The sequence below is a fragment of the Simochromis diagramma genome, unplaced genomic scaffold, assembly GCF_900408965.1.
Source record: "Simochromis diagramma unplaced genomic scaffold, fSimDia1.1 OVJJ01000443.1, whole genome shotgun sequence".
In the NCBI taxonomy this organism is placed as follows: Eukaryota; Metazoa; Chordata; class Actinopteri; order Cichliformes; family Cichlidae; genus Simochromis; species Simochromis diagramma.
The window spans coordinates 991916-1057063 of NW_024387268.1; the positions used below are offsets into that span (position 1 = coordinate 991916).

The following is a 65148-nucleotide window of genomic DNA, read 5'->3' on the forward strand; positions in this document are numbered from 1 at the left end:
AGACCCACACATACAAGACGAGAATATCTTTACAGTGTCATTGTACAAGTGGAGCAAAATTAGTACATTATACAAATAAAATACACAAAATAAATACAAGGAAATGTGAACTGATAAGGCTAATCACTATAACAGACATAAAGTAAATGTGGACACCAGTCCCTGCAGTCGTGATATAGTAATACATCAAAACTAAGCTTTAACTGCATTTAATACAAACTGATGTTATTGTCCTGTATTGTTGTTTGGTCGTTTGTGCATTTTGCTGGTATACTTTGGGTGACACATCAAACCAACCTCAGTCACCTCCCTCAACTTCTCCACCTGCCAGCTCAAACCTGCAATGCTAAAACTTACCTGGATTTCAACCAGCATCCTGTTCCCTTCAAAGTAAATCCCTACACACCTTCTGTTCTCACCCACCATTACAGCACTTTGGATTTAACACTTGTCTCCAGTCTCTAGTGGATTTCTTTCCCTCAGACCTGCAAGAAACCCCCCCCCTCCCCCTCCCTGGATTCACCTCCACATTTTTTGTTTGGAGTAAAAAATTGACGTTTTTGGACTTTATCTCTATTTAGTCAATCTTAGTGCTAAGTTCCTCTTGAGGTAAAGATTATACATCAAAACACAAATCAGACAATGCAAACCTTTAAAAATGAATCCAGTAGATTCAAGCTGTTTGACATCATTTACAATTAAAAACAAAAAGTGGAAGTAAGAAACTGGTCTGAACAATCTAACAACAAACATATTAGTAAAGACTTAAACATGAAAAAACATGTAAGGTTTGTTTGAAGGATGAAACTTGCTATTCCATGAGCTTCTTTTAAAGTCTTTTTTTAATAAAGTTTTTATTTTAATGGTGAAAAAGTCTCCAAAGAACCTAAAAACAAACAAAATATGTGTGAACCTGCTGACTGAACAGAGGCCTTCCTGTGGACTTTATTCTTCTGCTCTGTATGAGCAGCGTTCAGACCTGGAAAAGCTGTGGATGGGTTTTTGTAAGGGTGTCAGGCTGACTTCAGTCACTGTGCCCCGTATCCACAGGTGAAAAACACTCGTACAAAAACTGTTGAACTGTTTCTCTATGGCAGACGTGCAGAAGCAGCTGAACACGGCTTGAGGTTTCTTCTCTGTGGCTTGTTTGAAGACAGCAGATGCTCTTATCTGATGGAGCTGAGCATCAGTCTAAAAAAGGGGCTTCAGAGGTTTTACTGCCATCCTGAGCAAAATTACTGTTGTAATTATATTTAACTGGTGTGTTCTGAACAGGCTGAGCATCATAGGAATAACAAAGAGCCTCCTGACCTTCTTCACTGAAGTACCAGCTGCTATCCACAGGATCACATCACTGTCATCTTCTGAATTCTTTTTTATGCTAAATCTCAGTTTCACCTCAGCAGACCGATAAATCTGTTTATACTGTGCACAATATTATTTGATCTGAAAGATTTAATGTAGAATATTGCACAATAAGGGCCTTATTATTAATATTGTTCCTCCTCTTTGCATAGAGTTACATTTACTATCTCTGTTTTTTATCTTTTACTGGAGTGACCACACCAGTGTTTTGCAGTTAAGCAGCAGGTTTCATTAGCAGCCAGCAAGTCACGACTCAAACGAGGGAAAGTCTCGTTTAGCATCAGGAGATATCTACAACATAAAAGCTGAGGTTAGAAACCTCACACATAACTCATGTGATCTCAGGAACCGTGCTCAGATATAAAGAAAAGCTTGTTGGGAGTTTTTGTAAAGGTGTCACACTGACTTCAGTCACTGTGGTACGTCGACACGGTGAAAAACACTCGTACAAAAACTGTTGAACTGTTTCTCTATGGGAGAGTCGCACAAGCAGCTGAACGTGGGTTGAGGTTTCTTCTTATCAGCCTGTGTGGTTTGTTTGAAGAGAGGAGGATTTTTATCTGATGCAACTGAACATCAGTCAAAAAAAGTTATTTTAAAGGTGAATTCAAACATTTGACATGTTTGGACTCAGATTAACACAAATGTTCGCTTTTTATAGCTTTTTGACTGTTTTCATTGTGTTAAACTGTCATGTTTCTTTTATAAAAATAGAAATATTTCCATAAAATGCTAAAAAGTGTAGAAATTAATGCATATACCTTTATCATCAAAATGCAGCAAATTCATTGTGTGATGCTCAAAATCCTCCTAATGTTAAAGGGGAGTTTTTCCTTCCCACTGTTGCCAAAGTGTTTGCTCAATTGCGGAGTTTCTCTGTATTATTGTGTTTTAATGTGATTTGGTGCTATATAAATAAAATTTAACTGAACTGAATTAATGTTGTGTGAATATGTTTCTTGCTCTCTCATTTCATTTCACAATCAAGTAATAGCACTGCCACACAAAGAGCTCTGTCCATGGTTCTGAAATCAAAGCCTACATGCATCTCTGTGAACGCCTTGGTTTTTGTTGTTGTTTCGTGTATCTGTATAAAATGTACACAGACATTTGAGCCAGTGTGGATGCTAACTTTACTGACACGAGCTGTCAGATTTCATAACATAGGCTCTGCTCCAAATCTGGGAGATCCAAGATCCTGTTCTAGCAGAATTAGGTATTATTTATAGTCTTAGTTTCCAATTGTTCCTTGTCAGAGTGGCTGTTTGCCTCCCTTCTGTGTGACTTTCTCATATTTGATCCTACGTGTGTGTTTTTTGGCTTCATTTGAAGAATCTCAATGTAGTTGTGTTTGGATTGTTTTCTTGGACTTTGCTGAAATAAAAGTTTTTGCACTTACCTGTTTCATGTGTTTCGGTTCTCTTCCTTCTGCGTTTCATGACAAATTTTGCTTCTAGTTATGCTCTGTGTTTAATGTTTTCTTTTTGTTTTCTGAGCTGATTTATTTTTCCTGTTGTTTCATTATTTTTTCAACAACATATTTGTAATGTTTATAAACAGTATATGAATTATCCCTGAACCCTGAAACCATACCTCTGAACCTTTGAGGAAGGCTGTAAGAGCCTAGAAGATGCATTCTTGCTAGACTTTTGGGAAAAGAATCAGTTCATTGTCAATATTAGGAAATCACAGGTAGGAAGGCTTGGCTGTGCAACAACATAAATAAAAATTAAAATGTATACAAACAACACAATGTCCAATCAAATGACTCACAGATTCAAAGCAATATCCATGCCAAAAAAGTGGAGAACATTTTTCAAAGTGGTGATTTTACACTTCATATGAGGACTCACACAGAGAGACGTTACCCCTGCAACACGTGTGAGAAAATATTTAAAGACATGTGCACATGTACACACATGAAAAAAATACTAAAAGACTTTGGCCAAACATATTTAAAGTTTCTGATTAATTCTATCATTTAAAACATTTAAAGGTATAAAAGCACATGAAATCTCACCCCTGCAAAACCTGTCAGAAAAGATTTAAAGACTTTAAAACAGTGAAATGTCAAATGAGCACTTAAATGTTTAAAGATGCATGTTGGTCAAATGTTACATTTTTAACTGTTGATTTTACTGATAATATGATGTTCACACAGGTGAGAAACCTTATCCCTGCAACACCAGTGAGAAATGTTTTAATGTTTTTCAATTCAGTTTTATTTATATAGCAGCAGTTCACAACCGTCGTCCCAAAGATCTTATATTGTAAGGTAAAGAACAGAAGGAAACCACAACAAGCAAACAACCCCTATTATCAAACACTAACAATGGAAAGAAAATCTCCCTTTTAACAGGGAGAAAAACTCCGGCAGAACCAGGATCAGGGAGGGGCAGCCGTAATGGTTTGGGGTGAGGGGAGGAAGACAGGATAAAGACATGCTGTGGAAGAGAGACAGAGATTAATAACAACAAATGATTAAATGCAGAGAGGTGTATAAAAACATAGTGAGTGAAGAAGAAACACTCAGTGCATCATGGGAATCCCCCGACAGCCTACACCTATTGCAGCATAACTAAGGGAGGATTCAGGGTCACCTGGTCCAGCCCTAACTATATGCTTTAGCAAAAAGGAAAGTTTGAAGCCTAATCTTGAAAGTAGAGATAGTGTCTGTCTCCTGAATCCAAACTGGAAGCTGGTTCCACAGAAGAGGGAAAGCACGTGAGTTAAGGACATGTATTTATTTTAGGTTACAGTTCATGTAATGCACTGCCCAAAGTAGTCTTATCAGTTAAAACGGAAAAGAAAGGTAACTGTGGTCTTCAAATTGATTCTATCCAGGTAGAGAAAACATGGGATGCATGTTTGACCATTAAAAACATGGTGGATCTCAAAATATATCAGTGAGCAACATGATCTGGACGACAAACAAGGTAACAAACAGCCACACTCTCACTTCTGACACACAATGAAAGGAACAACTCAGCTATATCTGGAAGAAACAACTGCATCAGTCAGACAGCTGCAGAATAGGATCAAATGGAACAGAAAATATTTGCCCACATGAATCACAATACACAGGACTTCACTAATTCCCTGGTTTTAGGGCACAACACATGAACTAGTTTTTCAGCGTCACTCTGGGACAGGATATTTCTAATTTTAGAGATGTTGCACAAATGGAAGAAAGCAGTCTTACATATTTGTTTAATATGCACATTGATGGACATATCCTACTCAAGAACAACTCCAGGATTGCTCACAGTGTTACTGGAGGCCAAGTTAAATTCATTCCAGAGTAATAATCTGGCTAGACAACATCTTTCCAAGAATTTCAGGGCCAGGTACAATAACCTCCATTGTTAATTAATATAAAATCTGTAAAAATAAATGATTGCTCATATGGATGAACTACTAAAAAACCGTACTCCTGGAAAGATCTCAGAGAAAATCTGTAAAAGCAAACTCCATACCACACCAGTGACAAGAAATATACATGTATCAAAGCATCAAAACATCAGATCTCAACGATTTAAGATTAGTGTGAAGCAGCATTCTTGCGAAAAATTGGAAAAGTTTCATTGATTGGTGATTTGATTGTTCATTTTAACACTCACATGTGTGAAACTTTACTCTGGGAACACCTGTGAAAAAAGGTTTAAATGCATAAAAACAGTAAAGCATTCACATCAGATATCAAAGACACATTATTGCCAAAGCAATGAGTTAAACACCTACATGACACACAGGGAAGAGAAACCCTAACCCTGCAACACTGGTCAGAAAAGAGGATGATCTGATATCCTCGTGTTGGTGTTGTTCCCAGATCATCATACTAAATGTTGTTCCAGGATCAACATTGCAATTGACCAATCAGAATGTTGTGACGTCATACTTTTGCGACTTCGGGAAAAACCGGCGTAAAACAAAAACTGTACTAGGCGTGGTTTGCCAAAACACCGAAAAAAACTGTACCCACTAAGCTTGTTCTGTTGACAACCGCCTCTTGGTCCGCCCGCATTCAAGGCGGGACCCACGGATTCTACCCTAACCCCTAACCGTTAACCTTCTAATTAACACAGTCATAACGCAGAACTGCATCACATTGTTTCTTTGCCCTACAACATTGCCGAATAATTTCATAAATGACACGAAATGGGCTTGCGCTGTGCCTAAGTGGGGAAAATTATTTCCGCAACAGTAAAGTTAAATAACCTATCCCACAAAAGTCAAATAAAAGAGCTCACATATATTATAGGACCTTCTTCCTGTACCACGTATGTCTGAAATTATTTCAACCATTTCCCACTTCCACTCAAAGTCCACGTTTTAGTATCCTGATACGTTACTCGGTATCCTTGATGTTAGTGACTTAGTTAAGAAAAATTAAAGTCATCGACCGAGTGAATATTTTATTTTCCTTAGAGCTAAGCAGTGCCCAAAGCAGTGAACAAAGGCTTCTAATCAACCCTTATGTCCCATGACAAAAAAGCTAAACAAGGAGGACGTCTGAAGGACGATGGTTCTCAGGTGGAAATGGATGGGGTGCGAAGAGTTGCTGCCAAGAGTGCAGAGGTTTCAGTATCCCCAGGTCTTGCTCCTGAGTGGCAGAAATGAGCTTACTTAACTTGGACATCAGGTGAGTGACCTCCTGTGATTAATTTATGTTGTGTTTTGTGTCCCACAAATTTCTTTTGAATTTATTTTAACGACAGACTTTGTGTGAAAGTAAACTGTTAGTCTTCAGTTTTAGTCTTTTTTTCCACAGCTCTGAACAGTGGAGCTGAAAGTTGTAATTTCAAGTTTCCCCTGGACATCAGCAGCTTTTTCACTTGTTTTCAGTCTCGTCCTCGGGCCTGACCATTTTCAGAGAATTGCTCTTTGTTTGTTAAACCTCTTAAAGATGCCACACGACTCAGTGAAACACTAGAAAGGTTCTTAATTCAAGGGATGAACTCAAGATTTGTTTTTACACATAACAGACAACTTGGCAAAGAATTACTTTTAAATTGTATCTTTAGGCACTTTGTTGCAAGCAAAAACACATGATTTCTCCCCATATGTACTACACTACTGTTTACTTTATTTTGATTTATGTTGGTAAATTTTAATAAATTGCAATACATTAAAATTCCTGGCAAAATATAAAAAAGAGGCTCCAAAAAGTTGATTCTGTTCATCTGGGTTTTGTGGGAGAAACGTTTCATCATCATCAGGTGACGTCTTCAGTCTCAGCTGACCGCAGGTTTCAATAAATAAATAAATAAACAGGACATTTGCATAATGACTGAAACCAGCCCACTGAGGGAACAATGGGCTGGGAGGTCAGTTCATCATGATTATGCAAATTCTCATGACCATTGATCAGTGGTTGTTGATCAATGTCCATGAGTCCCATTCACAGAGAGTTGGGGAATGGCTGCAATCACAGCATTGTAAGATGGCGACAGACGTACCCTTAGGCCCCTCCTCCATTCAGAGATGGTCTTTCCCTCCTTGACTCCGCCCTCAAACCAGCGTCCCTCCCTGTCCAGGATGTTACATCCTCATCATTGAAAGAGTGTCCACTGGCCTGTAGGTGTGAACAGACTGAGCTCATTTGCAGACTTTTAGGAGTGATCCGGTTTTGTCGGCATGTGAGGCTGAATCTCAGGTGAACAGAATCAACTTTTTGGAGATTTACTTTCCTGGATGATTGAGAATGCATCAAGACGAAGAGTGTGTGCGTGTGTGTGTTGTGTGTTTTATAGATCAAAGAAAATGTAATGGATATACACTTACATAGAAATGTATTGCTCTGCTTATTAGTTCAAACCTCTCACTAATTCCTATTAGTATGGTGACACCTGGTGGGATTAACTGGATATGACAACTACTCGCTGATGAGTCTGTTACTACTTATAAGAATTCTCCAAATAAGACCAAAAATCATTACATAATCTTTGCATCTTGAGTCTAAAATCAACCAGAACAAAAACACAAGGAAACTTGTTGCTCGTTATTGTTTCTTTACCCTAAATATGGTCCGACTCGAATAATCTTCATCATTTATGCACAACTGAGGCACCACAGTGACTCTGAAAAAAGAGGAGTATGAAAACTGTGATGATTGTAGTTTTTATTTCTCATTGTTCCTCTTACCTACATTCTTTAATTGTGAAGATGAGTTTTTGTGAAGGGTTTAAATATATAAATATGTTATTCTGGTGATTTTGCTGAACCTCAGTGAATATCTAATATCACACATGAATATCTGGTCCCAAAACAGTCATAGTCAGTCATATTTTAACTTCCCTCACAGAAAGTGTTGACACTGAATTATAAACTGCAGATCTCCTTATAAATAGATGATTAATCCTTAATTCATCTTTCAGAGAGCAGGGAGATTTTTTTATTAGAATTTTTAAAAACTGTGTTTTGGAGAAAAACATCTACTTTGACAAAATATTATGTCCTGTTTTACCTGAAACATGAAAACATTACAGCCATAATGATTTGCATATAGTTTACTGAAAGTGAAACTATATGTTCATGTATAGAAGTGTACTTTGTACTGTCCTCACTGCTATATTGTGAATAAAACATACTTGTGTACTTAATAATTAGATCTATAATAATCAATGACAATCTAACATTAGGTTAACACACCTGGTTGGAAATCACTCTGCACACTAAACCTGTGATCTCACACAAAAAAAACCCAAAATGGCTGAAAGTGTTCAAACATTAGGAACAAGCAGAGACGTCTGCTTCCAAATGCAAACATGCATCATGTCAGATTGTTTCTCCTGGAGTTCTGCACCAAACTGTCCCTGCTGGATCTCCTCCCTCTGGAAGCTCCTCACGCCTCTTGAACAAAGATGGATGAAAATGTGACCTCTGACCTCAGTTAAGCCTCGGGAGCAAGTTCGAGTCAAACTTCAGATACACAGTGACCTCTAGTGGCAGTTGAGTGACGGCACAGCAGCTGCGGTTTCTGAACGCAGGTTTAACAGGTTTGGACTCACTTTAAATGAACGAAACAGTTCAGACGTGCAGGAAAGCTTTTCTCCAAAGTCTCTGCAACGGTTTTTAGAACAATAACTTCCACCGTCATAGCAAAGATCAAACTTTTGGTAGGTCTCTGGATGTCAGGTGCCCGAGATGAAAGTGAACTTTCATGTATTACACATTAGCTAACAAGCAAAAGGTCCACAGTCTGAGGAAAGGCATGAAACCTCAGACACGTGGAACGACTCGCTGTGGGATCACTTCTCAATCAGGGAGCAGGTGAGAGCAGCTTCTCCACACCAACTCATAAAACCCACCATAAAGTACCACAACGTGTGCTGGCACAATGAATGATTATTACTGAAAATGATCTTTAAAGTCATCCATCATTTACAGCTGGAATGTAAAGTTGCATTTAGAAGAAGAATTGTATTTTATCTGAGGCTCTTTGCTCCTCTGCTGGAACACAGATCAAGCAGCAACACATTAAACTGATGGTTTGTGATGGGAGCAGCTGAACATTTGTTTCCGAGATAAAACTGTTTTAATTTTGAGACTGAAATCAAGCCCACTGAGGTGGATGTTCCACACACGGGCTACATTTACCAGTGGGCAGGTGTAAACCGTGTGTTCTTTAACACAGCCGTATCTCGTGATGAAAAATCTACACTGTCTCCTAACAAACTGCAGTGGTTTAACAGTGTGTGGCTCCCTCTAGTGGATGTTGTGGAGTATTCTGTTGTCTTTGCTCCAAAGGTTTTTGTACAGAGTTTTGCTGTTTCCTGTCACTGTGGGCCGCAGAGCACAGTAGTACACAGCAGAGTCAGACAGCTGAAGCTTCTGGATCTTCAGAGGAGCTGATGTCTTGTTGAGCTCAGCATCAAATCTGTCCTTCGGGAACTCTTGAGCATTCTCTTCAGCTCCCGTACTGTCTCGCCTTAAAACATACTTTGGAAAGTTGTTCACATCTTGTTTGTACCAGAACAAATATGTAGCATATGTAGAAGTTGTTTCATATTTGCAGTGAAGTGTAACTGTGTCTCCTTCAGCAGCAATGACATCTCCTTGTTCCTGGATCACTTTGTCTTCTCCTTTACACTCTGAGGAAGAACAGAACATGCAGAGGAAGAGATGGATCAATAAACATGATTAAAAACTCACCATTAATCAGACTCACACATTTATTTAAGCAGAGGAAACATGTTGATGTTTGTATCTCACCAAAGAAAAGAGCAGCAAGAATAATCCACAGCCAATGTTCCATCTGTACAACAAGGTTTAAATCAACAGGAGAAACTAGCTGATGTTCAACATTCAGTCTGAGAATTGTTCTCTTCACAGCAGCACTTATTATTGACACAATGGTTGAACACAGTGCAGAAGGAGAGCCCCGCCTACTGGATGATGTCGCCCTCTGTCTCCTCTTTGAGTCTGACTTCTCTCACTTCCTCTTCCTCCTGGTTCACAGACTGTTAGCAGCATTTGAATCCCTGTGAGGAGGGAGGATGGAGCACTTTGCACTGTGTGCAAGGACAACGAGCCAAATGTTCTACAAACATAATCTCAGAGACATGCACAGGACACCGGAGAGGACACAGGTAGAGACGACAGAAACACTAAAGACTCAAACCCTAAGAACTAATACGCAACAGAAGAAACTAGAAAATAATAACAATAAACTCAAAACACTGAGACAGCAACCCAGGACCACAGTGTAAATATGCACTGTATGTGACGTTGCAGGTCACTAAACGGGACAGTTGGCAGCTCTACAGGTGGGGAACCCACATCAGGTGTAGCAGTGCAGCACGGACTAAAGAAAATATTAAAATAAATAGAATAACTGAGACTGTGAGCTTCAGCAGGTGTGTTTGCTTTGTGTACAGATGAGCTGCTGCTCTTTGTGCAGACGGGCTTTGAAGCAGCCTGGCGTCATCTGCAGGGGTTTAATGAGGCGAACCACAGAGGGGTTCATGCGTCATGTCAGAGCGCTCTGTCCACACATTCATCAACATGTGTCCTGCTGCCTTCAGGTGTCTGCAGGGCTTCAGTGTGACAGAAATGAAGTGCAAACTGAGTCGCTGTCTGTGTGTGTGGGTGTTACTGTGGGTTTGTAAGGACTCTGATGCTTCGCTCCTTCAGGGCTCTGCTTTGCCGTGTCTGTGCTGCTGCTCCTGACTTTAAACCAGAGGCTGATGTTCATGCATTATACCAGAGGACGAGGTGAGAACATTGTTGCTGAGGCCACAAGAACTGATTATGTTAACGACTTAATGTTGTTTTATCCTTCAAACATTTTTCAATTTGATTCAAACTACAGACTCTTATGTTTCCTCACAATCCAGAGCAGTTTAACAGTGTAACAAAACTGCTCAAAGAAGTCCTGCCATTAATTAATGCTTCGATCTTAAACATGATCAACCTATCTCTAATAATCAGCTATGTACCACAGACCTTCAAGCTAGCTGTAGTTAAACCTTTACTCAAAAAGCATCTCTAGACCCAGCAGTCTTAGCTAATTATAGGCCAATCTCCAACCTTCCTTTCATATCAAAAATCTTTGAAAGAGTAGTTGTCAAACAGCTAACAGATCATCTGCAGAGGCTTATTTGAAGAGTTTCAGTCAGGTTTCAGAGCTCATCACAGCACAGAAACAGCTTTAGTGAAGGTTACAAATGATCTTCTTATGGCCTCTGACAGTGGACTCATCTCTGTGCTTGTCCTCCTAGACCTCAGTGCAGCGTTCGATACTGTCGACCATAATATCCTATTAGAGCGATTAGAACATGCTGTAGGTATTACAGGTACTGTGCTGCAGTGGTTTGTATCATATCTATCTAATAGACTCCAGTTTGTGCATGTAAATGGAGAGTCCTCTTCACACACTGAGGTTAATTATGGAGTTCCACAGGGTTCAGTGCTAGGACCAATTCTGTTTACATTATACATGCTTCCCTTAGGCAGCATCATTAGAAGACATAGCATACATTTACACTGCTATGCAGATGACACCCAGCTCTATCTGTCCATGAAGCCAGATAACACACACCAATGAGTTAAACTGCAGGAATGTCTTAAAGACATAAAGACCTGGATGGCCGCTAACTTTCTGCTTCTTAATTCAGATCAAACTGAGGTTATTGTACTCGGCCCTGAAAAGCTTAGAAATATGGTATCTAAGCAGATTCTTACTCTGGATGGCATTACCTTGGCCTCCAGTAACGCTGTGAGGAACCTTGGAGTCATTTTTGACCAGGACATGTCCTTCAACGCACATATTAAACAAATATGTAAGACTGCTTTCTTCCATTTGTGCAACATCTCTAAAATTAGAAATATCCTGTCTCAGAGTGATGCTGAAAAACTAGTTCATGCATTTATTACTTCCAGGCTGGACGACTGTAATTCATTATTATCAGGAAGTCCTAAAAACTCCCTGAAAAGCCTTCAGCTAATCCAAAATGCTGCAGCAAGAGTCCTGACAGGGACTAGAAAGAGAGAGCAGATTTCTCCTGTTTTGGCTTCCTGTTAAATCCAGAATTCAAAATCCTGCTCCTCACATACAAGGTCTTAAATAATCAGGCCCCATCTTATCTTAATGACCTTGTAGTACCATATCACCCTATTAGAGCACTTCGCTCTCGCTCTGCAGGCCTACTTGTTGTTCCTAGAGTATTTAAAGTAGAATGGGAGGCAGAGCCTTCAGTTTTCAGGCCCCTCTTCTGTGGAACCAGCTTCCAGTTTGGATTCAGGAGACAGACACTATCTCTACTTTCAAGATTAGGCTTCAAACTTTCCTCTTTGCTAAAGCATATAGTTAGGGCTGGACCAGGTGACCCTGAATCCTCCCTTAGTTATGCTGCAATAGATGTAGGCTGCCGGGGATTCCCATGATGCATTGAGTTTTTCCTTTCCAGTCACCTTTCTCACTCACTATGTGTTAACAGACCTCTCTGCATTGAATCATATCTGTTATTAACCTCTGGCTCTCTTCCACAGCATGTCTTTATCCCTGTCTTCCTTCTCTCACCCCAACCGGTCGCAGCAGATGGCCCCGCCCCTCCCTGAGCCTGGTTCTGCTGGAGGTTTCTTCCTGTTAAAAGGGAGTTTTTCCTTCCCACTGTTGCCAAAGTGCTTGCTCATAGGGGGTCATATGATTGTTGGGGTTTTTTCTCTGTATCTATGAAGCGCCTTGAGGCGACTTATTTTGTGATTTGGCGCTATATAAATAAAATAGAATAGAATTGAATTGAATTGTGTGGCTCCCTCTAGTGGATGTTGTGGAGTATTCTGTTGTCTTTGCTCCAAAGGTTTTTGTACAGAGTTTTGCTGTTTCCTGTCACTGTGGGCTGCAGAGCACAGTAGTACACAGCAGAGTCTGTAACTGCAGCAGAGGAGATCTGAAGGTCCAGACGCTTTTTTCCAGACAGTTTTGTGGAGAATCTTGCAGCTGATTTCAGAAACTCTGACTTTCTTGAAATATTCATCCCTGATATGTGGATCAGGAACTCTGGCGGTTTCCCTGGATATTGTCGATACCAGAAGAAATTATCATTGAGATCTGTATCTTGGGAATAAGTGTAGGACAGAGTGAGAGTGTTTCCTTCTACAGTGGACTCTTCATCCTTGACTGCAGTGAGTTGATCACAGCTGACACCTAAAGGAAGAGATAAATGTTGTTAAAGACGATGTTAAACTGTGAGCGCCTGTTCCAGTGATTTCTAGCAAACAGATCCTTTAAAGACATTTCTTCTTCCTGCTTTAACCGACCTGTTAGTGTGATCACAAACAAAGGAAACATGAGCCAGTAATGCAGTGACAGCATCTTCCACACACTATCTGTTCTGTATGCTTCACATATTGAATGTATCTGACAGTGGGAGTCCTTTTCTGCTCTGTGACAGTGTTGCTCCTCCTTCAGCCTCTTCCTCCTCCTTCAGCCTCTTCCTCCTCTCATATCTCTGCATGTTCAGTCTTATCTTCATTTAGCTGCAGAAAGTTGTTGTTCATTGAGTTGTGTTGTGACTTGTGCACTGAGACAGAGAGGGCAGCATTTAAAGCATTCAACAGAAAACCCTTCACCAAACTTTCAATCTTGCATTTTTTAAACATTTGTCCTGAAGCTCTCAGTGTGGCTGTTGTTCTTAAAATGTCCTTCAGCTTTAATACATTAAAACATTTTATTTAGAGACATCCTGAAAATAAGAACATTACAAACATTTCCTAAACTTTGTCTGAACCCGTCTGAAGGCTGACAGTCAGTACTGATTTTCAACCTTGTCTTTTGTACAGAGCATTTTTCAGAATCTTTTACTAACATGAGGTGAAACATTTCGAGCTTCATAGCGTCAGTTTTGATGAGAATCCACAGTCTCGATCTAACAGAATACCACCTACACTAGACTGATCAATGTGTGGTCGTAAGTAAAGCCTCGGTTGTGAAGTCCATCATCTCAGTCTGCTGTATGAGTCCAGAAAAATCTTCAGCTTTGACAGAAACTGTTGTACACTTTGTTATCGAGCTGCTCTCCAGGCTGATGCGTTCAGTTAGTCTGACTGATGAACTTTATAACCTGTGGATTTAAAAGCGACGCAGACATTGCGGGCTGTACAGGGCGGAACAAAAAGCAACTGTCCTCTGCAGGAAGCTTTATGTGTGACAGCAGGCGGAAGTAACGAAAGAAAAGCCGGAAGTGTTTGTTTCCTGCGTGAGGAGTGAGCAGGGAGGCTTTTCTGTTGGAAAAGGCTTAATTTAGAGTTCTGCGTTGAATATTTTAAAAATCTGCGACACCGTCTGTGGAAGCTCACACCTGTGCGGCTGAAAGCGGAGTAATATCTCCGAGTAAGAGCGCAATTTAGCGCGGAAGCATACATCGATCGTGAGCTGAGCAACGATGCCTTCAGTTCAGTATCTGAGAGAGTTTATCAACGAGCGACTAACTGCTGCTGCTGAATAAATATTCTTGGAGTTTGAAAAAACGATTGGAGATGTGAGCTAACAAAGAGCAAACAGAGGACAGGACTGCGCTGCGCTCCATGCAAACAGCATGTAACCCATGTGAAATACAGGGCTGCAAAATCCCTTTTTGTAATCTAAGGCTATAGCCTGTTATTGTCACAAGGGGGCGCTGTGATGCAGTCTTGTGTTCTGACGACCTTGCGTCTAGTGCGCAGGAAGTATTACCTCTCTCTTCCTGTGAGATCTTCTCTCTGATGGCGGTCAAGTACGTGTCGGAGCGCATGGAAAAAGTATCTTGGTATGCAATACTGCAACCCGGTTAATGAGACCAGATTGTTTTACGTATAAATGCTAATAAGGTACTCTTTTATTAGGCCCCGAACTCTGACCACAAAGGGAATAACGTCTGTCAAGTTATTTGTGTCTGAAAATCCCGATTGGTTTTTTTGAACTACTAGAAGAATTCTGGAGAACCACTGACGGCGAGAACAGCCCAAATGAGATCCTGGATGATCGTGAAATGGTGTGGCCAGCAATGCGATCGGATTGTGGGATTTGCCTGAGAAACTGATTCAAGCAACCCTGGATTACAGATAAGCCCTATGCACTACTTTTCCTACCCGGATAATAGGGTTTGCACACTGACAATTCCCCTACAGTACACCTGTTTGGGTTTTCAACGACTTTAAAGGACAATTCAGACTGGACAATTCAAACTTCACAACAGGAACACTTTAATCTGTTTCATTCATTCCAAAGAGCTCTGATACTGTTCAGTATAAATCTTCCATTTAAATGTCTTTATTTTGTTTTGTTTTACATGTATTCACCTTTAAAATGCACTATTAGTGTGCAATTTGGGTTATTGTGTTGTATATGTGTATAAATGGTACTGAGGCAATAAAGGTCCCAGTTATTCACTTCCAAGCCAACTCCTTTTGTGAGTCTCCAAAACAAAACCTCCTCCTGAACCTAGAAAGATGTCTAGGGTCTCTCTTTGAAGTGAGAGTGTACTGGTCCTGAGTAGAGGCGCTACACAAAACGTGGCGAGCCAGCCAGGAGGTTTAATTCCTTTTATTTTGGAAGTTGAGCAACTGTTGCTTTCATGCCTTTTGGGTCAAATCATTACAATTGTCCATGACATTCTGGGTTGGAGCAATAAGACAACATGGATGTAATCCAAAGTGAAGGTATCAAAGTACCTAACTCTGTCCTAGTAGGAGGGTTAACAGGCGATGAGGTTGACAATGAGGTTATTGATTACTTAGGGCAGTTTGGTTCTATTGGAAGAGTAATCAAAGTAACTAGCACAGAGGCACAGTTTAAACACACAGCCATTGTGGAGTTCCAATCAGGTGAACCAATCCAGTTCCTTAAGGATAGCTTGCCTTGCAAAAGACAAAGCCGTAACCCAAGTGTTGTCCATCATATCCAGCTTCTGTCTGCGCTGTATGCTGCAGACAGGGGTTCATGTTTAACCCATTGTTACCTAACTGAACTGAAAGGGCTTGCTAAACTGAGTGGTGCAGATTTTGAGAAGGTTTTACTAGATGAGCTGGCCAGAATGAAGAAGTCCACTGAGAGTGATCCCGCAGTTGGACCAAATGTAACAGTGCCTAATCAGAATCTGCAGCTCACTAGTGACACAGACCAAGATGAACCAGCCATCATAGAGCATCAAAGTCCTCTTAAACTGGGCAGTGATTTAACCCACTTGCCTGAGCATGACTCTCACTCATCCTCTCCAAGTGTAGAAGTGACTCCCTCGCACAGAAAAACCACTATCTACTTACCACCTGAACAGCTCACTACACCTGAAGTACAGAGAGTAGTAGTTGAGCATGTCATTAAGAACAATGAAATGCCTTCTCAAGGTCATGCAAAGCTCAGGCCCTTCTCGGGGAAAACCCCTTGCTCTACTTTCGAAGCTGATTATGATACGTGGCGCAACAATGTTGAATTCCACATGGTACAATTCTAGATTGTACCATATCTGACAAACATATGGTAAGGAAAATAGTTGAGAGCCTTCTTCCACCAGCTGCTAACATTGTAAAGCACCTTGGTCCTAACGCTTCTCCCCATGACTATCTCAGCCTTCTTGACTCAGCGTATGGTACTGTTGATGATGGGGATGAGCTTTTTGCCAAATTCCTGAGCACAAACCAGAACTCAGGTGAAAAGCCTTCTGCCTATTTACAGCGGTTGCAGATAACCCTGAGTGAAGTCATTAAAAGAGGTGGCATCACTACAAATGATTCAGATCGCCAACTGCTTAAACAGTTTTGTAGAGGTTGCTGGAACAACAGCTTGATCACAACCTTGCAGCTTGAGCAGAAGAAGGACAAGCCACCTTCATTTCCAGAGTTGCTCCTCATGCTACGTACCGAGGAGGACCGGCAAGCGGCAAAGTCCAGCCGAATGAAACAGCACTTAGGCATTTCTAAACCTAAGGCACATTTGAACTCCCTTGAAGTAGGAGAGTATGTCACTGATGATACAGACGTATCAGCTGTTAATGATAGGCTAGTGCCTTTTGATGCACATAAGTTAGAAAGGAAACTTGCAAAGCTACAAGCCCAAGTGGCTTCACTGAAAGCATCAGCTATTGACAGTTCAAGCCAGAACTCCGACAAGCCAAATAAGAAAACCAAACCTAAGTTCAAGATTCTTCCTAAAGAGAAATCTGACCCAAGTGAGACTAAGCCCACTAAGAAGCCACGCCCATGGTACTGCTTCAGGTGCGGCGAGGATGGTCATATTGCTCCCTCTTGCAGCAATGAACCAAACCCTGAACTAGTTGAAATGAAACGTAAGGAGTTCAACCAAAAACTACAAGTCTGGGAGGAACAGAATATGTCAGCTTTAAACTAAAATCAGTTTCTGGGGAGGGACTACCAGGAACTGAAAGTAATCATGAACGTCCCAAACCGGAACCTCAGAGCAAAGCATCTTCTCTCTCTCGTGCAGCACGACCCCAGATTAGGTTACCCAAGGGACTTGTAGGACGGTAGGATGGTAGACCTACCTGTGTATGTTGTACAGCCTATGAATGGAGATGGTCCTATTCGAACTCTTCACAGGGATCTCTTACTCCCTTGCGGTGACTTATCTGAAGCTGAGGAAGTTGACCAGGTCAAGCCAAAGAGTTGCAGGCCAAGAACGAGGCGCAGTTAGCCTCTGTTACTGGAGGAGCAATCAGAATCTGAAGATGACTCACCTGTCTATCCTAGGCAGTCTTCTGTCATTCCTGGAAAGTTGGTTCAGGTGTTTGAAATCCCGAAGAGACGACAGCAAACAGGAAAAACAGTACCGGAGGGTAGTTGTATACCAGCTACGCCAGCAGACTGTGTAAACCCTCAGCCTCAGGATGAGCCTTGCAGAGGCAGCTCCCCTTTGCTGCCTGCAGAGCCTGTAGGGGTACCTCCTGAAGTAGCTGAAGGAGAGGAGCCAGATGTTGTGGCTGAGCAACACCCTACTGAAGACGATGTAACTTTACCAACTATGACTAATCAAAAATCAGCTGTGGCTGAAGACAGCATTGATGTACCGTCCATTGATGTAGAGGCTCCTATAGCTATGGAAACCATTGATCTGAAACCACAAACCCCTGAGGTAGCTCTGGAGCATAAGGAAACTGTTGACAGTGCAGAAAAAAATGACCATGTTCGTAAGTCAGAAAGGACACGTCGACCACCAGGGCGCTTCCATTATCCTGAGTTGGGAAATCCCTTAATTTCCTTTGCGCAGAGCCTCATAGAGAGCTTTAACCAAGCACTTTATACGATAGGTGACTATGAGAGTTCATCTGTAGACCACAGCGTGACGCATGAAGGGGCTCATGCTGGGTCAAAGGGGGAGGGTGTAACCCATGTGAAATACAGGGCTGCAAAATCCCTTTTTGTAATCTAAGGCTATAGCCTGTTATTGTCACAAGGGGGCGCTGTGATGCAGTCTTGTGTTCTGACGACCTTGCGTCTAGTGCGCAGGAAGTATTACCTCTCTCTTCCTGTGAGATCTTCTCTCTGATGGCGGTCAAGTACGTGTCGGAGCGCATGTGGCAACTGGGGGTGAGTCACCAAACCCATCGCTTGGCCCTGCTCCAGTTTGGTCGAGTCCCTCCATCAATGGAAACTCTGTGTAAGGCCCAGGTGGACGATAGATGATAGCAAATAAAACAGCTTTCAGGCTTTAAAATGAATGAAAACTCTGTCTGGGTCTCTGGTAGATTAATAAGCTGGTGTGGAAGGCTAGTGCACATGTGTATGATGTAGACGCGTGGGTTTGAGCTCTCCATACAACACAAGATAAAACCATTCAGGAGCTTAAATAATCAACTGGTTCCTTTGGCTTAATCGTTGCCCTGCACATCTCAAACTGCTAAAGAAAGCCTTGAACTTGGGCGAGAATAAGACCATCGACAGATACATTAGCAGCGCTAAGGTTAGCGAGCTTGGTGCTAATGATAGCTGCGCTAGCAGGGCTTTGGCTGAGCCTAAAGTTGTCACCACAGATGACAAGATTGAAATGTAGGACATGTGCCAGGAAATATGTAAGACAACATCTGAATCAATCATGGAGAGACCTGATGAACGGTTTGATGCTTTTGAGGCCAAGTTCCAGTCGGTGCTATCCGTACAGACTGACTTACAGAACCGCATGGAAGGTCATGAATTAGCTGCCAACGTCCTATATTTGGAATGGCAAGAGGGCAGAAATCCAAGAGAGACGCAGGGCTGGGCCTGCCAATTTTCAGACATTACTCCTGAGCTTCTAATATTTTAATTAAAACAAACCGTTAGAATCTTGAATCAGAGGAGAAGATTTCTGGAACTGCCAGACACACCTGTACAGATGTGTTTTAATCATGATTTTATGCCTCCTTGGCAAGATAAGAAGTATCATGACTGGAGAGAAAAGGGTTTAGTGTCTATTGAGGATTTGTATGTTGATAACACATTTTCTTCTTTTGTCAACTAAAAGGGAAATATAATCTGCCACATTCACATTTATATAGATATCTGCAGGTCAGGCATTACATCCAGTCCAAGTTTAAAGATTTTGCAACTCTACCGTCAGAACATGGCATCTACAAAATACTCAAGACCTGATTCCAGACATCATATCACCAAAATTGTACAGTTATTTGGTAATTCTGTTGTGGTGCATACAGCTGGGATTAGGCAGGCTTGGGAGAATAAATCGGGGATGAAGGTGCCTGAATCTATGTGGAGTAAGTGTCTGCCTTTCGTTCTTCTCCCTCATTAACAGGCTTTTGGTCTAAAATGTTTGACTGGTATTCTGAGGCATATATGAAGCCTGCACAGCCTGAACTTGTAATTTTTGGATGTTCTCTGACGTCTGAGCTACTCCCGTTTAAAGTGCAGCGGCCACTGGAAGTAGGTTTGATGTTTTGCTAGCTTTTGGTACCTGTGGTTTTTGTGAAGTGCATGGTTGTTTGTTTTTGTTTGTTTTGGGGTTTGTGTTTGTTTTAAATTTTGGAAAAAAATGTTTTAAAAATAAAAAAATATATAAAAAAAACACAATAAGCTGGTGTGGAAGACTGTTAAAACTGCAACTCCTGGTCCCAGAACTGGATTGTCACGTTTCTGTTGTCTTTGTCATCAGTCACATGAGAATCAGAGGTTTAACAGTGTGTGGCTCCCTCTAGTGGATGTTGTGGAGTATTCTGTTTGCTCCAAAGGTTTTTGTACAGAGTTTTGCTGTTTCCTGTCACTGTGGGCTGCAGAGCACAGTAGTACACAGCAGAGTCAGACACTGCAGCAGAGGAGATCTCCAGATTGACTCAATTTCTCTCCTTGTCCAGTGCAGCAGTCAGTCGAGGGTTTGGGGGGGTTGCTCTCACCACAGTAGGCTCACTCGTATCAGTGATGAGGAGAAGGAACTGAGGAGCTGATCCAGGATCCTGTCGATACCACTGGAGATTATCAGCTTTAACTGAATAGTTACAGGACACAGTAACTGTACGGCCGTCTGATGAAAACACTTCAGCACTGCTGGCAGTAATATCATCTTCCAAGCTGTTACCTGCTGATGAAACAACATGTTATATTTACAGCTCTGTTCCACAGTCACATGTCCATCATTGGAAAAACACAGTGAGCTCAAAGAAAATCCAAACTGGATCTGTAACGCTGTAAACATGTCTTTGAATTTCAGGTGTTCCTGTCAGAAACATACGTACCTACGAGAGCTGCAAAGATCCAGATCACAGCCAGTTTTTCCATGTTTCCAGAGGAGAAATGTTGGAAGTGATGTTCACTGGGAGTTAGCTGTGAGTGGTCTGATGTTCACAGCTGGAGTCAGACAGGTTTCTGCAGTCAGGAGGAGGAGCTGCTTTTGTTCTCATGTGATGTTTCCTGTTAAATCCTGATGACAGCTGGTGTGTCTGCAGGAGATCCTGCATAGTTTGTGCTTCGTGCTGCTGTTGAAAGTTAAACAGTCAAACACGGAGCTTGCACAGAGGTCTTTATGGATCTGTTTTCTCTTCTCACGGCAGCTCAGAACATTTTATTTATTTACTGCAACAAACTGACACCTTGAAGAGGAACTAAAGGCAACACTCGTGCTCTGCCGGAACCTCACAGCGTGACACAGGCGGAAGTAAATAAAGGAAAGGCACTAATACCGTCACTGACCCGGGTGTGTTGTTGTGTGAGCGGAGTGTGTGAGCTGAGAGTGTGAGCTGCGGGTGTGAGCTGCGGGTGTGAGCTGCGGCAGCAACGATGCCTTCAGCTCAGTATCTGAGAGAGTTTATCAACGAGCGACTAACTGCTGCTGCTGAACAAATATTCTTGGAGTTTGAAAAAACGATCGTCCAGTACGAGGAAGAGATCGACCGTCAGCGCAGACTGCTGGATATCACCTGGAAACCCCAAATCAAGCTGCACAGGACAGGTGAGTGTCCCTCTGAGGGAGGATCCTGATCACAGCTCTGCGGGACGTTTCTGATTGTGAGGACTTTTTGGAGATGTGAGCTAACAAAGAGCAAACAGAGGACAGGACTGCGCTGCATTCAAACAGCAGGCGCTGAAATCAGCCTGGATTTGAGCTTTTCTCTGACCTGGATCCATCACTCAATCCTGTGAATCGTTTGAAAAACTTTTTGTTTGGCGGTGAAACGTGTGTTTGATGGTGCGTTCAGGTGCACCTTCTAAACTCAGTAATCTAGCCTGAAAAGGTTTTTCCTTGGTTTCCTTTCTTCTTCTGCAGAGCTGTAAAGAGTTCAGTGTTAACGTCATAATAATACGTCTTTTTTATTTCTCCATCAGTGACGTCAGAGTGGTCGCCCGGGCCCTTTGTGATGATGTCACATAAAAGCTAAAGTGGTACACAGCACGTGCACGGTTCCTGTGGTCACATTTACACACGTGTGAGAACAACAAAGTCCACCATGTTGTTGTTCAGAGTCACGGACGCGACTGAAAGAAGTGACACAGAGTTTAATGTGCAGCTCGGCACAGTGACACCTAATATTGAATTTATGAACTGTAGTGGCAGTGCAGTGCTGCTGCTGTGCTGAGGGGGCTTTACCTTCCAGATGTTCGTCTGAATAAATGCAGATCTGAGATCAGTGACTTACAGCTGACTGGACGGCTTCACTCTCACACACGAGCGACGCAGTCATGCTGTAAAGTCCTGTTAATGTTTCTGTGGTTGTGACTTCTTTCTTCTGTCTCTCCAGACGTCCCACAGCAGCAGGTCTGTGAGGAGGAGGAGGAGGAGGAGGTTCTCCCTGAGCAGCAGCTCTGGAACCAGGAGAGGAGCTCCAGTGTGGAGCAGGAGGAACCAGAACCTCCACAGATTAAAGAGGAACAGGAGGAACTGTGCAGCAGTCAGCAGGGAGAGCAGCTGGGACTGAAGGAGGAGCCTGAAGTTCATAATGATCCTGTGCAGTACGAGGAAGAGATCGACCGTCAGCGCAGACTGCTGGATATCACCCGGAAACCCCAAATCAAGCTGCACAGGACAGGTGAGTGTCCCTCTGAGGGAGGATCCTGATCACAGCTCTGCGGGACGTTTCTGATTGTGAGGACTTTTTGGAGATGTGAGCTAACAAAGAGCAAACAGAGGACAGGACTGCGCTGCGCTCCATGCAAACAGCAGCTGGTGGATTTGAGCTTTTCTCTGACCTGGGTCACTCAATCAGTTCCTTTATGTTTGCTGTCAAAGTTGGAAAACATCAAAAGTCGAGCTTCAGAGCACATCATTTATTCCAGATGGAGTTTATACATATAAATATAACGTTTATATAAATGTATGTTTCCTGTTGCACTTGTGAAAGTTGCAAACAAATGTTGGAAACATGAAGTCGCTGTGCAATAATAAAATATCTAATGTGACTGATCTGCAGGCTGTTGCTCGTCCTCAGCGCTGTGATCTACTGCTGTGCTGAGGACTGTTTGAAACCAGTTCCACTTTATCTTCATCTAAACACACCTGTTCTGTCTGTGTGTGAATCAGCAGCTGTTTGTGGAGCTGGAGGGGTTTGTGTAGCTGTACCAGGCCCTATCCTGGAGCCGGGCCTGGAGTGAGTGTCTGGGGGCCACAGCCCATAAAAAGCTGCACGAGGGGCTTTAGGGGTTCAGTTCTTTGTGCCTCGAGCAGTTTCCTCTCTGACCAGTCTGGCCACAGAGGTGAGGAAAGTCACTTCTCTGGTGGACGAGCGATACCAGCAGGATGTAGTCGGGCTTGCCAAAACGCACAGCTCGTGTTATAAAACGAAGCTGCTGGAGACGGGCTGCACTCTGGCCTGGATTTGCCTTCTGTGGCACTCGTATCCCCTCTGTGGGTGTTTCCACACAGGGCTACTTTCCTGTGCCTCTGGGTCGGGGAACAGGTCCCGACTGTTGTTTGGATTTGTGCACTGCATACAGAGCACCCAGCATGTTTCAGTCCTTTACTGTACCCTTTAAAACCCAACAGTTAATGCCTGACTGTGGTCACGCTGAATCCTGATTGGTTGACAAGCTGGCTGAAACAGAGATGGAAAAAGTATGAAAAAACAGAAGATCAACAAAAGGACGAGCTGTGTCTGCAGTGGACATTGTTCACTGCTTTGGACACTCGGTTTGACTTCAGCTCGTTGTATGTTAGAACCTCTCTTCTCTGAGCCTGGCTGATGAAAACAACAGAAGCACAGGAGCCACAGGCTGGGTGCACTTTGGACGCTGCCTCGATGATCTGTGCAGGTAGTCTGTAGCTCCTACGGTCTGCCACCAGGCTGCCAACGGAGAATCACAGCGAGCCCAGGACACAACTATGGGACCATCACTGTGGCCGAGGTCACTAAAGCAGACACACGGTAAGGTTTGAACGAACATATCGACCATCAACGATCGGCTGAGCCTTTCGCGGGCCAACATACGGAGCCATACAGAGCTACTGGGCGGACCACCGTGTGTAGACTTCCCTTGAGTCGGTCTGGCATTCTTCTGTCACAAAGGACACCAGTGACAATTTTAACCAGACTGCATCTGTTCGTGTTCGGACATCGGAGGTGATGAGCCCAGGTAGCAGAAAGAAGCTGCCTCTAACCGTGTTTATCTGTCTCACACACTCAACCAAACAACAAGTGCAAAATCAAAAAAAAGTAAGTTAAAAATTAAAACGTCTCTTCCAGCGAACATTAAAAAATCTCTGATGTAAAGTCTTTTGTGTGATTTGGCGCATTTCAAATAAATAAATGATTGAATAATCGAAAGAGCATCTGTATTAAAACTGAAACAACAGACGGTCAAATATAACCTCCAAACAAAATGTATAAATTCTAAATGGGTGAATCAGTCTGTGCATGATCGCTCCGCCCATCAAAAAGTCACCTGTGCGAGTATATCACCTGTGATTGGTCATTGGACTGACAACTGTCCTGGAAATATTTTCACATATCCCCAAACCTGAATACACGGCCGGGTAGGATGGATGAGAGTCGCCCCTGTGAAGGTTCTCAGTCATCCAGGTCATCGTAGTCAAAGGAGCTTGCAAAGAAAAGCGTCTGGACTTCTTTAAGTTGCTTGAAGACGTTTCACCTCTCATCCGAGAAGCTTCTTCAGTTCTAAGGTCAAATGGTGGAGAGTCCCAGATATAAACCTAGTGGGAGTTTCCCCCCCACAGAGGGACAAAGGACCCCCTGATGATCCTCTAATCGCCTGAGCCAAGGTGTGAAACTGGGTGTGGGTCACAATCAGCCAGAGTTTCAGGTGAGCTCATTGTGAAACCTAACCCCACCCTATCATGCGAATTCCTGAGGTCAGATGGCCCAGGATGTGAGTGGGCGTTAAGGCGTCTGGAGAGGGAACTCAAAACTGGATTATAGATGGCAGAGAGTTGGTGTCGTAAACCCCCGCCTCTGTTCAAAGATGGTCGCTCACAGTGGACATAGATGCTTCTTTCACTCCTCTTTCAAACCATCTGTCCTCTCTGTCCAAAATGTGAACATTGGCATCCTCGAAAGAGTGTCCTTTATCCTTTAGATGCAGATGGACAGCTGAGTCTTGTCCTGTGGAGGTGGCTCTTCTATGTTGTGCCATGCGCTTGTGAAGTGGCTGTTTGGTCTCTCCAGTGTAGAGGTCTGGGCATTCCTCGCTGCACTGTACAGCATACACCACATTGTTAAGTCTGTGTCTTGGCGTTTTGTCTTTCGGGTGAACCAGTTTCTGTCTGAGCGTGTTGCTGGGTCTGAAATGCAATGGGATGTCATGCTTGGAGAAAACTCTCCTGAGTTTCTCTGATACACCGGCTACATAGGGGATGACAATGTTGTTGCGTCTGTCCTTCTTATCCTCCCTCGCTGGTGTCTGGTCTTCTTTTCTGTGCCTCTTTGCTGACTTTAAGAACGCCCATTTAGGATAGCCGCACGTTTTGAGTGCTTCCTTTACATGTGTGTGTTCCTTCTTTTTTCCTTCAGGCTTAGAGGGAACATGTTCTGCCCGGTGGTGTAGGGTCCTAATTACTCCAAGTTTGTGTTCCAGAGGGTGATGGGAGTCAAAGAGGAGATACTGGTCCTCCTTTGACGTCTCAGTTCTTTGTTTTGGACTGGGAGAAGGCAGCAAGCCCTCGGGTGTCCTGTGGGGAGTGTTTTGGGAGTCTGGGATGGACAGTTTGGTCCTTGTGTGAATGCAGGTAGAGCTTGGTTCACACTGTAGTCAGAAAGCAGACCCGCTGCCTCTGCTCAGAACTTTTATGGACACAACTTCAGCTGCAGCCAGAAGGCAGAGCGTTTCTGTTTCTGTGGACTTGGGCTCATTAGACCAGTGTTTTTCAACCTTTTTTGAGTCGTGGCACATTTTCTAGATTAAAAATATCCCATGGCACACCACCAACCAGGCTTGTTCCAAAATGACACACTGTAGCCTGATGCAGTACATATAACGGCAAGTTAGTCCTCAGTGTGAAACCTGGTCCTGACTAGATGAACACAAAGATGATGTTCTGGCAGGAATTGAAGACCCAAATTTAACAAAGTTTTGATGAAGTTTACGATGTGCACAACATCATCCAACACAGGAGCCAGGTCTGCTGGTAAAGTCTTGGCAGCCTCACGGTGCAGAAAACAGTGCGTAACAGTAACATCTGGGTGTTTGCTGCTCCGTCAGGCACTCGTGCAGTTTTCCCACTTCAGTCCTCTTTGTTCAAATATTCGGATGTAACCTGAAAAATTTCCTCTCCTGTTGTTTTCCCTGATGGAGTCTCCATCCACAAAACGCACATTGGCCAAGAGTTGGGAATGTCCACTAATGTCCGTAGACTCATCAAGCTGCGCTGCGAACTTCCCACTCATGCGCATCTTCTCCCAAACCACAGTTTCAATGTCTGCGGACGTGTCGTCGATACGTCTGAGGGCGGGACTTTCTTTAACCGCGTCAGGGCGAGCATCTCATTCACAATGGTATTGCAGGCAGGTAGTAGTAACGTCTCTGCATCTTCACCTTCGTGTTTTTTCTCATTAAAGTTACCTGTTTCTCAGCGAGTTCACGAACAAAATAGCCTGTGTTCTTGTTTGAGGGATGTTTTGTACGGAGATGACGTCAAAGCCTGCTTGGGACCACGGCACTGTTTGAGAGCTTCTCCCCAAACACACCAGAGTCGGTGCAGTCGGATCTCCACTGAAGCTAAATTCAAAGGAAAGATAACTTTCGCTGTATTGCCTCAAACTCACCGTTTTTGCTTTCTTTCGACCATCGCTCGTCTTCTGATTAGAATTTTATCCAGGGTCCAGTTCGGAGCCTGCAGTTCTTCTTTTCAAATATTTATCCATCTTTGTTGTACGTCTTGCAGCTGCCACGTAGCGTGCGCATCAGTAATCCTATTGGCTTAACTCAACAAGGTCATATTGTGCTACCCACTGACGTGAAAGAGTAACTGCTCTACCAGTCACCTCATTGAAAGCACAGATGCCCAGAAATGATTTTATTATTTCCAGTAATTATTAAATGTTTTTTAATTGAAGTTAAATAATTGCTCATAGCACACCTTTGTGCCGCGGCACAGTGGATGGGAAACACTGCATTAGACGGTGACTTTTAGCTTGCGCTGGGGTTGTTCACAGCTGAGTGTGAAGCAGCAGGAAAAAGATCTGAGCTCAGTCAACAAGGGGAGGAGCGACCCCCTCCAGGTCAGGGAGTTCAAGTTCCTGCCAAGCTGAGGTCTGTCAGTGTTTATCTTAACGCCTTGTGCACGAGTTAGGGAACGGAGCAGGAGAGTGACAGATCTGCAGCGATGCAGATGTTGTACTGTCTGCCTGTGGTGCTGAGTGTGAAAGCAGAACAGCAAAGAACAGCCGGTCAGTCGCTCCTGTGTCTGATAACGAGCTGGTCCGCCCGGTGGCAGGTCAAACAGTCACACACAAGCACGTTGTTTGCACGGAAGCACCTCATTCTAAAGGGAACCTCGGGGGGACGGGGAGCACCAAGAAAGCATTCTTAACAACAAACGTAACCGGACACCAAATCGTCCGACCCGGCTGAACATTTTACAGACGCTAAGGAAGCCAAAGTGGCTCGGAGTCGATTTCCTGTTGTCTGGTGTTGCAAACATGCAGCAACATGATGGAAACACGCGACATTTGTGTTGTTCAAGATGCTTTTGTTTGTTGAAGGAAAATATGTCAGCAGCTCATTTTCAGCTCGATTTTTGCGCCTCCGTCAGATCCTCTAACTTAGTGCAGTTTGGGGGAAATTGTTGAATAAATATTTGTTTGCCTTGAAAAGTTTGTTTGTATATCAACAAAGTAGAATGCAGTCGGTGCTTCTGCAGTGGTAATCGGTGCCGCCTGAGGCGTCTGTCATGTTCACACTGCTGGCTCAGCTGAATTTCTCTGACAACTTTTTGTTTGTGTGTCTCCATTTGTGCCTTCAGACCTCCAACAGCAACATGTCTGTGAGGAGGAGGAGGTTCAGCAGAGGAGCCGAACACAGTCTCTACAGATTAAAGAGGAACAGGAGGAGATGTGCATCAGTCAGGACGGGGGGCAGCGTGCACAGAAGGAGGAGACTGGTACCTTTATGGTGACTGTAACCTATGACGACAGCGACCAGCTCGGCTCTCGCAGCTCTCTTCTCTACGAAAGCCGAGATCAGGAAGGAAGCGAGAGTTTCGATTCTACTTCAACTGCCACTAGAAACATAAGTCAGAGTAGCAACGCAGAAATCTTTCCCACATCAGAGAGTCAGTGTAACACCGACATAGTCCCCAAATCTCTAAAATGCAATGTTTGTGGAAAGGTCTTTAAGCCTTTTAGTGACCCGTTAGCATTTAAGAGACACATGGCAGTCCACTCGGGCGAAAAGCCGTACTCCTGCAAAACGTGTGGGAAAAGTTTCACTAAAAATCGGACTTTACTGGGCCACATGAGAGTTCACACAGGGGAGAAGCTGTATTCTTGTGAAACGTGTGGGAACAGTTTTACTCGAAAAGGTAATCTGCTGGTGCACATGAGAATCCACTCGGGCGAGAAGCCGTACGTTTGTAACGCCTGCGGCGAACGCTTTTGTTACTTGTCGGCGCTTAAAAAGCACAAGGCGGTGCGCACGGGCGAGAAGCTGTATTCCTGCAAAACGTGTGGGAAAGGTTTTACGGAGCGCGGCAATTTGTTGGTCCACATGAAAATCCACTCGGGCGAGAGACCGTATACTTGTAAAACCTGTGGGAAAAGTTTCACTACAAATAGTACTTTACTGGGCCACATGAGCGTTCACACAGGGGGGAACCTGTATTCTTGTGAAACGTGTGGGAACAGTTTTACTCGAAAAGGTAATCTGCTGGTGCACATGAGAATCCACTCGGGCGAGAAGCCGTACGTTTGTAACGCCTGCGGCGAGCGCTTTTGTTACTTGTCGGCGCTTAAAAAGCACAAGGCGGTGCACACGGACGAGAAGCCGTATTCCTGCGAAACGTGTGGGAAAGGTTTTACGGAGCGCGGCAGTTTGTTGGTCCACATGAGAATCCACTCGGGCAAGAGACCGTATACTTGTAAAACCTGCGGGAAAAGTTTCACTACAAAATGTACTCTGTTGGTGCACATGAAAAGTCACACTGGCGAGAAGCCGTACTCGTGTAAAATCTGCAGGATGAGTTTCAGTAAAAATGGTGGTTTGTTGGTGCACATGAAAACTCACAGAGCTGAGACGCTGAAGTCGGACATTTCTGTGGGAAAAGACTCTCTGTGAGGTTGTTGTTGTTGTTCACCTGGTGGCCAGTTAAAAAGGCAGGGCCATGTGTGTGTGCATGCATGCATGTGTGCTTGTAGGAAGGGATTATAGTCAAAGCAGCCAGTGTGAGAAACAGGAGATGCAAAAGAAGCGTGAGAACATTACCTGGAAAACAGCTGGGAATTTAAGAAGAGTAAGATGAAGAGTAAGCAACAGGCAAACCCCCTTCTGTCAAACACACACACAGTCCTATACAAAACATGCTGGGTCAAACTCAACTGGTGCTTCCGTACTGACTCATTTATTATTTGTATCACAGTCTGGGAACCTCTTGGAAAGTTCTCTTTAAGTTATCAGGCACAGAACTTCATTTAATTCCTGTAATTTTGAGAAATAAATTATTCTGAATGAACCAAACAACATTATGGGTTAACTAATTCACAAATAACTCCCACTTTCTAGCAGCACTATACCCTCTCCTTCTACACTTGGACTGTCTTAATGGAGACTTTGCTGGTTTTGCAAAGTCTCAAATACTGATTATATGTTTATATGAAGTCTGACACAAGTTCTCTACAGTATACATTTGTTTTTATGCTCAAAGTGATGGCTGGAGCTACTTTTTGTTTTTCAGGTTGTTTAATGGTCCTCTTCATTCTAAAGAAGCCGATATCGTTTCTTCAAATTTGGCATCAACTGTTAAGATGAACTGATTCAACTCGACTGAAAACATCTTTGTGAATATAACTGAAGAATTCCAAACTTCTCAAAAATGTCTTATTTATGTCACTGATGCAAACTGCAGTTTGACTAGTTGGCAAGAAAAACCAAAGGATGTCAATTCTAGCTGTTTGTGTGACGGTAAATAAAGTGGATGGGAAGAAACCGCTCCTGCATTCTCACATTACACTCGAAAGAGGAAGTAATCCCTTGTTTACTGCAGGTTTGCTGGCAGAAAACACAGAGAGGATGACTCGACTGTGTTAATGTGTTCCAGGGCTCCAAGCGTACAGTTAAACACTCACAAGTGTAAAACGGGAGCGCCGTAACTCGAAGTATGAACTCGGTCTCTCTCGTGAGCCTGTCATCTATTATCTTTCACACAATATACAAATATGGTAAAAAAAATATTGCTGAATGCAGACGTGCATATTCCTTCTTATTATATCTGTGGGAAACATCCAGGATGTTGAATATGGATGAATCCATGCAGCACCAAAAAAAAAAAAAAAAAAAAAAGATTGGACTGGTCCGTCTGGTTGAGCTACCTGGTTCTGCCTCGTCTTCTCTGGTCATGCTGGGATTCTCTGTGCATCCACGTGGTGGCCAAACCATGAAAACGTATCACCATAAACAGTGGATTTTACTGCAGTATTATGAATATACAAACAAACGATGGCGTATAAAATAACATTTCAACGTCCGATATATTTCGTCATATTGCACAGCCCTAACTATGATGCAGGCTGTGCCATCTTGTTTTTGCACATGGTTAAATTGAGTAACAGCAGGTGAATGATGTCAGGACAGAGCGTAAGATTGAAGTTGGCGTGTGTTCCCCACTTTAATCTACAAAACCCAGACTCACAGCTGAAGATCTGTTTTTGATACTTTACATTTCGGGGCAAGTCGTGCTGCCTGCGCAGCCACGAAGGGCTCGTTATTGCCCAGCTGCTCTCTCTGAAACAAGCACGCTGCATGGGTTAGATCACAGATTACAGCAGACCTCAGCCAAATGTAACATGACTGTTAGCATCACTTGTTTCATATACTGATAGTTCAGATTGTATTTATTAGAGAAACAGCCGCGGTGCTGTCAGCGCGCCTGCACAGACACTACGTACTGTAAATATTTCAAACCACAGACGAAGTCTCCACGTTTCGTTTTGTCTGCTCAGCAGTAGCTGTGTCTCACACACGTGTGCTACACTCTTCATGTTTGCGTTTGTTGTGAGTCGCTGTGCGTCAGTGGACACGACTGTATTTATTCATTAGTTTGCTATAAAGGCTGTCCCTGACCCTGCCTGCTTTCTGCACAGATGTAATTTATATAATATCCGTACGATAAAGCTGTAAGTGTTTCCTGCTTGTGTGTTTCTGTGGTGTCCTCACTGCTACATTAATGTCTAATCGTGCAAATCTAAAAACCGGACAGGTGCAGAAGCAGCGCGTCAGCTGGTTTCCTTGCTGACCGCAGGCACACAGACGTGAGGTCTTCCATCAGTCCGTGTCACGTTCTCATGTTTGACTGAAGTCTGTGTTATTGTCTCGGTTATTTGTGGATTGAGCGCCAAAGCTGAGGAGCCTCTCGAGCTCCCTGGCTTCTGTTTGAAGGACGTTTTGTGTTCACACTACATCTTCAGAGGTGACACTAACGAGATGAAGACCGTGTTCAACACGCTGTTGTAAAAAGCTCTTCAGAAATAAACATTGTTTTGGCCTAAAGTGTTGATAACTCGAGTAACCATCAGGATGTGGAGCTGAAGACACAACAGACCTCACAGTGTAGCAGGTTTGTGTGCTGCCTGTTAAGGCTCCTACAGGCTTCTCAGGCTTTGTCCTGCTGCATTAAATGTTTGTAGAGTTGTGATCTGCATCCTCAGAGGTAAACTCAAAGTACAGGCATGAAAAATGTTTTTGTGCGATGATTTGAAGCAGCTCTGCTCTTCTGGCTGCTGCTGTCTCGGGTGCACTCGTCACAGCTGTGCCAGACGAGTGAAGAGAAACTAGACTCTACCTGACAGACCAGAGAGGTTTAACAGTGTGTGGCTCCCTCTAGTGGATGTTGTGGAGTATTCTGTTGTCTTTGCTCCAAAGGTTTTTGTACAGAGTTTTGCTGTTTCCTGTCACTGTGGGCTGCAGAGCACAGTAGTACACAGCAGAGTCAGACAGCTGAAGCTTCTGGATCTTCAGAGGAACTGACTTTTCTGTCTTGTTGATTTTAGCATCAAATCTGTCGTTGTTGAACTCTTCAGATTTTTCTGTTGTTTCTGAGAAAGATTTCAGCATATACTTTGGGTAACGGTTCACTTCTTGTTTGTACCAGAACAAAGTGGGGCCTGTTCTTGTTGTTTCATATCTACATTCAAGTGTAACTGTGTCTCCTTCAGCAGCAATGACATCTCCTTGTTCCTGGATCACTTTGTCTTCTCCTTTACACTCTGAGGAAGAACAGAACATGCAGAGGAAGAGATGGATCAATAAACATGATTAAAAACTCACCATTAATCAGACTCACACATTTATTTAAGCAGAGGAAACATGTTGATGTTTGTATCTCACCAAAGAAAAGAGCAGCAAGAATAATCCACAGCCAATGTTCCATCTGTACAACAAGGTTTAAATCAACAGGAGAAACTAGCTGATGTTCAACATTCAGTCTGAGAATTGTTCTCTTCACAGCAGCACTTATTATTGACACAATGGTTGAACACAGTGCAGAAGGAGAGCCCCGCCTACTGGATGATGTCGCCCTCTGTCTCCTCTTTGAGTCTCACTTCTCTCACTTCCTCTTCCTCCTGGTTCACAGACTGTTAGCAGCATTTGAATCACTGTGAGGAGGGAGGATGGAGCACTTTGCACTGTGTGCACAACGAGCCAAATGTTCTCCATCACTGAGCTCCTTAATGCTTCTCATGCTTAAAGTGAGATTCAGGGTCAGATTATTTCTGCAGATTATTTGTGGTTTGTGTGTAACAATAACAGGAGGTTTAATAAGACACGATTACTCATGACTCATGTGTTTCAGTATAACAAACTGAGGAACTATATTTAAGCAGGAGTTTTCACTCAGGGGAGGCACGCAGCCATGCAATAAAGCAACACACACACACATTAGCTACATGCTTTATGGGATCAAAACAGAAAATTTACTTCCTTACTAAAAGAAATATAACATTTAAATCCAAAAATTAGTGTCTTGGAGGAAGTCCGTCATGCCATCCAGTTTACGTCCCCCAGATCTGCTGAAATCAAACCTTTTCATTCATGATATTTATGATAATCTCGTATTTACACAAACAAAATTGTGCTTCCTCTGCTGGAACTTCACCGTGTTACACCAGACGACAGAGCAGAGTGTGTTGTTGTGTTGTGGTGTGTGAGCTGCGGCAGCAACGATGCCTTCAGCTCAGTATCTGAGAGAGTTTATCAACGAGCGACTAACTGCTGCTGCTGAACAAATATTCTTGGAGTTTGAAAAAACGATCGTCCAGTACGAGGAAGAGATCGACCGTCAGCGCAGACTGCTGGATATCACCTGGAAACCCCAAATCAAGCTGCACAGGACAGGTGAGTGTCCCTCTGAGGGGGGGATGGGGCTCATGTAAAACTAGAGAATATTTTAGACACAGAGAATATTCACTGAAATATTAATAACCTGTTAGCAGACACCGAACGAAATATGACGAAGTGTCAGGACCACATTAAGAAAAATATTATTGATCATTTAGAGGATGAAGTCTAAATGTGCAGGTTTCAGTTGTTGCTCCTGCTGCTGTTCTCTCTATAAAATGCCTAAGAAACTGGCCCCCTGGTTCCTGGGACCCTTTTCCATTCAAGACGTCCTGAATCCTGTAACGGTCCGGCTGGCCCTTCCTCGCAGCATGAAGGTACATAATGTCTTTCATGTCCCCATGGTGCCCGCCCGGTCGACGAGTCAGTGAAACAAACTCATCAGCTGTCCTGTGATACAACATCCATCCTCTTTACTGTACAAGGCTGTAACCATGACGACGACACATCTGTCCACGACCAGCTGTTTCATTTTCGACAAATCGGGCCTACTCTTCCTGTTGAGCAGACGCAGCTTCTGCAGCATCTCTTCAGCATCCTCGTGCTGATCGCCTCTCTGTGTTTATGAGCTGAAGACAAATCATTTCCTTCCTTTAACTAAAGCTGATTCTGAAGTACGAGCTCTCTGACTCAGAGGAAACAGGAAGTTCACCTTCAAACAACAACTGTAATCTCCACATCTCAGCTTTTTCTCAAAATGATCAGTAACATATATTTTCCTTAATGTGGTCCTGGTACTCCATCGTAGGACAGAGACTGGCCTCAAATATCTGTTGATGTCAAGTACTGATCTGAGACCAGTGTTAGTTGAAGAGACTGTAGTAATCACTGCGAGAGGAAGATGACAAACTAAAACTTAAAGAGTGTGTTCACGCTGTCCGTGTGATCTATTTGCAGAGGTGAGAAGTAATGAAGTACAAATACTTTGTTACTGTAGAAATCAGTATTTTACTCAAGTATTTATTTTTCTGACAGCGTTTTACTTTCTTTTTACTTTGCTAACATGTTGTAACAGGTCATTTCAACTTCACTTAGATCATAATTTCCTCCTGTCCGAAACCATAATTATGTTGGCTATTGATTCTGCCCCCGATGAATCACTACATATCTAGCTGGAGAGGCTCATGCATCACTGTGATCCTGGGAGCTGTACGGTCTGGAAAGTAGCCTTCATGAGGCGTGTTCAAGTGTGTGGATCCTCAGCATTGCAGACTGGTTTCTAGGATGTGCAGCATCACGTCACTGATGGGAAGCACTGCTAAATTAGGCATGTGTTGGCTATAACAGATACCTCAAAGTGGATCATAAGTGTACTTGGTAGTAGAGAATCTAAGGCCAGTGTTCACAAGGGTATTGGTGCCTGTCATGGGAGCAATCTAAAGATCCGCTGGTGGTCATGGTAAGGACTGAAGGGGGGTTTTCTTAGGGATGTCCTGAGGTAGCAGGTGGGAACTGAAGGGCTGTGGCTTTGGCAGATACAGAAGCAAAAGCTGAGGTGTGAGAAGAGTTTGGAGAGACCTTTTGGTCTGTTCAAAGCAGTTCAGGAAAGCTGTCTGCATTCAGCCAGGAAGTTGATGTAGACTGGGGTGTGTCCGGTGGTGGAGGGAGTCTTTGAGAAACGCCTGAACATAAATGTCCACTGTGAAGGCAACAAAGCACAAACCACAAGAGGGCACTCAAAGAATCCTTACCTCTGTACCACCTGTGGAAAAGATTTATTTACCCCCTCACATTTGAAAGGTCGCATATGGAGTCACACAGGCAAGAAGTTGTGTTCATGTGTTGTGTGGGTTAGGAAGGAGATTGCAACCATGGATACAGCTACTTAGACTGTTTTAGCTTGAATTTACATATGAAATGACATAAAGACAAATCAATGGGAAGGAGTTCTGTCAAGGTCGCAGGCGAAAGAGGACCGAAAATGTGGAGCTCAGGTTAGCAGGGAGAAGATTGCGTTTATTTACAGTGTCCAAAAAAGGTGTCACAAACAGTTAAAGGTGCTAAAAGGTGTTCCAGTTAAATCCCCAAGTGCTCCTTCGTCTGTGCAATCCCGTGTGTGCGTAGTGCTTCCTGATCCTCCTCGCCGAGCCAAACTCCTAGGTGAGGAGAAAGCAAACACTGAGTTAGCAGAGCTCTTAAACCGACTATCAACTTCCCTTAAGTAACGAATGCTACCGGCTTGGAATAATAATCCAACATCGACTGTTGCCGCCCATCTTCCTTATATACCACAGCTCTAAGATGGAGGCTGATTAGAAGCAGCTGGCAGAGCGATCAAGTGCAGGTGAGGCCATAGCCGTGCGGAGGAGCTTCCGGGTGGAAGGCTGTCCGAGCCACGCCCTACCCGGAGCCGTGAACTTCCGTAAACAAACCCGAAGCTGGGAGAGAGGAGAAACCGGGAGAAGATACACACAAAATTCCAGATCGCCCGGGGAAGACCGTCCGACCGTGACCAGTTCGCTGTTTTACAAGAATACAGTCTTGTGAAATCTGTTTTTACTTTACTGTATACACACACACACATGCACACTGTACACATAAACATTAGAAAGAGTCCTCAAGAAGAAGAGGCGCTGGTGAGCCTTCTTGACCAGTTTGGAGCAGTTGGTCGTCCAGGTGAGATCCTCGGAGATGTGGACTCCCAGGAACTTGAAGCTGCTCACACGCTCCACAGCCGTCCCCTTAATGTGGATGGGTGGATGTGGGTCAGCATTCCTCCTGTAGTCCACGATGAGCTCCTTGGTCTTCTCGGTGTTAAGCAGCAGGTTGTTTGTGTCGCACCACTCAGCCAGACGATCCACCTCCTCCCTGCAGGCGGCCTCATCGTTGTCACTGATGAGGCCAATCACCGTGGTGTCATCTGCAAACTTAATGATGGTGTTGGAACCATCAGCAGGTCTGCAGTCATGGGTGAAGAGGGAGTAGAGGAAAGGGCTCATCACACAGCCTTGTGGTACACCGGTGTTCATTGACGACCTTCTTATGGCAGCTGATTCTGGTCTCCTCTCCATCCTTATTCTCCTTGATCTGAGTGCAGCCTTTGACACCATCTCTCATCCCATTCTTCTTAGCAGATTAGCTTCTATTTGTCTCTCTCATACTCCATTAGTCTGGTTTAAATCATACCTGTCTGACCGCACTCAGTTCATTCAATTAAAATCCTTCACTTCTCAGCCTTCTCCTCTATCTACTGGGGTGCCCCAGGGATCTGTCCTCGGGCCCCATCTTTTCATCCTTTACCTTCTTCCACTCGGACATATTTTTCGTAAATATGATATTCAGTTCCACTGCTATGCCGATGACACCCAGCTTTACCTCTCTACCAAACCCGATTCTACTCTTCCTCCACCCTCCCTTATCCTCTGCTTAGCTGAACTCAATTCCTGGTTCTCCTCCAACTTCCTTAAACTCAACAGCAATAAATCAGAACTTCTCCTGGTCGGCACTAAACGATTGCTATCCAGAATTAACGATTTTTCTCTCACTATCAATAATTCGTTGGTCCCTATTTCTCCCTCTGTGAAAAGCTTGGGTGTCATTCTCGATAGCACATTATCCTTTAATTCACATATCAATAATGTCACACGTGCAGCATATTTTCAACTCCGTAGCATCAATCGCCTCCGCCCTTTCCTCACTCCTCATGCCACTGCCATTCTCGTCCATAATCTTGTTATCTCTCGAATTGATTACTGTAACTCACTATTATTTGGCCTCACACGAAAATCTATTAACAAGCTGCAACATGTCCAGAACTCTGCTGCCCGTATTATTACTAGGACTTCCTCTACCCACCACATCTCCCCAATCCTGAAGCAGCTTCACTGGCTCCTGGTTAAATTTCGCATCCATTTTAAAATAATCCTCTATACATTTAAGGCTATTCATTCTCTCTCTCCACCATACCTCTCCGATTTAGTACAGATGAACTTCCCATCCCGGTGCCTCAGATCTTCATCTTCTCTTTCTCTCTCTGTTCCTTCCGCTCGTCTGATTACAATGGGGGGCGGGGCTTTTAGTTGCTCTGCCCCTCGACTTTGGAATTCCTTACCCTGACCTCAGAAATATTAGTTCATTCCCTCTTTTTAAGTGCACCCTCAAAACTCATCTGTTTAAAATTGCTTATGTTTAAACCTCTGTATGCTCTTAACTTTTATCTGTTATTCTTATTATTGTGTATATTTCCAGTTTTTGTGTTTTTATCTGTTGTACAGTGTCCTTGGGTGCTTTGAAAGGCGCTATTTTTAAATAAAATGTATTATTATTATTATTATTATTGTGATTGTAGATGAGCAGCGGTTATCCAGCCGGACATGTTGGGGGCGGTTGGTCAGGAAGTCCAGTAACCATTTGCAGATGAGGGAACTGATGCCCAGGTCTGTCAGTTTCCTGATGAGTTGTGAGGGGTGGATTGTATTGAATGCTGAACTGAAGTCTATAAACAGCATTCTGGCGTAGGTGTTGTTGTTGTCCAGGTGTGAGAGGACAGAGTGCAGTGCGATGGAGACTGCATCCTCTGTGCTCCTGTTCTGGCGGTATGTGAATTGGTGTGGGTCCAGGGTGGGGGGGAGACAGGATTTGAAGTGTGCTAGGACCAGCTGCTCTAAGCACTTAGTGATGATGGGGGTGAGTGCTACTGGGCGGTAGTCACTGAGGCTAGATGGGTTGGAGTTTTTGGGTATCGGGACGATGGAGGTGGATTTGAAGCAGGCCGGTACCACAGCGTGGGCCAAGGACAGGTTGAATATGTCTGTGAGCACTCCTGCAAGCTCCCCAGAACACGCTCTGAGAACACGCCCGGGGATGCCATCAGGGCCTGCAGCCTTGTGGACATTGATCCTGCTCAGCACCGCTCCTACATCGGTAGGGGAGAGAGTCAGAGGTTGGTGGTCTGGCGTTACGTCTGCTTTGGTTGTGATTGTGGGGTTCCCTCGCTCAAAACGAGCATAAAAGTTGTTGAGCTCGTTGAGGAAGGAGACATCAGAGGATGCGGGGGAGGGTTTGGTGGTCCTGTAGTCTGTGATGGTCTGGAGTCCTTGCCACATGCGTCGGGGTTGGAGTTGGAGAAGTGTTCTTCTACCTTCTTTTTGTAATGGTGTTTGGCTTTTTTGATGCCCTTCTTTAGATTAGCCCTGGCTGTACTGTAGGCGTGTGCATCTCCTGACCTAAAGGCAGTGTTGCGGGCCTTCAGGAGGAGACGAACGTCCCGGTTCATCCAAGGCTTCTGGTTGGGGTACATGGTGATCCGTTTCTGGGTGGTGACACTGTCTGTGGTTTCGGAGATGTAATCCAGTACAGATGAGGCGTACTGGTCCAGGTCTGTGTGGGTGAACATATTCCAGTCTGTGTTTTTAAATCTGTCCTGGAGCACTGCGTCTGTCCCCTCTGGCCACACTTTATTTGTCCTCAGAGACATGTTGGTGGAATCTGGGGAGGACTGTCTTTAAGTTGGTGTGGTTGAAGTCGCCAGCAACAATAAAAGCAGCCTCGGGGTGTTTATTCTGGTGTTTGTTAATGGCTGCAGAAAGTTCTTTCATGGACAACCTAGCATTAGCGTCGGGGGGGATATACACGGCAGTGAGTATGATCGAAGTGAGTTCTCTGGGGAGATAATAAGGTCTGCATTTGACCATTAAAAACTCCTCATTAGGTGAGCAGTGACTCTCAGTAGTAGTGGAGTTCATGCACCAAGCGTTGGTAATATAACCTGAAGAAGGAGCTGCTGACCGTCTTCTACTGCTGCTCCATTGAAAGTGTGCTGACATATTGCATCGGTGTGTGGTTCTCCAGCTGCACCACAGCACACAGAAAGGCTCTCCAGAGGGTCATTAATATGGCCCAAAAAATCATTGGACATCCTCTTCCCTCCCTGAAGGACCTGCACAGCACTCGCTGTCTCAAGAGGGCACGCAGTATCCTACGGGACGGTACACACCCAGGGCACCGGGTGTTTAAGCTGCTGCCGTCTGGCAGGAGGTTCAGGCTGCTGAGGTCCCGAACAAATAGACTCAAGGACAGCTTTTACAGCAGGACAATAGCCCTGATCAATGCTAACAGCTGACCTGACTGGATACCTCCCTGGACTTTTTTTGGGGTGGTTAACAAAACAGTAATAATAATAATATTTATATTTATAACAAGGTGCAATAATGATTAATGTGCAATAATAACAGTGTGCAATACAAATACACTTCTTCTTCTTTTTTATACTAAGTTATTATAGTGTGTTGTGTTGTTTGTGTGGCGTTGTGATGTGTCGTATCGTGTTGTGTTGTGTTACATGTAGTGCCGACGTAGGACAGTTTTCCAATTTCATTGTACTACTGTACTATGTATGACTGTGCAATGACAATAAAGAGTTATCTTATCTTTTTCATATTTTTCAAAAGCAGACATGCTGAAGGTTTGGAGATGAAAACAAAAAGAGGTGCAGCAACATGTCTTTGGAGCTGCTGAAGCCAGACAGACAGCACATGAACAATGTTCTTCCACTGCAGCAGATTCACCAGGTTGTGCTTTTATATCTTGAAACTTTTTGCTCTGCAGACAGAAATCACCTCATTGGTTGAACTTGACTTTTGTGGGCAGGGCCCACAAAATAGTGAAGTCAGTGGAAGAGAAAAATATACAGAACTGAAAAAGTAAAAAGTGGTTTAACAGTGTGTGGCTCCCTCTAGTGGATGTTGTGGAGTATTCTGTTGTCTTTGCTCCAAAGGTTTTTGTACAGAGTTTTGCTGTTTCCTGTCACTGTGGGCCTCACAGCACAGTAGTACACAGCAGAGTCTGTAACTGCAGCAGAGGAGATCTGAAGGTCCAGACGGTTTTTTCCAGACAGTTTTGTGGAGAATCTTGCAGCTGATTTCAGAAACTCTGACTTTCTTGAAATATTCATCCCTGATATGTAGAAGAGGAACTCTGGTGGTTTTCCTGCATATTGCTGATACCAAAAAAAGTCATTACCAGGAGAAATTTGGGGATAGGTGCAGGACAGAGTGAGAGTGTTTCCTTCTACAGTGGACTCTTCATCCTTGACTGCAGTGAGTTGATCACAGCTGACACCTAAAGGAAGAGATAAATGTTGTTAAAGACGACGTTAAACTGTGAGCGCCTGTTCCAGTGATTTCTAGCAAACAGATCCTTTAAAGACATTTCTTCTTCCTGCTTTAACCGACCTGTTAGTGTGATCACAAACAAAGGAAACATGAGCCAGTAATGCAGTGACAGCATCTTCCACACACTATCTGTTCTGTATGCTTCACATATTGAATGTATCTGACAGTGGGAGTCCTTTTCTGCTCTGTGACAGTGTTGCTCCTCCTTCAGCCTCTTCCTCCTCTCATATCTCTGCATGTTACAAACACCAAAACCAAACCTCAACACATGTTACAGCTTTCAGCACAAACTCAGAAACCTCCAGTGGTTTTAACCTTTGTTTTGCTCTCAGTGCACTTTTGGACTTTTAAAGGTGGGGCTGAAGTCAGACGATTGGCTGTAAGAAGTTCAAATTTCAGAGAGACCAGAGAACTCAGCCACTGCTCAACGGTGGACTTTTAATTTGTTTTGATATTTTTGACATTTTCTCTGCTCATTTGTGCCATGTTGGATCATAAATCTAAGACTCAGTTTTCCATTGTTGTGCTGATGAGTTGCAGCCAAATAAGCTTATCAGGGACGGAGCACTAACTTTAGGAGATCAACAATCTGTCCGTCCTTAAAAAGAAGGAATGCACTGATCAGCTCAGCAACAATAAAAAGGCCCGTAAGACTAAAAAGACAAGTAAAGTGCATAAAGTGGTTTTGGTAAGAAAAATTCTTCAGTGACCAAAGTCAGTCAGCTGATCTCAGACCAGCAGAACTGCTTTTCACTCATTAATAGAAAACTGAGAAAGAGACCTGCAGCAGCTGCAACAAAGGGCTGCAGATGATGTTAAGGAGGAAACATGATGTCCACGGGGTTTGGAGGAAGGTTCAGAGGAGGTTGGGGATTATTACCATCATGGCTCATTGCGGTCAGGATGAGAATGAACAGTCAGCAATCATTGAATAATGAACAAAGGAAAGACACACATGGACTGCTGTCTCTGAAAGGCAGCGCCGGGTCCAGCAGCACTGACGCACCGGCGCATGTATCAGTAGTGATGTGCGGATCGATCCTGAAATATCGATTCCTCCGATACCAGCCATTCATGTTCTAGAATCGATTCTCAATATCAATATTTTAGTAATTTATGGTATATTTGTAGTTTATCATTAACAGGAACACAGTGGAAAGAAACTATATCATTCAGATTGTCTGCATTGGAAGGAACTACTTCCTCTTCTGCCTGTCATAGTCATGTGCGAAATACGGCTGAATAAATGTGTGGCAGCCTCTGGCGTGCGCGCTCACAACAATGGCTGAGCGTAGTTGGAGTCATGTGTGGACGTATTGTACTTCCACAAACGGCCGAGACGTGGTTTGCAATACATGTGGCAAGACAGTGAGGTGTTGCAGCAACAGCACTAACATCATCAAACACCTCAGAGTAAATCATATCACAGAATATGAGGCGCGTATGTTGAGGCGAACTGAAGAGGAGGACGGGGACAGGTGCTGCTAGGGCGAGACAGACGTCTCACAGGGAGTCCTTTAGTGCTGCAGGCAGGCAACGTGTTCAAATAGCACAACTTCAGTTTTTTATTTCTGTGTGATAATTGTGCATTATTAAGCAATAAGAACAAGAAATCTGATGCCTTTTAATCATTATGAAGCTGTAATTTGAGATACAATAAATAAAATAAGTTGTTGTACAAAGTATCGGTATCGGATCAGTGTCGTGGATACCATCCTGAATTTTACTTGGTAAAGGAAATCAGCGGTATCGCACATCACTAGTATCCAGCTCACAGAGCGAAGCCTGTATCGGTGCGTGCGTCGCTTTAATAAAACGTCAGTTGATCGATACAGCGCACTGCCAACGCGCTGTATTTAAAAGGTCGTGTTTAAAAGGTACCGCATCCCAAAAAAACAAAATAAAGAAAGCATGCGATCAAATCCCTGAACTTTCATCCATAAGAGACTAATCTAGACAAATCGTATCATTCTTCAGATCCAGCACTGCAGCCAAAGGAAAGCTTGCTCAAGTGCAGCAGCAGGTGGGACGGCCCGTCTTGAAACTTATCAACGATGTACCAACACGTTGGAACAGCACATATCAGATGCTGTCACGGCTACATGATGAGAAAGAAGCAGGCTGGGTATCTGTTGCTTCTCTTCCAACAGATTTAACTCCACTTACGGCTGATGAGTGTGACATCGTAAAGGAAGCACTTCTTGTGTTGGTCCCTTTCCATCAGGCCACAGTGGAGTTGTCTGAGGAGAGGTTCAGGATCAAAGGTGATGATGATGAAAATGCTATATTGTGCACTTGAGCTGAACTCTTTACATCTACACACAAGCAGCCACCCATCTCCATGACCAACTGAGGCGTCGTGTCACAGACACTGCTTCTAATCTGGAGTCCTTCAGTGTGTTGACCTTTCAGACCCCAGATTTATAACACTTGGATTTCGTAGTTCCTCCAAGTGTAGTGAGACAGTCAATCGCCTGAAAGTGGAGTGTGCTGCAGGAATTGCCCGCACAACATCTGAGCCACAGCCTGGACCTTCATCAGAGCAGTCACCTGTTCCAGGCAAGTTCAGTATTATTTTGATGCCAATGTGTACTAATAATGCATTTTTTTATTATTTCAGAAAACCTGTGGCAGCGGCTCGATGAAGAAGTTGGCAGACAAACAACAGCGGACTCCATCACTGAGGTCCAGCGCTACTCGGAGGAGAGAAACACTCCACGGTCAGAGGATCCTTTAACGTACTGGGGAACAGAAGAACATCTTATCAGAAGCTTTCCCACCTGGCTTTACAGTTTGTGTACCTGCAGCTTCATCTGTGCCTGTGAGCGTGTTTTCCAAAGCTGGGGAAACGGTGTAAAAAAAAAAAAACACAATAGACTGAATGCAAAAACTTATTTTTCTGAATAAAAAGGAAACTCAACAGTGATTTTTCACAAAGGGATTTTTCATGTATTTCCAGTAGCACACTTAAAACATGTCAGAGGACATAATAAACAGAGCAAATTGATATGAATGATATCACTTTGCAGGATTTCCTGTCAACATGGCCACAGCGCTCATTCTGGGGTGCACATGCTCTGCGCTGAATCTGCATAATGACGGGGGACGGAGATTTTACAGGGTCCATACTTTAAGTCCTGGTGATTTGGTGGAATGATGCTTCTCATCTTATCTGCTTTGTCACTTTAATGACTGAGCCTGAGCAGTGATGTTTATCCGGCTGACTTCAGGTTGTAAATATGAAAAGAGCTGATGACAAACAGCGTTTCGCATTCGTGACATTGTGATTGGGAGCTAAAGGTTTGAACCTGAGAAATAACCTTTAAAATGTATAATTGGTGGGACTCTTGTTTTTAATGTGAGTGATATTCAGAACATGACGTGATCGAAATAACTTGTTTTTCAGACGGAGACGTAGAAGGAGGAAAGAAAAGTAACTGTGCTCCTCTGGCGGAGCGGCACGGTGCGGCACCAGGCGGAAGTAAACCAGGAAAAGCGGAAGCGCCGTTAGCTTTATTGACTGAGCAGGAAGCGTGTTGTTGTTGTGTGTGAGCGGAGTGTGTGAGCTGCGGCAGCAACGATGCCTTCAGCTCAGTATCTGAGAGAGTTTATCAACGAGCGACTAACTGCTGCTGCTGAACAAATATTCTTGGAGTTTGAAAAAACGATCGTCCAGTACGAGGAAGAGATCGACCGTCAGCGCAGACTGCTGGATATCACCTGGAAACCCCAAATCAAGCTGCACAGGACAGGTGAGTGTCCCTCTGAGGGAGGATCCTGATCACAGCTCTGCGGGACGTTTCTGATTGTGAGGACTTTTTGGAGATGTGAGCTAACAAAGAGCAAACAGAGGACAGGACTGCGCTGCGCTCCATGCAAACAGCAGCTGGTGGATTTGAGCTTTTCTCTGACCTGGATCACTCAATCAGTTCCTTTATGTTTGCTGTCAAAGTTGGAAAACATCAAAAGTCGAGCTTCAGAGCACATTATTTATTCCAGATGGAGTTTATACATATAAATATAACGTTTATATAAATGTATGTTTCCTGTTGCACTTGTGAAAGTTGCAAACAAATGTTGGAAACATGAAGTCGCTGTGCAATAATAAAATATCTAATGTGACTGATCTGCAGGCTGTTGCTCGTCCTCAGCGCTGTGATCTGCTGCTGTGCTGAGGACTGTTTGAAACCAGTTCCACTTTATCTTCATCTAAACACACCTGTTCTGTCTGTGTGTGAATCAGCAGCTGTTTGTGGTGCTGGAGGGGTTTGTGGAGCTGTACCAGGCCCTATCCTGGAGCCGGGCCTGGAGTGAGTGTCTGGGGGCCACAGCCCATAAAAAGCTGCACGAGGGGCTTTAGGGGTTCAGTTCTTTGTGCCTCGAGCAGTTTCCTCTCTGACCAGTCTGGCCACAGAGGTGAGGAAAGTCACTTCTCTGGTGGACGAGCGATACCAGCAGGATGTAGTCGGGCTTGCCAAAACGCACAGCTCGTGTTATAAAACGAAGCTGCTGGAGACGGGCTGCACTCTGGCCTGGATTTGCCTTCTGTGGCACTCGTATCCCCTCTGTGGGTGTTTCCACACAGGGCTACTTTCCTGTGCCTTTGGGTCGGGGAACAGGTCCCGACTGTTGCTTGGATTTGTGCACTGCATACAGAGCACCCAGCATGTTTCAGTCCTTTACTGTACCCTTTAAAACCCAACAGTTAATGCCTGACTGTGGTCACGCTGAATCCTGATTGGTTGACAAGCTGGCTGAAACAGAGATGGAAAAAGTATGAAAAAACAGAAGATCAACAAAAGGACGAGCTGTGTCTGCAGTGGACATTGTTCACTGCTTTGGACACTCGGTTTGACTTCAGCTCGTGTATGTTAGAACCTCTCTTCTCTGAGCCTGGCTGATGAAAACAACAGAAGCACAGGAGCCACAGGCTGGGTGCACTTTGGACGCTGCCTCGATGATCTGTGCAGGTAGTCTGTAGCTCCTACGGTCTGCCACCAGGCTGCCAACGGAGAATCACAGCGAGCCCAGGACACAACTATGGGACCATCACTGTGGCCGAGGTCACTAAAGCAGACACACGGTAAGGTTTGAACGAACATATCGACCATCAACGATCGGCTGAGCCTTTCGCGGGCCAACATACGGAGCCATACAGAGCTACTGGGCGGACCACCGTGTGTAGACTTCTCTTGAGTCGGTCTGGCATTCTTCTGTCACAAAGGACACCAGTGACAATTTTAACCAGACTGCATCTGTTCGTGTTCGGACATCGGAGGTGATGAGCCCAGGTAGCAGAAAGAAGCTGCCTCTAACCGTGTTTATCTGTCTCACACACTCAACCAAACAACAAGTGCAAAATCAAAAAAAAGTAAGTTAAAAATTAAAACGTCTCTTCCAGCGAACATTAAAAAATCTCTGATGTAAAGTCTTTTGTGTGATTTGGCGCATTTCAAATAAATAAATGATTGAATAATCGAAAGAGCATCTGTATTAAAACTGAAACAACAGACGGTCAAATATAACCTCCAAACAAAATGTATAAATTCTAAATGGGTGAATCAGTCTGTGCATGATCGCTCCGCCCATCAAAAAGTCACCTGTGCGAGTATATCACCTGTGATTGGTTATTGGACTGACAACTGTCCTGGAAATATTTTCACATATCCCCAAACCTGAATACACGGCCGGGTAGGATGGATGAGAGTCGCCCCTCAGGGGGATTACACGTCTCAGTTCTTTGTTTTGGACTGGGAGAAGGCAGCAAGCCCTCGGGTGTCCTGTGGGGAGTGTTTTGGGAGTCTGGGATGGACAGTTTGGTCCTTGTGTGAATGCAGGTAGAGCTTGGTTCACACTGTAGTCAGAAAGCAGACCCGCTGACTCTGCTCAGAACTTTTATGGACACAACTTCAGCTGCAGCCAGAAGGCTGCATTAGACGGTGACTTTTAGCTTGCGCTGGGGTTGTTCACAGCTGAGTGGGAAGCAGCAGGAAAAAGATCTGAGCTCAGTCGACAAGGGGAGGAGCGACCCCTCCAGGTCAGGGAGTTCAAGTTCCTGCCAAGCTGAGGTCTGTCAGTGTTTATCTTAACGCCTTGTGCACGAGTTAGGGAACGGAGCAGGAGAGTGACAGATCTGCAGCGATGCAGATGTTGTACTGTCTGCCTGTGGTGCTGAGTGTGAAAGCAGAACAGCAAAGAACAGCCGGTCAGTCGCTCCTGTGTCTGATAACGAGCTGGTCCGCCCGGTGGCAGGTCAAACAGTCACACACAAGCACGTTGTTTGCACGGAAGCACCTCATTCTAAAGGGAACCTCGGGGGGACGGGGAGCACCAAGAAAGCATTCTTAACAACAAACGTAACCGGACACCAAATCGTCCGACCCGGCTGAACATTTTACAGACGCTAAGGAAGCCAAAGTGGCTCGGAGTCGATTTCCTGTTGTCTGGTGTTGCAAACATGCAGCAACATGATGGAAACACGCGACATTTGTGTTGTTCAAGATGCTTTTGTTTGTTGAAGGAAAATATGTCAGCAGCTCATTTTCAGCTCGATTTTTGCGCCTCCGTCAGATCCTCTAACTTAGTGCAGTTTGGGGGAAATTGTTGAATAAATATTTGTTTGCCTTGAAAAGTTTTTTTGTATATGAACTCATCAAAGTAGAATGCAGTCGGTGCTTCTGCAGTGGTAATCGGTGCCGCCTGAGGCGTCTGTCATGTTCACACTGCTGGCTCAGCTGAATTTCTCTGACAACTTTTTGTTTGTGTGTCTCCATTTGTGCCTTCAGACCTCCAACAGCAACATGTCTGTGAGGAGGAGGAGGAGGTTCAGCAGAGGAGCCGTCAGTCTCTACAGATTAAAGAGGAACAGGAGGAGATGTGCATCAGTCAGGACGGGGAGCAGCGTGCACTGAAGGAGGAGACTGATACCTTTATGGTGACTGTAACCTATGACGACAGCGATCTCAGTGAACCTGACCTGGACAGCGACCAGCTCGGCTCTCGCAGCTCTCTTCTCTACGAAAGCCGAGATCAGGAAGGAAGCGAGAGTTTCGATTCTACTTCAACTGCCACTAGAAACATAAGTCAGAGTAGCAACGCAGAAATCTTTCCCACATCAGAGAGTCAGTGTAACACCGACATAGTCCCCAAATCTCTAAAATGCAATGTTTGTGGAAAGGTCTTTAAGCCTTTTAGTGACCCGTTAGCATTTAAGAGACACATGGCAGTCCACTCGGGCGAAAAGCCGTACTCCTGCAAAACGTGTGGGAAAAGTTTCACTAAAAATAGTACTTTACTGGGCCACATGAGAGTTCACACAGGGGAGAAGCTGTATTCTTGTGAAACGTGTGGGAACAGTTTTACTCGAAAAGGTAGTCTGCTGGTGCACATGAGAATCCACTCGGGCGAGAAGCCGTACATTTGTAACGCCTGTGGCGAGCGCTTTTGTTACTTGTCGGCGCTTAAAAAGCACAAGGCGGTGCACACGGGCGAGAAGCCGTATTCCTGCGAAACGTGTGGGAAAGGTTTTACGGAGCGCGGCAGTTTGTTGGTCCACATGAGAATCCACTCGGGCGAGAGACCGTATACTTGTAAAACCTGCGGGAAAAGTTTCACTAAAAAATGTACTCTGTTGGTGCACATGAGAATTCACACCGGCGAGAAGCCGTACTCGTGTAAAATCTGCGGGATGAGTTTCAGTAAAAATGGTGGTTTGTTGGTCCACATGAAAACTCACACAGCTGAGACGCTGAAGTCGGACATTTCTGTGGGAAAAGACTCTCTGTGAGGTCTGCTTCCTGTCACCTTCTCGCCGTTGTTTTCTCTGTTCGTACCGGTGACCACGCTAATGTATCTATTTAAAGATACGTGGGCAAGCAGCTAGGAGGCGCACTTTCCAGCTTTAACACAGACTCTAGACGCTGACCTGTGTTTGTTTCAGAAATGAGAAGATATGAAATCGAGAGAGGCAGCAGGAGTTTGTTTCTTTTTGTCAGCATGAAGAGAAAGATGTGTACTCGTTACCAGCACTGAATCAGATGTAACTGTGATGAGGGCTGTGCGATATGACCAGAATCTCCTGATAGAAGACGTTTCTCATCCTGATAACCATAAATATCACAAAATAGAGCTTTTTCTGTAAACTCTGTGAATCTCGGGCAACTCGACCTGTGGGAAGCGTTTCCAGCTGGGCGTCGAGTGTTTTAACCGTGTTAGATAGAAGTTGTTTCTTTGCGTATTTATTAGACGGCGTGCTGGGGGGAGGAGCCTGTTCTGATGTTTGAGTCTAAGGCTACGTCCACAACTACCCGGGTATTTTTGAAAACGCAGATTTTTCTGTGCGTTTGCACCTTCCGTCCACACGTAAACGGCGTTTTTGGTCACTGAAAACGGAGATTTCTAAAAACTCCGGCCAGGGTGGATATTTTTGAAAACTCAGTTGTTGCATTTACGCGTGGACGAGAAAAACGGAGAAAACGCAGTGTCAAAGGTGTGCGTCTTTTTTGACGTCACACTGTGCGCCACGTTATTGTTTCGGTGGAATGAATTTCTACAATACTGTTACTCTCTGCAGTGTTTAAATGCTTACATACGCACACAGTTACTGTCCCTCCACACATACGACTCGGTTCTGCTTCTATGCCCCAGCTTTGTTTACTTTTTCCCACCGAGGCTTCTAGACTTCTGATTGGCCAACATTTCTACACGGTTAGGAATATATCGCCACCTGCTGCTTTGGCATGTTCCTAGCAGCGTTTTCCTTCATTTCTGCCTTTATGTGTGGACGTAGCCTAAGGTTCATTGTGAACACCGACGGCTCGTTTTTGCTTCTCGTCCGTAAACTCTGTCCACACTCTGTCACGTGATTCTTGTGTGGCTGGTTGGAGAGGTTTGCTGTGTTTGAGTCTGAGCTCTGCACCATAATTTGCGTAGTCAGATGTTTCATAACCAAACCATGTCCGTGTTACAGAGGCGGCCCAAGGTTTAGGACTAAGGTCCTGCATTTGATTGGACTGGTCCGTCTGGTTGAGCTACCTGGTTCTGCCTCGTCTTCTCTGGTCATGCTGGGATTCTCTGTGCATCCACGTGGTGGCCAAACCATGAAACCGTATCACCATAAACAGTGGATTTTACTGCAGTATTATGAATATACAAACAAACGATAGCGTATAAAATAACATTTCAACGTCCGATATGTTTCGTCATATTGCACAGCCCTAACTGTGATGCAGGCTGTGCCATCTTGTTTTTGCACATGGTTAAATAGAGTAACAGCAGGTGAATGATGTCAGGACAGAGCGTAAGATTGAAGTTGGCGTGTGTTCCCCACTTTAACCTACAAAACCCAGACTCACAGCTGAAGATCTGTTTTTGATACTTTACATTTCTGGGCAAGTCGTGCTGCCTGCGCAGCCACGAAGGGCTCGTTATTGCCCAGCTGCTCTCTCTGAAACAAGCACGCTGCATGGGTTAGATCACAGATTACAGCAGACCTCAGCCAAATGTAACATGACTGTTAGCATCACTTGTTTCATATACTGATAGTTCAGATTGTATTTATTAGAGAAACAGCCGCGGTGCTGTCAGCGCGCCTGCACAGACACTACGTACTGTAAATATTTCAAACCACAGACGAAGTCTCCACGTTTCGTTTTGTCTGCTCAGCAGTAGCTGTGTCTCACACACGTGTGCTACACTCTTCATGTTTGCGTTTGTTGTGAGTCGCTGTGCGTCAGTGGACACGACTGTATTTATTCATTAGTTTGCTATAAAGGCTGTCCCTGACCCTGCCTGCTTTCTGCACAGATGTAATTTATATAATATCCGTACGATAAAGCTGTAAGTGTTTCCTGCTTGTGTGTTTCTGTGGTGTCCTCACTGCTACATTAATGTCTAATCGTGCAAATCTAAAAACCGGACAGGTGCAGAAGCAGCGCGTCAGCTGGTTTCCTTGCTGACCGCAGGCACACAGACGTGAGGTCTTCCATCAGTCCGTGTCACGTTCTCATGTTTGACTGAAGTCTGTGTTATTGTCTCGGTTATTTGTGGATTGAGCGCCAAAGCTGAGGAGCCTCTCGAGCTCCCTGGCTTCTGTTTGAAGGACGTCTTGTGTTCACACTACATCTTCAGAGGTGACACTAACGAGATGAAGACCGTGTTCAACACGCTGTTGTAAAAAGCTCTTCAGAAATAAACATTGTTTTGGCCTAAAGTGTTGATAACTCGAGTAACCATCAGGATGTGGAGCTGAAGACACAACAGACCTCACAGTGTAGCAGGTTTGTGTGCTGCCTGTTAAGGCTCCTACAGGCTTCTCAGGCTTTGTCCTGCTGCATTAAATGTTTGTAGAGTTGTGATCTGCATCCTCAGAGGTAAACTCAAAGTACAGGCATGAAAAATGTTTTTGTGCGATGATATGAAGCAGCTCTGCTCTTCTGGCTGCTGCTGTCTCGGGTGGACTCGTCACAGCTGTGCCAGACGAGTGAAGAGAAACTAGACTCTACCTGACAGACCAGAGAGGTTTAACAGTGTGTGGCTCCCTCTAGTGGATGTTGTGGAGTATTCTGTTGTCTTTGCTCCAAAGGTTTTTGTACAGAGTTTTGCTGTTTCCTGTCACTGTGGGCTTCACAGCACAGTAGTACACAGCAGAGTCAGACAGCTGAAGCTTCTGGATCTTCAGAGGAACTGACTTTTCTGTTTTCTTGGCCTCAGCATCAAATCTGTCTTTTGGAAACTCCTGATCATTATCTTCTGTTCCTGTAGTGTCACGTCTTAAAACATACTTTGGAAAGTCATTTATTTCTTGTTTGTACCAGAACAAATACGGATATGGATCAGATGTTTCATATGTACATCCAAGTGTAACTGTGTCTCCTTCAGCAGCAATGACATCTCCTTGTTCCTGGATCACTTTGTCTTCTCCTTTACACTCTGAGGAAGAACAGAACATGCAGAGGAAGAGATGGATCAATAAACATGATTGAATCAACACATTAATCCTTAGGTTGCACAAAATAATAACATGCCATTGATGCAACATTAAAGATCATTTAAAGGTTAAATAATTTAAAATCACATTTAGTCTTTATAATAAACAATATTTCTCTCCTGTCTTGTTGTGAGTCGTGTGCAGAGGAAACATGTTGATGTTTGTATCTCACCAAAGAAAAGAGCAGCAAGAATAATCCACAGCCAATGTTCCATCTGTACAACAAGGTTTAAATCAACAGGAGAAACTAGCTGATGTTCAACATTCAGTCTGAGAATTGTTCTCTTCACAGCAGCACTTATTATTGACACAATGGTTGAACACAGTGCAGAAGGAGAGCCCCGCCTACTGGATGATGTCGCCCTCTGTCTCCTCTTTGAGTCTGACTTCTCTCACTTCCTCTTCCTCCTGGTTCACAGACTGTTAGCAGCATTTGAATCCCTGTGAGGAGGGAGGATGGAGCACTTTGCACTGTGTGCAAACACAACGTGGAAGCACAAATGTTCTCCATCACTGATGCTTCTCATGCTTAAAGTGAGACTCAGGGTCAGCTATTTTTTTAGATCATTTGAGGTTTAAGCGTGACATCCTCAGAAGGCTCCAGAACATGTGACTTGTCATGTTTTACAGTTGTTTTTGTCAAAGCAAAGAAAATGTAGTTTTGCACGTTTTTACAGCACGAATTCAAAGCAACATAAACATTGAGAAATATCATTTTTAAGACCAGGAGCACCAAAAACATCACAACAGATTCAAAGTAGTTGATCTTTCATGTGAGCTCAAACTTAAAGAGTATTCTGAAGTTTAGGTTGAAAATGAATTCATGATGGTCAAGTTAGTGTCTGATGTGTAGAATAAATATTCCTTCCTACTGGAAAATGTTTTGTAATATCTGCAGACATTTAAAAGATGTGGAAGCAAACGTCACTGAACGAACGTGCAGGAATGCCTCCACAGATCAGAGGAGAGCAGGTGGTCTCCAGGGTCATGGACACTTTGAACCACTCTGGGGAAACAGGGTGGATATAAAGCTTTGTGTGGACTGTGACTCAGACGGTGTCAGAGCAGCTTAAACATCAGTGAACAGCAGCTTTACCAGGAATACGTCCTGATGCCACAGTGTTGGAAAAGAAGGAGAGCTTCTACTTTAAACTGTACATAAAGGCATGCAGATCAGTCAAACTGGGGTTGTGTTCATTGTTCCTGAGGTTCATGTTAACATACAGGGAAGGATCAAGGGTGGATGATCATAATACACCAGAGAAACTCACAAGACTGTTACCTGTTCAATATACTGCAGATACAAGTCAGCAGACGTCCTGACAGAGAGCCAACAAACACAACAATCATTCTGTAAATAAGGAATGAAGCAGTAGATCAGCCTGCAAAGCAAGCTCCACAAAGCTGCCCCTCTAATCAGCTTCAGACACACAGAAACACAAAGGATGATGAAGCAGAAACGATGCAAAAGCAGTGGGTGGAGGAAAAGGAAGGATGACGGTGTTACAGGACAGAGGAAAGCAGGAGAGATGAGTCATCGGCACTTTGGACGCTCTGGTTTAAACAGCGGGAAACTGTGACAGCTGTGAGGAAACATCGTCTTTTTCTCAGTGACGCTGGTCCACACTCCACGCCAGCAGATGGCGCTAATGCACCATTTCCATGTTTTCCAGCCACCGGGACAGCTTCCCTGTGACACGAGGCGGAAGTGAAGAGGAAACGCTGCCAGTATTGTTCGCTTTCCTCCGGGAGCTTCAGCAGGAAGTCGGAGCTGTGGTGGTCTCTCCGCCGGATCTGTGAGCTGTCGGAGCCGCGATGTCGTCAGTTCGGTACCTGAGAGAGTTTATCAACGAGCGACTAACTGCTGCCGCCGAGGAAATCTTCCTGGAGTTTGAAAAAACCATCGTCCAGTACGAGGAAGTGATCGACCGGCAGCAGAGGCTGCTGAGCATCACCTGGAAACCCGAAACACAGCTGCACAAGACAGGTGAGCCTCAGCCTGGCGCAGGGGAGGAGCTTTTGTTCCCACCTGAGCCAATCAATGAATCAGAGCCAGAACACTTTATTAACCCAGCCTGATTTCTTATGGATGCTCAGCTATGATGTAAACACTGAAATGAGGTCCTCTGTCCAAGGTGCAGCATATGAAATGTTGAACAACACTGTTTACGATAAAAACGAGATATTAGAAGTGAAAAGGTGTCACAGCGAGCAGGCGTGAGGCCCACTCAGGTATTTCCTGTGGAATGAGGCTCCTGCTGTGCAGCACGTCGTGGAGACAGCCGGGCTCCACACCCACACCCACACCAGCCTCGCAGATCGGTGTGCTGAGTCTGTTGGTGTGTGCTGCACCGACCACCACACACTCACCTGAGCACTGAACTGCAGGCCACACACTGTCACACAGATGGCCAACTGTTCATGTGAGCGGCGAGGCATCCACCCGCACCGCTGTCAGCTCACCACCCAGTAAAGCCAGCCCGGTGGTGCTGAAGGCGCTGCAAGAGTTCAACATGATTCTCACGCAGCTCGTCAGCTGTCTGTGTTTTCAGCACAGATGTGAGGGGTGACCTTTGACCCTTTGCATGTTCAGACTCATCCTGAAGATGCACTAAAATGCTCCACAGAGTGGGAGGGCAACATGTTCACTCTGTGGAGCCTCATTAGTGGTCAAAACCATATATTTGCTCCGAACTGTTTTTGTGGAATTCTCAGATTTCTTGTCTCTTTCTGTCCCTCCAGACGTCCCACAGCAGCCTGTCTGTAAGGAGGAGGAGGAGGTTCTCCCTGAGCAGCAGGAGAGGAGCTCCAGTCTGGACCAGGAGGAACCAGAACCGCCGCAGATTAAAGAGGAACCCGAGGAACTGTGCAGCAGTCAGGAGGGAGAGCCGCTGGTGCTGAAGGAGGAGATCGATACTTTTATGGTGACTGAAACTTATGAGGAAAGCGAGCACAGCGACTCAGAGCCGGACAGCGATCAGCTCCTCTCTCACAGCTCTGCCGAGAGAACCGAGATCCGAGACCAGGAAGGAGTCCGGAGCGCAGATCCAGGAGCGTCTAGAAGTCACAGCAGCAACGCCGGAGACTCTCCGGTGTCAGAGAGTCCGTGTAACGCCACCGCAGGGGAAAAGTCTTTAACGTGCGGCTTTTGTGGGAAAGCCTTCAAGAACAAGTACAAGATGATTGATCACCACAGAGTCCACACGGGTGAGAAGCCGTATTCTTGTGAAACGTGTGGGAGGAGTTTCACTCAGAGGGGAACGCTGACCGTCCACATGAGGACTCACACAGGCGAGAAGCCGTATTCCTGCAAAATATGTGGGAAAGGTTGCACGGTGAGGAGTAATCTGATGGTCCACATGAGAACGCACACAGGTGAGATGCCTTACCTGTGTAATACCTGCGGGGACAGGTTTTCAGACTTGTCGACATACAAAAGACACACGACCGTCCACACGGGAGAGACGCCGTATTCCTGCGAAACGTGTGGAAAGGCTTTTAACCGAGGCAGCAATCTGCTGCGCCACATGAGAACTCACACAGACGAGAGGCCTTATTCTTGTCAAACGTGCGGGAAAATGTTCACACGCAGTAATCATTTGTTGCGCCACATGAAAATTCACACGGGGGAGGAGTCCCAGTAGTGGTACTGTTAGTGGTGCTGGTCACAGCTACTTTAAAGCTGTCCTTATACACAAAAAGGAAAGAGACGAATGTAATCCTGTCACACCAGGATGCTCCAAGTATTATTCCTACAGTGTGTAAGAATGAAAACGTTCAGTTCCAACAGATATTCAGGACTGCAGCCTCCGAGTGACAGGTGGGAACCTGAAAGTGGGAATTCGGGATGCACAAACCCAACTAGTCAATAGTTTTTTATGGGATATCCATCATTTGGATCATTGTGTGTGCTGCAGGCTGCTCTCATATTATTCTCTATGACATCCTCACAAAGACCAAAGTCTGTGTTTGTATGTGTGAAACAGGAATAACACTTCCCAAGTCTGCGAGTCCGTCAGGGTCCGCTCGAGTCCCAGTGGCTTAACCGGTCGCAGCAGATGGCCCCGCCCCTCCCCGAGCCTGGTTCTGCTGGAGGTTTCTTCCTGTTAAAAGGGAGTTTTTCCTTCCGACTGTCGCCAAAGTGCTGCTCACATGGGTCATATGACTGTTGGGTTTTCTCTGTATGTGTTATTGTAGGCTCTACAGTATAAAGCGCTCTGAGGCGACTGTTGTTGTGATTTGGTGTTTGTATAAATAAAACTGAATGAAATCATCGGGCGCTTTTCATGAGTTACTGTGGGGACATCCACGTCCCTGCTGGGTTTTTGAGATTAATCCCAGGCAGTTTCCAACCCAGAGAAAGCTCTCCAGGATGGGGAGCAGCAAAAACGCATCATCAATGTCTCAATAAGTAACAAAGTCGTCAGATTAAATATAAAAGATAACATTTATGTAGCCAGAACAAACCTTTGTTCTAAACCACAGAGCTCAGCTCACACAATGTTTCCCACAGTGAGAGGTCACATGATCAGGCATCGAAGCCTTCAGGGGCGGTTTGGTGTGATTTTAAGTGTAAATGAATTATAACCTGATTTTCCTCAGTACAGCTGAATATGTGGAGAAACAAACTGTAGGAGCTTTTTGTTTTTTAATAGATAGAAAAAGTTTTAAATATATGTTTGTTTGGGCTGTTTGATTGTTAGAGGGACGGATATTTAATCTCTTTGAGCTCATTTTTGTTCGTTTACACAAGTTTATTGTTAGATTTTCAGAATCCACCCAACAACAGAAGAAGCAGTGTTAGAGGTGGTGGCAAAAGCTGAAGGCAAAACATTCATATTAAAACAACTCATGATCATTGTGACAGTAATAAAGTGTAAAGTCTGGAGGTGGTGACTGTGTGCTTCAGACTCCCAGCCAGGACCCGGCTCCCGCGGCGGGACCCGGCTCCTCCCGCGGCGGGACCTGGCTCCTCCCGCGGCGGGACCCGGCTGGTGGTGTTTGCAGGGGTGTCTGGAGGCCTCTCTGAGGGGCCCACGCGAGGCCCAGCCTGCTCCGTGGGAACCTGTCAGAGCCGAGGAAAGCGGAGTTTGGTTCATCTTTCCTCCAGCTTTAATTCACAAGCTCACAGGTGTGGATGAAAGCAGTGACTGTGACTTACTGCATTAATAGCTGTTGAATACAGTCATTGATTTTATTGACTGTTGTTTATCTCATGCATGCATCAAATAAAGTATTTAATCTGTAAAACCGTCCTCTGTTTGACTTCTTTAAACTGCCAGTAGCTCGTCCTCAGTCATGGACAAATGCAGATCTGTGTCAGCTCCTTATTGGAAGCTTCTAAGCAGTTTTCTCTGAACACACATGAACATGGACTTGGCAGTAAAAGTTGACACAGCCTGAAACCTGTGCAGGACCAAAGCTGTGTGCCACTGACATCAGAGCTGCTGTCAGCTGCAGAGGTGCCTGTAGGGGGTGCTGGTGGTGACTCTTGTACCGTCGTGTGTAGTCACACCAGTATGATGTGACGGCCAACCTGGGCTTCTGTACTGGGTTGCCATGGCAACTCTCACCAAGATGAAATGAACAAATAAACTGCACACACACGTTTTACTGCCCAGGCTGCAGCAGTGCCCTTTGACCTTTAGCTGCTCACGGTCCGTCCTTCACCTTTAAAGGCTCCCACAGACTCTGTGTCAGGATCCACACATGCAGCAAGCTCATCATCGTCTCAGAATACCATCACCACGGAGGAATCCACACAGGTGAGACGCTGTGTCGTCCTGTAACACGAGGGAAACGTTTCAGACAAAATACAGATTCAAGAACTGCCTGGAAACATGTTTCAGTCTAAAAGCAGCTTCAGACTAATAAAGACCAGAGTGAGAAGTTTGATTCAGTCATGTGTTGTATAAATGCTATTTGTTTGTTAGTGTGTTTTTATCTGCTTTTATGTTTGGTTTGTGGTTGATGTGGATTTGCTGCTCATGTGAATCCTCCCACAGTGTTTCATTAGCAGCTGTAACCACAGTGACTCTGATAAAACAGGAATTAGCAGAATCCATCTGATATGAAGCTGTGCTTTGAATACCACTTCCCTCCTCTTTGAAGAGTAGTCAGATATCTGTGTTCAGGTTTTTGTACAGCCTCTTCTACACTTTGTATCACTGTGTTTCTAGAGCACAGTAGTAGAGAGCTGTGTCTGCCAGGGTTAGGGCTGCTATGGTCAGATTAGTTGTTGTTACGTGATGTTGTGGACTGATATCGATTATCAGGAATATATTCAGATGTCCCCCCCTTTCCTCTTTTCCAGAGTATAAACTGAGGAGCCTGAAGGTCAGAATCATGTCTGTACCAATAAAGTAAAGCAACACCTGCATGTGTCTGATAGTCACATGTGAGTGTGACAGATTCTCCTTCTGTTTTACTGACTTCAGCTTGTTGAGGAGTGATTGAGTCTCCAGCTGTTAGTCCTGGAAAAAGAAAGAAGAAAAGTAGTGAAATGCAGTCTGTATATCTGCTTAATGCAGCAGCTTCAACTAAACTTTAATCCCTGTTCTTAAACTCACCTATAATGTGAGATAGAAGCAAAAAGAGGTGCAGCAACATGTCTTTGGAGTTATTAAAGCCAGACAGACAGCACATGAACAATGTTCTTCCACTGCAGCACAATGACCAACAAATAATGTCATTGGATGAGCTCAACTTCAGTGGGCGGGGCCAGTTTAATAGCGCAGCCAATCAAACAGTTTTGTGCTTCCACAGCAGCTCTGTCTCTGTCTCTGATCTTTACTGCTTCATTTCTCTGTTGTCTTTGTCATCAGTCCAATGACACAAGAATCAGAGGTTTAACAGTGTGTGGCTCCCTCTAGTGGATGTTGTGGAGTATTCTGTTGTCTTTGCTCCAAAGGTTTTTGTACAGAGTTTTGCTGTTTCCTGTCACTGTGGGCTGCAGAGCACAGTAGTACACAGCAGAGTCAGTCACTGCAGCAGAGGAGATCTCCAGATGAAACTCCTTTTTTTGATCGTCATGTATAAACTTCATCCTTTCTGTTTTCTCTGAATAGTAGGCGATGAGAAACTCTGGATGTGAATTAGGTTTCTGTTTGTACCAAAAGAAGTAAGTTTCAGAGCCTGAATAGTTGCAGGAGAGAGTCACAGTGTCTCCTTCCAAACTCATCACTACATCTTTAGATGGTGTCAGTAAATCCTCAGAGGATCCTGAAAACAACAAAGACATATTTCACCATCATGTTTCTGCATCTTTAAACTTAGTTTATAAAAAGTGAATCAATTCAAACAACATCCAGATATTTTCATGTCCATCATCTCCTTTTACATCTCACTCCATCTTTTGATGACTCACCAGTCTGAAAGGAGACTATCATCATCCAAATGAAAAGCAGCAACATGATTTCCTCTTGGACTGAATGAACAATAGAGAGAACACAGCAGCTCTTCAGCTCCTAAATGAAGCCTTTCATGTTCACTGCTGTAGCTCCTCCTCTTGCTGAGCTCTGTTTCCATTCAAGCTGATGAAGCTTTGACAGTGATGCTGCAGTCATCATCATCATCATCATCATCAAGAAGGTCAGACTGGGAGGAGCCTGCAGAGCTCCGGCTGCATCCTGCACACACACTCAGACTGAAACATGTTTGAGCAGCAGGTGAAAGTTCTCAGCTTTGATAACAATGCTGGACGACTCTCAGTGGTGCACATGTTTTGACATTTCTTATGTGGGATTAACTACCTGAGCAGATTTTGTCTCTTAAAAGCAAAACAGACAAACTGTCATTTCTAACTTTTCCATCTTCAGGTCTTTGTCATCAAATGCAGGTGTGTTTAAAAAATATTTCTCCCCACAATTTTGAGAACTGCATGAAATCAAAGCCTTTAAAAAAAGCCCCTTAGTTAGCCTACAGCATGAACTGTAAAGGAAAGCAAATGATAAAGCTTCCTCACACAGTCCCTGACTTCTTACATCCTAGTCTTATGTGTCCAAACAGCAGCAGGCTTTTACTAAATGTGCTTAAAAACTTATAAGTGGAAAAAACCTTTGATGCTGCTAACTAGTGACCAAAAATAGCTGCAGCACACTAAGCATGAGAGAAACTGATGAAGCACACAAAGGAATCAGATGCACTTCTGTGACTGTTAGTTCTGCTTTATTCAGTCACTGCACAGCTAATGACACACGTCAGTGCATGAAAACATTATCAACAAACACACAAACTGCATAAAACCAAGAAAAACTGCAACAAAAAACAGCAATCAGCACAAAGCTTCAGCCCCAAGGTCTCCCTCTGCTCATGCTCATCAATGCAAAGCGAGCTGAAGAGGGCGCTGTACTCCAAACCTCATTCAGCACACCCAGGACATCTTTCCATTATCTTACTTTAACACTGGTGATCAGGATAAATCATCACATGAAGCTTGTTATAAACTCATGAAGTTAAACCAGGGTTTACCCTGCATGATGATGGCAGCATCTGACCAATCTGGAAGGGGCGGTTCATGGATCACATGACTCTTACATTGAAAATGATCCCTATGAGTGTCACCTAATCCAGAGATGTTATTGAATGGTGATCAAACACCTATACAGAACATAAAACTACACCAGCAACTGCAAGACTGATGTTAAAAAGGCAAGAAATGAATCCTGCAGGAAACGTTTCAGTGAATCTGCTGATTTAACACACAGTAAACATTTGAATCCTAGTTAATAATTTCATCTGTGAGTGCGCTCTCACTGCTCTGTTTCTAAGGTCACAGCTGCACATTACAGCTGTGCAACTTTAAACTGGATCCATTTAAAGATTAAAGCTGACTGACAGAACAGTCTGGAAATCTCTTCAGTTTATCTCAAATCAAAGTGAAATGAATGTGATCGATAGAACAGGTGATCTTCATGTGTGTTTCCAGGAGAGGGAAACAGACTCAGCAACAGCAGATTAGACTGAAGTATAACAAGATGTTGTCATTTACAGCTCGCACTCATAGAACAGATTCCCCCAGCAGAGAATCTGTTTGATGCTTTCAATAAAAGAATCAGTGGAAAAGCTCAGAACTCAGAGCATAACCAGCTGCTGAGCTTTGATTCTCTCACATGCAGACCAGCTGCAGTTTCAGAGGAAAGATTCAATATAAAAATAGAATAAAACTTTACTGCAGATTTGATATGAAGGCAGCAAGTACAGAGCAGGTTTCCTGTTCTAGCATCAGACATTAATGCCAATAAAGCAACACATTTATTGTAAGTTTGTTTCTTACCAAAGGAAAAAATCACTAAATAAAAATCTGGATTATTTATTACTTCTTACTGATGCTCACCAGGGAAACTGAAGGACATTACTCAATATTAAAGAACAAACTTTTGACCTTACTACTGTTGCACGGAGGTCCGAAGGATCTGCCAGGAATGATGACCTGTTTCCTGGAGAATTGATTGGTCGGTGGGTGGTGATGTCATACCTGTTGATCTCTAATGTGGAACTGAACCTTTTGTGTGGCAGGTTAGTTCACAGCAAAAGTTTCTTTGGTGATTTGTCCTGGTGAGAAGTGAACCACCTTCGTAGCACAGAAACCCGGGACAACCCTGAAGTTCTCTAACACAAAGTAGTGCACGGCTCTGATGACTGCAGCTGTGTTTAATCATGGAAGACACATCAGCACAGTCCCAGAAAACACAGCAACTACATGAGAGGCGTCGACACCTTTGTAGTGTAAAAGTGTTTTTCAGAGGGTCCAGAGACACAGCAAAATAATATCTATAATATCAAACTTTCATAAAACAATTCTTCATATTATACATAATGTAAGAAACACAGGAAACATCAAACAACAGCACAGTAATAAAATGTAACATAACGAGTTATAGATAAGACTTTGTTTAATCATAAGAACAGAGAATTCAGACCTACAGGTGACAGTTTAACAGTGTGTGGCTCCCTCTAGTGGATGTTGTGGAGTATTCTGTTGTCTTTGCTCCAAAGGTTTTTGTACAGAGTTTTGCTGTTTCCTGTCACTGTGGGCTGCAGAGCACAGTAGTACACAGCAGAGTCAGACAGCTGAAGCTTCTGGATCTTCAGAGGAACTGATCTGATGCTGGAATCCAGTGTGGATGAAAATCTCTCCTTGAACTCGTCTGCTGTGTTTCCTTGATCCCCACTATAGCGCATCAGGATGAATTTGGGGCTGTTGTTTCCATCCTGTTTGTACCAGAAGAGATAATTATTTGTTGTACTGCTGTTATAGAGACAGTGAAGTGTCACTGTGCCTCCTGCAGCAGCAGTCTCTTCTCCTTTTGCTTGCAGCACGTTGTCTTTTTGTGCTCTGCATTCTGTAAAACACCAACAAACAGTATCAGTGTGCTGTTAAAGAATCACGTCAATGTTGATATCAAAGAAACAGAGTTGTGTTCATACCGAGGCACATAGCAGCCAGCAGCACTGAGATGAACAGAGGCGTCATATCTGCAGTGTAGAGTAACTGTGAGCTACAGCAAGTATAAAGAAGCTGTGATCTCTCTGTTTAGTCTTCATCAACACTAAGTTGGTGGATTAGAAGGAGGAGCCTGATCACAGTGACAGGACTCATTCACAGCCCTGTGTTATTCCCCCTGCTGACAGCTTCACACTCAGCACGTCTTTCTGCTGCTTTCAGTGGATATTTGCTCCTATTGCAGGAAGCAGGTTTAACAGACTGAACTGTGAGTCGAGAAACAAGCACAGGATAAATAAAGAGCAGAGGCTCCGTTTTAATCCAGGGAACCAAAGAATATGAATGTGTGTCAGTGTGGATCATGATGTTCATCTTTAAAAACTGAAGAAGAGAAAACAGTAGAAGAATCTTCTTGTATCTGCCAAAATGTTTCATGACTGAATTTTAACACTGGGAGTTTGGAGAGTGTGGAGTCCTGATATCCAGTGTAGTGGTGCAGTGTGGGGAGAAGAATCAGTAGGAAATGAGACATTGTTGGTCTTTGCAGGTTAAAGTGAAGCTTTGAGACTTAAAGTGACTTCAGACTGAACTTCAACAACGTGTGAAATGGATCTGATACCATCAATGATGGCGCTGCTTTAAATGTCCAATCAGAACACAGAGGAGAAACTGTACCTATGACATCATCGAGAAAAAACACAAACCAGTGATTCTTATAAAAAAATGAAGGAAAAGTTTAAACCATGCAGGAGAAAATGTGAGAATAACAAAGTAAATCTTTCAGCTGTAAAACATCATTAATGCACCAACAATGTTGGGAGTTTATTACTAGTTACTGTATTTGACTTCTGATGCTTTTTACACACATCATCACTAAATAAGGAATAAAATGTCTTCATGTCTGAACGTTCCTGCAGGTGGTTTGTGGTTGATGTGGATTTGCTGCTCATGTGAATCCTCCCACAGTGTTTCATTAGCAGCTGTAACCACAGTGACTCTGATAAAACAGGAATTAGCAGAATCCATCTGATATGAAGCTGTGCTTTGAATACCACTTCCCTCCTCTTTGAAGAGTAGTCAGATATCTGTGTTCAGGTTTTTGTACAGCCTCTTCTACACTTTGTATCACTGTGTTTCTAGAGCACAGTAGTAGAGAGCTGTGTCTGCCAGGGTTAGGGCTGCTATGGTCAGATTAGTTGATCGATCTGATGTTTCTGATCCATATCGTTTATCAGGAATATATTCATCACTGCCTCCTTTTCCTTGTTTCCAGAGTATAAACTGAGGAGCCTGAAGGTCAGAATGATGTCTGTACCAGTAAAGTAAAGCACCACCTGCACTCGTCTCATAGCTACATGTGAGTTTGACAGATTCTCCTTCTGTTTTAGTGACTTCAGGTTGTTGAGGAGTGATTGAGTCTCCAGCTGTTAGTCCTGGAAAAAGAAAGAAGAAAAGTAGTGAAATGCAGTCTGTATATCTGCTTAATGCAGCAGCTTCAACTAAACTTTAATCCCTGTTCTTAAACTCACCTATAATGTGAGATAGAAGCAAAAAGAGGTGCAGCAACATGTCTTTGGAGTTATTAAAGCCAGACAGACAGCACATGAACAATGTTCTTCCACTGCAGCACAATGACCAACAAATAATGTCATTGGATGAGCTCAGGTTCAGTGGGCGGGGCCAGTTTAATAGCTCAGCCAATCAAACAGTTTTGTGCTTCCACAGCAGCTCTGTCTCTGTCTCTGATCTTTACTGCTTCATTTCTCTGTTGTCTTTGTCATCAAGAATCAGAGGTTTAACAGTGTGTGGCTCCCTCTAGTGGATGTTGTGGAGTATTCTGTTGTCTTTGCTCCAAAGGTTTTTGTACAGAGTTTTGCTGTTTCCTGTCACTGTGGGCTGCAGAGCACAGTAGTACACAGCAGAGTCAGACACTGCAGCAGAGGAGATCTCCAGATCTGCACGTTTCTCTGTTTTGTCAATGTGAGCTGAGAATCCCGACACAGCTTGATGAACTGATCTTCCCTCTGTGATGGAAAGCAGGAACTCTGGTCTGGATCTCTGGTACTGTCGGTACCACTGGATATTGTAGATAGAACCATCATATGTACAGGTCAGGTTGATGTTTCCTCGCTCTGCAACAGCTTCTTCAGCACGTTCCTGCTTTATGCTGTTCATGGAGCCCAAAGCTGCAAATGAATGATTCATGTCAGTCAGTCTTTTTCTTCCTTTGTGAGCATAATGAGATGAAGAAATCTGCTAATAATAACTCTGATCAAATCTTGTCACAATGAGACTTTTCTGTGTTCTAACACTCACCTATGCAGTGAGAGAAAAGTACAAACAGGTAAAGGAACATGTTTCAGGTGCTGAAGTCACACAGCAGATGAACAAAGTTCAGCAGAATGAAAAGACTAAGCAGCCTCTCTGCTGCACAGCCTTCTCCTCAACATCAGGCTGTAGTTCTGCAGAGAGAGACCATCTCATTGGCTGAGTTCAGCATCAGTGGGTGGAGCCAGACAGAAACCTGTTTTAGAGTCTTTATGAACAGCAAAACATCTGCTGGTTGTTTTTACAGCTGTCCTTGTTGCATGTGTGTTTCTTTCAGACTGAAACGTTTTGGGAGGAGAGTATTTGAACAACTAATAAAAATAATAATTCACTGAGATTTAGAGATAAATCTGTTCCTACACTGTTATTAACACTGGGAGCACTGAACGTATCCTATTATGTTTTGGACATGGCTCCCCCACGCACCCGACCAACGCAGACCCCTCCCCGCGCCTCCTGCCAGTCTACCGCAGCGCAGCTCGAGGACGCCCATGAGCACGCGTTTACCCTCCCCCACCCCCTGCTTCGTTTATAGCAGCGATCCACCGACTGTTACCTCCCACGCACACACCACATTGACCCCCCTGTTACGCAGGTGTTATAAAAACCCCGTACTAGCATCCATGATACCACCACCATCTTTGTTTAACCCACGCCTGAACTATTTTGAGATAAGTCAGAATCTTCGTGTGTCCGTTGGCCTCTTCTCACCTGTAACGAACCAGCCCACAGCCACACCCCGTTCCCCCGGATATCACAACTCCCTCTGAGAAACGCTCTTCCTCCCACATCTTCCCTCCCCAGCGCCCCCTCTGTGCCATCATGCAACCCTGCCTACCACAACTCTCCTTTTTCTTTTCGCACACTCCGCCATCCTCTGCTACGTCCCCCCTATAGCTCTCCCCACCCCCGCCCTTCTTTTGCTTTCCCTGCTTCTTTCAGCCTTGAATGTGCCCCATAATCAAAGCTTTGTTCTTTAGCCCAAGCGATCTCACCGC

The 65148-nt window shown here is 44.2% G+C and overlaps 1 protein-coding gene, 1 long non-coding RNA gene and 4 gene segments (V, D, J or C); 2 read left to right on the forward strand and 4 right to left on the reverse strand.

Annotated features, from left to right (window-relative positions):
* Nucleotides 1-7813: 7813 nt before the first annotated feature.
* LOC120715500 lies at nucleotides 7814-9876 on the reverse strand. The segment is given in 2 exon segments: nucleotides 7814-9458; nucleotides 9580-9876. Coding segments are annotated over 2 exon segments (429 nt in total).
* Nucleotides 9877-12919: 3043 nt separating this feature from the next.
* Nucleotides 12920-15244, forward strand: LOC120715516. The gene is made up of 2 exons (XR_005691649.1): nucleotides 12920-14615; nucleotides 14692-15244. It is a non-coding gene; the product is annotated as an uncharacterized LOC120715516 (long non-coding RNA).
* A 5552-nt stretch (nucleotides 15245-20796) lies between these two features.
* LOC120715466 (zinc finger and SCAN domain-containing protein 2-like) lies at nucleotides 20797-56628 on the forward strand. Its single transcript, XM_040002476.1, has 6 exons — nucleotides 20797-21235; nucleotides 22023-22310; nucleotides 47177-48173; nucleotides 49360-49427; nucleotides 53180-53365; nucleotides 54112-56628. The coding sequence occupies exons 1-6, from the start codon at nucleotides 21064-21066 to the stop codon at nucleotides 55020-55022; spliced, it is 2622 nt and encodes an 873-aa protein (XP_039858410.1). The 5' UTR covers nucleotides 20797-21063; the 3' UTR covers nucleotides 55023-56628.
* LOC120715502 lies at nucleotides 31052-32931 on the reverse strand. The segment is given in 2 exon segments: nucleotides 31052-32147; nucleotides 32269-32931. Coding segments are annotated over 2 exon segments (429 nt in total).
* A 4788-nt stretch (nucleotides 56629-61416) lies between the features above and the next one.
* LOC120715508 lies at nucleotides 61417-62837 on the reverse strand (the record flags this gene model as incomplete). The annotated part of the segment is given in 2 exon segments: nucleotides 61417-61721; nucleotides 61807-62837. Coding segments are annotated over 2 exon segments (351 nt in total), but the record flags the coding sequence as incomplete, so codon positions are not given.
* An 848-nt stretch (nucleotides 62838-63685) lies between these two features.
* LOC120715529 lies at nucleotides 63686-64296 on the reverse strand (the record flags this gene model as incomplete). The annotated part of the segment is given in 2 exon segments: nucleotides 63686-64008; nucleotides 64139-64296. Coding segments are annotated over 2 exon segments (363 nt in total), but the record flags the coding sequence as incomplete, so codon positions are not given.
* Between the last annotated feature and the right edge of the window lie 852 nt (nucleotides 64297-65148).

Excerpts from the sequence above, each read along its gene's own strand:
- LOC120715466 (XM_040002476.1), top strand. The coding sequence starts at position 21,064 with ATGCCTTCAGCTCAGTATCTGAGAGAGTTTATCAACGAGCGACTAACT. Across the intron at positions 21,236-22,022 it reads AATCAAGCTGCACAGGACAG|ACGTCCCACAGCAGCAGGTC; the intron begins GTGAGTGTCCCT and ends CTGTCTCTCCAG. Across the intron at positions 53,366-54,111 it reads AACACAGCTGCACAAGACAG|TCCCTCCAGACGTCCCACAG; the intron begins GTGAGCCTCAGC and ends TGTCTCTTTCTG.